Source organism: Drosophila suzukii, assembly GCF_043229965.1.
Source record: "Drosophila suzukii chromosome 2 unlocalized genomic scaffold, CBGP_Dsuzu_IsoJpt1.0 scf_2c, whole genome shotgun sequence".
NCBI classification, from domain to species: Eukaryota; Metazoa; Arthropoda; class Insecta; order Diptera; family Drosophilidae; genus Drosophila; species Drosophila suzukii.
In genome coordinates, this window is record NW_027255896.1 from 31,838,635 (window position 1) to 31,910,513 (window position 71,879).

General features: G+C 42.0%; 3 protein-coding genes and 1 long non-coding RNA gene across 5 annotated transcripts; all 4 read right to left on the reverse strand.

Moving 5' to 3' along the window:
* Positions 1–13,200: 13,200 nt before the first annotated feature.
* LOC139354139 (uncharacterized) lies at positions 13,201–24,862 on the reverse strand. 2 transcript variants are annotated; one of them, XR_011605214.1, is made up of 3 exons: positions 24,228–24,862; positions 13,681–21,814; positions 13,201–13,620 (listed from the first exon to the last, which is right to left on the reverse strand). XR_011605214.1 is itself a non-coding variant. In XM_070998405.1 (2 exons), the coding sequence occupies exons 1-2, from the start codon at positions 24,417–24,419 to the stop codon at positions 21,602–21,604; spliced, it is 405 nt and encodes a 134-aa protein (XP_070854506.1). In that variant the 5' UTR covers positions 24,420–24,862; the 3' UTR covers positions 18,641–21,601. The 2 variants fall into 2 exon arrangements, 1 of the variants encoding a protein (XP_070854506.1); XM_070998405.1 differs by lacking the exon at positions 13,201–13,620 and having other exon boundaries at positions 18,641–21,814.
* Positions 24,863–36,796: 11,934 nt separating this feature from the next.
* Positions 36,797–37,123, reverse strand: LOC139354413 (uncharacterized). Its single transcript, XM_070998642.1, has one exon. It carries the CDS (start codon positions 37,121–37,123, stop codon positions 36,797–36,799), a length of 327 nt encoding a protein of 108 aa, XP_070854743.1.
* Positions 37,124–37,157: 34 nt separating this feature from the next.
* Positions 37,158–38,970, reverse strand: LOC139354414 (uncharacterized). Its single transcript, XM_070998643.1, has 5 exons — positions 38,758–38,970; positions 38,524–38,684; positions 38,329–38,467; positions 38,090–38,230; positions 37,158–37,994 (listed from the first exon to the last, which is right to left on the reverse strand). Exons 1-5 carry the CDS (start codon positions 38,968–38,970, stop codon positions 37,158–37,160), a joined length of 1,491 nt encoding a protein of 496 aa, XP_070854744.1.
* Positions 38,971–44,724: 5,754 nt separating this feature from the next.
* On the reverse strand, positions 44,725–53,996 carry LOC139354132 (uncharacterized). Its single transcript, XR_011605211.1, has 2 exons — positions 51,067–53,996; positions 44,725–50,930 (listed from the first exon to the last, which is right to left on the reverse strand). It is a non-coding gene; the product is annotated as an uncharacterized lncRNA (long non-coding RNA).
* Positions 53,997–71,879: the final 17,883 nt, after the last annotated feature.

Sequence of the window (71,879 nt, forward strand, 5' to 3'; positions counted from 1 at the left end):
AGAGAGAGGTTTCCGCAATAATGAATACTCTCTGGCAACGTTTCTAGACATAGAAGGCGCCTTTAACAACGTCACCCCAACGGCGATTACTGGTGCTCTGACTGAACTGGGCATTGAGCGGCCCATAGTGGGACTCATACACACCATGTTAACGAGCAGAGTAGTGTACTCCACTATGGGATCAGCCCTCTCGACCAGGAATGTCAGCAGAGGAACCCCACAAATGGGCGTACTCTCACCTCTTCTATGGGTTTTAGTGGTCAACAAACTGCTATCACTTCTAGAAGAGGCGGGCACTAAAGTGGTGATAAGGGTCTTCTGGTAAAGTAATTGCAGAGGTTCTAGCTATGCAGACACAATATGGACTGGAAACAAAGCATAGATCCAGTAATCGTCCTAAGAAATTTAATACATGATTTACTTGAGACAATGAAATATCAAGCAAACCGTCAAGAAAATCATGCTGCGTTGAAGGTAACAATATATTTGAGGTTTCGACGGTGGACCATGTCGCCCTAGGTATATTAAAGTCACCTAAAACTATTAACTGATCCCTATCTGATAGTTTACTTGAAATAAACTGGATAGCGGATGATTCGCATATGTCGGGAATTCCGATGATGGCGGAATATATGAACATGTTATGTATATAGAAATACCCGAAAGGGATAGTTTTATACACAGAAATTCAATGTCATTTATTTCGTCGGACGTTATTACTTCAGACGTTAATTCTGAGTCAACTGCAATTAAAACTCCACCTCCACGTCGGGACGGACGATCAAGCCTGTAAGTTGTGTACTTACTTGGAAAAACTTCGGAACTTAGAACTTCCGGTTTTAACCAGGTTTCAGTAAAAACAATAACATGGGAAGACAAGGAAAAACTATCAGTATACAATTTGGTCAACTTACTTTGTAAACCTCTTGTATTCTGATAATAAAGCTGAAGAAAAGAATCTAGTTTTTTGAGATAGATGAGGATGTAGATGTGGATGGCTCTTTAAAGGGATTTGCAACTTCCTTTGAACGAATTTTCTTTTTTTTAGCTTCGTACTCTTTAACAAAAATGACAACAGGCCAGAAATTGGCTGAACACATAGTTGCAAAATGAGCACAGGGAACACCGATCTTAAAAGATGATACTTCCCTAGCATATGGAAAATTAAATCGTTCAACCTTTAGATCATCTATCTGAACTTTGTTACGTATATAGGCCGTAATGTCCAGCGATGAAAGGTCAGGATTTAGCCGAGAAACAAAAATTTGTTTCCACTGCGGTACACAGGTGACTGTTTTAGGTACCACGCATGTGACAGGTTTTGGTACTACGGCATTTACGGCTGCACTACCAGTTTCATTCGGTACTCCGGACGTTAAGTCAACATGCGGCGTTGGAATTATTAAAGTATTGTTTATAGCAGATTCTTCCGGCGTCTCATGCGGCAAAATCTCGCGTCCTTTGCATTCGGAAACCGAATATTTTTTTAGCTTTCGATCTCAGTACCATTTGTGCGGCGGCTGAGATCGACTGCTGTGCTGCAGACCCCGGATCGCCAGAGAGAGTTACACTAGCGGCTACAGTGGGTTGTCTATCGACCGCGATCTTTTTACGCTTAGGAGAACCGGGCTCAGATAGCATACGGCTAGTGAGCTGCGACTCAAGTGCCACAAGCAGATCCGTATTTTTACGGCTGTTCCGGGTTAATTCCGTAACAGTGCTTTTTGTAAGCCGCCTTATAGAGAGTGCTTGGGTTTCATAAGCAATGCATTCATCACAATAGTAGCGCAAGCCACTTCTCATGTCGATTGCATCGCGTACCAGGCCCGAATAGCCAAGGCATTTTGCATGAAAAATATTCTCACACGAATGGCACGGAATGCTCTGTTGTCCAGCCGAGATTAACGACTTGCATTTCTTTAAATTGCAGACAGCCATTATCGCGATATTCCGAACCACAGTGCCAAGAGAATAAAGCTACGCAAGTAAAAGAGAGAGTTAGAGAGCGGGAGAGAATGAGCGGGAGTAAGTAAGCTGGGGGAGCGTAAGTTTTAGATGTTCCAAAAACAAAGTTATAAGCGGGAGTGCGGGAGAGCGGGAAGAAAAGAAGAAGGCAATTAGAAAAAAACAATAACAACAAACACTGCACATTAGACGTGCAAAATATTTTTGTTAATTTAAACACAAAACAATCACTATGCACTCGCGAAGCGAACGGATGTTGTTAGGGACATAAAAAGTTATATAGACGTATGAAAATATGAATTAAACCCCGATGCTTTATGGACAAAAAGAACAAAAATTCGGAGCGCAAGACAAAAACATGACCGTTCACTGAAAGTTCTCTATATATATTTATATATTATATTTTGCTAAAATTCTTCTGAGTCTGGATGCTTCCGCAGTAGACTCTATGCTACTGCAGAAATTAGCCCAAACTCTTCGTTTTGGTATTCTAATTTCCTTTTTGTATAGGCTTAGTTTTGTATGGTATAAATTCCAGGAAGTTTATTGTTGTATTTAGCTCTATTGAAGTAAGTTCTACACTCTCTTCTAAGGTTAGCCAGGGTTGCGTTTCACCATGGGGTTTGTGCTTTGCTTTGACTGTTCTGCTTGGACAAGCCCTTTTTAAGGCCTCACCGCAGATATCAGTAAAAGTGTTAACTAGATTATCTAATTCTTGACCGTTGCGTACGTGGGTCGGTGAAGCGTATAGGTTCCTGTTGAGGAGATGAGTGCTCGATGCCCACCTTCCACGCTTCTAGCTGGTTAAGTAGGGGATCAGATATTAGTGTAATGTCTAATACTTCCCTTCTATTTCTAGTGATGAAAGTTGGGTCATTACCTTTGTTGCAGATGAATAGATTTGATTGAAGGAGATAGTCGTAGAGTAACTCATCCCTTTCGTTTGTATTTGTACTTCCCCATTGTGTGTGGTGTGAGTTAGCGTCCCCACCCAGGATGAGTTTCTTAGATGAGTGTGTATGTATGAGTTGTTGTGTAGTGGTGTTTGGTACAGGCCCTTCGTGGTCGTGAGCCAGATAGAATGATGCAATGGTGTGATGAGTGTTTTCGTTTAGCTTCAGTCTGACCGTGGTGAGGTTGCCTTCGCTAAACTGTGGAATGTGTGTTAAAGTTTTAACCTTGTCCTTGGTGTAAAAAAGCTTGTATAGGGGGGTTGATAAGCCACAGATATTATTACCAACAATCCATGGCTCTTGAATGAGGACTTCGTCTATGTTGCCTGTTGCCAGGCGGGTGAGGAGGGCAGCGGATTCTGCCTTGCTATGGTGCAGGTTAATCTGCAGGAACTACACCATCTTTAGGACCATGGTCGGGCTGGGTACCCTCCGCTATGTTCTGGAGAACATTACGCCCTGGTCGGGTTATATCCTGAGTGCACAGCTGCTTCAGGCTCTCTGTCATGCTCCAATTCGTCGTCGCTCGGGGGTTCGTATGACGCACATGCAGCCAGGTTGTCTGCCACTAGCTTATCTGTGTCGTAGATGCGTAGTTGCACCTTATCGAAACCGTAGTTCACCCGGTTTTGTTGGGCTGCGAGGGGTTCCAAGCAGGCCTGGTTCAAGAGAATTACCACGTTCATGGTGACGCGCTCGGTTTTCTCCACCTTGACCACCTTCCAACCGTCTGTTGGAAGCTTCGGGTTGAACCTGGTCAGCAGGCTGAGTATAGCCCCTGGTTCCGAGGGTTCCGACGGCGGCCGCACCCTCGCTCTCGGTCGAGACGGGATGTCAGCGGCCCCGCAAACTGCCAACTTGGCCCCCGGGTAGACCTCGCCGACCTTGTTAATGGCAGCTTTATAAAGTGCTGCCGATCTCTCGTCTTCACAGGCGATCAACTTAACATTGCCCTGGTACCACCCCGCATCTGTGCAATCGGGTGGCGGTCTTGGGTTTTCGTCCAGACCCCATTGGTTCCTTGGGATCTTTCCGCCCTCATCGCTCTGGTCGATGACTCCAATGATCTTCCGATCCTTTACTACTTCAGCAAAGAATCTCGACCATGTGCCGCGGTTGGTTACTCTGGCCTTCATGCTCGCAGGTTAAGCTGTCTCCATCGACCTCTCTCGCTTGTTGCTGTTGCTGGTGGTCATAGCGATATCGAAGTCCGCCTTTGCCCAGGCTATGTCCTCTTGGATTTTTAGGTAATTCAATTTTTACGTTTGATCCTCACGTATCGGGTTGGTGGCCAGCCGTTTGAGGATCCGGAAAGCTTTCTTACGTTTAAGAGGTCCTGCTTGGATAGGTGGTATCCTCTTGAAATCCTTTGCCCTGGTACTCGCCACGAGACTGGCTTTGGCGATTCCCTCAGCAGAGATCCGCTGTGCCCGGGTAAGGCTGACTTAGAACAGGCGGTCGCCACTTGCCTGAGCTTACCGTTTGAGACTGAGTTTTTTTTGATAGCCAGATTGACTCTCGGCACGGTACCCTTGACACCTTAGTCCAGCCCAGGGTTTTTTTTATTTATTTATTTTTTTTTATATTCATTTATTCCCTACAATTATATACAAAGTAAAAGTAAGTACAAGAACAGAAGTAGGGGGCCGTGGTTGCGCGGTATCACCGCAAAGTATTGCTTCGCGCAATGGTAGCCACCTAGGCTGTAGCTTCTCTCTTAAATTTCTATCCGTCCTGAACTCATTAAAAGAATCCATCCCTGGCATGGACCGCATGCCAAAACGCACACCCTCTTTTAAAATCAAAGTTCTCAATCACTTTAATAATATTCTAGATTCCCACATCCCTCAAGCCTACAAAGTCAGCCTCATCCTTCTCATCCTCAAACCTCAAAAACCCCAAATCGAACCTGAATCATACAGACCAATTTCCCTAAGCCCATGTCTTGCCAAAGTCTAAGACAAAATCATCGCCAAAAAGTTGCGGTGGCTTGTTATCACAAAATAAACTCATTCACAACAACCAGTTCGGATTTAAGAGGGGTAAATCTGTTCTAGGCAGTCTACTATATGTAGACCACCTGGCAACAAGATCCCTCTCCTTAAAGCGCCCCCTGTCGATTATTTCCCTGGGCTTTTCCAAGGCGTTTGACAAAATAGGAATTTAACCTATAATCCAACAACCCCAAGAATCGCAGCTAGGTCATCGAATCATCAAATATGTAGCCAATTTCATGACAAAAAGGAAAATTAAATTTAAAAACAGTCAAAATATGTCTAACAATTTTCCTTTCAGCAACGGAATCGCACAAGGCTATCCCACTTGCGTTCTTTTTCTCTTTTTCTTATCGCCCGCCCGAAGCAATCATATTCACTTCTTACGCCACGATTTTCACCTAATCATCCAGCACAAAAGACATAAAAACCCTACAGTTGATCTCAATTCCCTCTTCCAAGAAATAAAACACTGGTGCACCTAATCAGGGTGCTCCTTATCAGTCAAAAATGTCCAAGCCGACAAATCTGTCCCAAGCACAATTGCAAATCCAAAATCCGTACCGGCTCCGTAAACATCCCAGAACCCAACAACACAAATATCCTAGGTCTCACTCTAAACAATAGATATGACTGGTTTAATCCATACTCATCTCCAAGCTTGACTTCTGCCTGCCCATATACGAGAACGCTCATAGTCACCTTACTAACAGGTGAAAAACAATACTATACGCCGCAGTCAGATCAGCACTAGGTGCTTTCGGGACTACATCAACTAACAACTAACATCAACTAGAAGCCAATATAAGCTCATTTGACCACCGTAAAATACTCTTAATAGGCAAACTCTCAAAAAAACTCATACACTCATTTGACTCTCCCCTTAAATCCCTTACTAATGCCTCTCAAAAGAAATTTGGATATCACAGCACAATAGACCCAATAATTGACCTTTTAAGGAATTGCACCTTTCCTTCACAAAAATTAAAAACTACCATAATAAAAATCACGACATGGAAATTACAATTAGAGCAACACTATCCAAATATAATAAAACAAGCAAATCTCCTACAACCTATAAACAACTTTTCGAATCCTAAAACAACACCCTCCCCTCTCACAATTTTCCAACGGTATACGAGGGTGGTCCGATAAGTACATACTTAGCCTCAAAAAGAAAATTTTGGAAAAGTGGCGATTTATTTCTCAACATAATCTCCTTTTAGCTCGATACACTTGACCCAGCGATGCTCTAACTTCTTTAACCCGTCTGAAAAATACGTTTTCTCGAGGTCTGCAAAATGAGCCTCTGTGGCGGCGACGACCTCCTCATTCGACGCAAGTTTCTGTCCATCGAGTGACTTTTTCAAGTTTGGAAACAAACAGAAGTCACACGAGGTCAAATCTGGAGAATATGGTGGATGGGGTAGCAGTTCGTAATTCGACCAATTTGGCCTTGGCGAGGGCGGAAGTGTGAGCCGGTGCGTTGTCATGAAGGAATAGCACTTTTTTCTTCGCCAAATGGGGCCGTGTTTTCTGTAATAGTACAGCCCTGTGACCGTTCTGCCCGTACACAGCATCCAAGCGCTCTTTGATTTCGCTGCTCGATTTCCCTTCCCATTTTTCAAAAAAAGTCTTTCAGTGAACGCTCCTTGCGCTCCGAATTTTTGTTCTTTTTGTCCATAAACCATCGGGGTTTAATTCATATTTTCATACGTCTATATAACTTTTTATGTCCCTAACAACATCCGTTCGCTTCGCGAGTGCATAGTGATTGTTTTGTGTTTAAATTAACAAAATTAGTTTGCACGTCTAATCTCTGTGCAGTGTTTGTTGTTATTGTTTTTTTCTAATTGCCTTCTTCTTTTCTTCCAAACGCTGTTTGGAGCGGTAAGTGTCTAAACGGTAGTTACCCGCTCTCCCGCACTCCCGCTTATAACTTTGTTTTTGGAACATCTAAAACTTACGCTCCCCCAGCTTACTTACTCCCGCTCATTCTCTCCCGCTCTCTAACTCTCTCTTTTACTTGCGTAGCTTTATTCTCTTGGCACTGTGGTTCGGAATATCGCGATAATGGCTGTCTGCAATTTAAAGAAATGCTAGTCGTTAATCTCGGCTGGACAACAGAGCATTCCGTGCCATTCCTGTGAGAATATTTTTCACGCAAAATGCCTTGGTTATTCGGGCCTGGTACGCGATGCAATCGACATGAGAAGTGGCTTGCGCTACTATTGTGATGAATGCATTGCTTATGAAACCCAGGCACTCTCTATAAGGCGGCTTACAAAAAGCACTGTTACGGAATTAACCCGGAACAGCCGTAAAAATACGGATCTGCTTGTGGCGCTTGAGTCGCAGCTCACTAGCCGTATGCTATCTGAGCCCGATTCTCCTAAGCGTAAAAAGATCGCGGTCGATAGACAACCCACGGTAGCCGCTAGTGTAACTCTCTCTGGCGATCCGGGGTCTGCAGCACAGCAGTCGATCTCAGCCGCCGCACAAATGGTACTGAGATCGAAAGCTAAAAAAGATTCGGTTTCCGAATGCAAAGGACGCGAGATTTTGCCGCATGAGACGCCCGAAAAATCTGCTATAAACAATACTTTAATAATTCCAACGCCGCATGTTGACTTAACGTCCGGAGTACCGAATGAAACTGGTAGTGCAGCCGTAAATGCCGTAGTACCAAAACCTGTCACATGCGTGGTACCTAAAACAGTCACCTGTGTACCGCAGCGGAAACAAATTTTTGTTTCTCGGCTAAATCCTGACCTTTCATCGCTGGTCATTACGGCCTATATCCGTAACAAAGTTCAGATTGATGATCTAAAGGTTGAACGATTTAATTTTCCATATGCTAGGGAAGTATCATCTTTTAAGATCGGTGTTCCCTGTGCTCATTTTGCAACTATGTGCTCAGCCAATTTTTGGCCTGTTGGCATTTTTGTTAAAGAGTACGAAGCTAAAAAAAAGAAAATTCGTTCAAAGGAAGTTGGAAATCCCTTTAAAGAGCCATCCACATCTACATCCTCATCTATCTCAAAAAACTAGATTCTTTTCTTCAGCTTTATTATCAGAATACAAGAGGTTTACAAAGTAAGTTGATCAAATTGTATACTGATAGTTTTTCCTTGTCTTCCCATGTTATTGTTTTTACTGAAACCTGGTTAAAACCGGAAGTTCTAAGTTCCGAAGTTTTTCCAAGTAAGTACACAACTTACAGGCTTGATCGTCCGTCCCGACGTGGAGGTGGAGTTTTAATTGCAGTTGACTCAGAATTAACGTCTGAAGTAATAACGTCCAACGAAATAAATGACATTGAATTTCTGTGTATAAAACTATCCCTTCCGGGTATTTCTATATACATAACATGTTCATATATTCCGCCACCATCGGAATTCCCGACATATGCGAATCATCTGTCCCCTATCCAGTTTATTTCAAGTAAACTATCAGATAGGGATCAGTTAATAGTTTTAGGTGACTTTAATATACCTAGGGCGACATGGTCCACCGTCGAAACCTCAAATATATTGTTACCTTCAACGCAGCATGATTTTCTTGACGGTTTGCTTGATATTTCATTGTCTCAAGTAAATCATGTATTAAATTTCTTAGGACGATTACTGGATCTATGCTTTGTTTCCAGTCCAGATTGTGTCTGCATAGCTAGAACCTCTGCAATTACTTTACCAGAAGACCCTTATCACCCAACGCTAGAGCTGACTATTGACACGGGTACAAAAGTGTATGAAGTATCTGAAAAAATAGCTAAACGCATCCCCTGCTTTCGTAAAGCGAACTTTGCACTCATTAATAGCCTTATAGCTTGCTCGGATTGGTCCAACCTGTACTTAAGTACTAATATAAATGAAGCGGTTAATATATTTTATAACATATTAAACGAAGTTTTTGATACATGCGTTCCTACGTATTATCCTAAAATTTCAAACCAACCTCCGTGGTTTAACAAAGAGCTGGCACGACTTAAAAATGTAAAGTCTAGACTCTACAAAAAGTTTAGAGCTTCAGGTTCACAAGCTGCCTTTTCCCGATACTTAAGTGCTCGGTCTGATTTCACCGTGCTTAACGCCCAGTGTTATAAAAACTATTTAGCTCGTTGCAAGACCCAGATTACACTGGAACCAAAACAGTTATATAATTTTGTTAACACAAAGCGTAAATCTTCTAGTTACCCATCATCACTTAAATTTGAAAATTCGGCTGCTAGCACTGATCAAGCCATAGCCGATCTTTTTGCACAGTTTTTTCAAACCACCTATTCAACATCAAGTCCTCCAGATCAGTCTTACCCATATGTCATTCCTAAATCAAACTTTATTTGTTGTCCTGTTATAAGTAAAAGCTCACATCTTTTAGAATTGCAAAGGGTCAAACCAGTCTACTCTCCGGGTCCTGACGGAGTCCCTGGATGTGTGCTTAGGTATTGCGCTGAGACTTTGTGTAGACCATTGCACAAACTGTTTACTTTGTCTTTAGAAACATCCGATTTCCCACACAGATGGAAGGAATCGTTTGTTATCCCGCTTCATAAAAAAGGGAGTAAATTGAACGCATGTAATTACAAAGGTATTTCAAAGCTATCAGCTATACCGAAGCTCTTTGAGAACATTATTATGCCTCATTTACAACACAGTTGTAGGTCCCTTATTTCCTCTTGTCAGATTTATAAAACGTAGGTCAACGACAACCAACCATTTGGAGTTTACTTCATTTGTTATAGGAGGTTTTAGAAAGAATCGTCAGACTGATGTGGTCTACACTGATTTTAGTAAGGCGTTTGATTCTGTAAGTCACCCGATTTTAGTCCGGAAATTGGACCTTTTAGGGTTTTCAAGTGATCTCCTTAGGTGGATTTTAAGTTATTTGAATGATAGGACTCAAAGGGTCATTTTTAAAAACTCTTTGTCATCCCTAATCCGAGTTACTTCCGGTGTACCACAAGGAAGTCATCTCGGTCCGCTCCTGTTTACATTATTTATAAATGACCTTCCATTAGTCTTAACGAAATCACGGGTTCTTATGTACGCAGATGACGTTAAGTTGTGCCTGCAATATAATGACCCCGCACAAAGTTTAGCTTTACAATCGGATTTAAATGCATTTCAAACATGGTGCATGGATAATGAATTGAATTTAAATGGTTCTAAGTGTAAACTAATGACCTTTTTTCGTGTCAGCCCCCACTACTCAACGTATACTTTGAGTGGTTGTGCGTTAGATAGGATAACGCATGCTGACGACCTTGGAGTCTACATGGATCCTAGACTTAAGTTTTCCGATCACATTACTACTATGGTAAATAAAGCCAGGGGCGTGCTTGCATTTATCAAAAGGTGGTCGAAGGAGTTCGATGATCCCTATGTCACAAAGACCTTGTTTATTTCATTAGTCCGACCAATTCTTGAGTACTGCGCTCCTGTTTGGAGTCCCCAATATGGGGTGCATATAGACCGGATTGAGTCTGTGCAAAAAAACTTCTTAATATTTGCCTTACGAAGACTTAACTGGGATACAAGCCTAATACTACCATCCTACTCTAGTAGACTACTTCTAATTAACTTACCATCGTTAGCTAACCGTAGAACTATGCTTGGTATTACGTTTATTAGAAATCTTATTCATGGTGATGTAGAGAGTCCCGAGTTACTGGGTCGCCTGCATTTTAATGTGCCAAATAGATTCACTAGAAACTATATTCCTTTAGTATTAAATCACTGTATCTCTAATTACGCAATGCATGAACCTTTTAGAGTACTTTGCAATGATTATAATAGACTATATCATCTAATATCTACTACTGACTCACTTCCTATCTTTAAATCAATAATACTATCCTCCCTAGTAACTAATTAGTTTTACTTGATGTATTTTGTCTATTCGTATATTGACCTGTATTTTTAATTGTCTATTGTTACGTTGTCTTTTTCTTTGTCCGCGATTATGTTTACTCGCCCAAAACGGTGATGGGCTCCGCGCGTAACAAGCTTTGCTTGGTGTCGTAGGGCCACTTGTTTGTACTGACCATAGTACATCAACGTCCAATAAAAAAAAAACAAAAAAAAACAAGAATTGAATCACAGACCGATATTGCTCTTTCTCCATTTTTCTAAAATCCGCGGACACGTCCGATTCCACACGCAGTCAAAACAAAACTACGAGTCCGATTCGGCTTAAATTTCGACAGTAGCCGTCTACGAGAATGTACTACACGATAGTAAATTTCTCTTGCGATAGTGACACCATCGAGCGGTGAGACTAAGTACTTATCGGACAGCCCTCGTAATTAGTTAAAGCGTAACCGACGAAACCTATCCGATCAAAGCAGGACTCCTCCCCCACTATTCATCCGTTCTCTCCAGGCTATCTGCTCTGATAAAACAGCACACCAATTTCCGCTCACCTACACCCCAAACCACAATGCCAACGACATCTCACACTTCCTAAAAAACCACATCAAATCCAAACAAACTGTCATGCACAACAGAGTTTCTAGTTGGTACAAACAAGTACTTCAATCTTCCCCGCAAACCATATGTCACATATCTCCAAACCAAACTAGAAAAACTCAAATACTCATGCTCCGACTCCGGTTGGGACACACAAAACTTACAACTGCTCACTACATAGATCCCTCAATAGACCTTAGCCACAAAACAATAAGCTGGTCCTCACTATCCTAACACAGAAGAGATACGTTTAACTCGGAAAACCCCATTAGCACCATTAAAAACCCTTCCAACATTAACAAAATCCTTTCCTTCCTTCGTAAAATTTATTTATCCCATACCATTTAAGAAAACTTTGTCGATATAGTATAACCCATACGAGCCGAAAGCATTTGTTGCTAGCGATCTAATTTTGAGTTAGCTCATAGTTTTACACTGTAAGTTAGCTTTATATAAATAAATAAATATGATAGAAATAAACTTCGAAGCCTATTAGAAGAAATCACTGCCAGAGATGATCAACTTAAAGACATTTAAAAGCTTTGTACAGTACCAAAATAGTTTGAAATCGTATTTAAAATGTCTGATTTTACGAAAGCACTCTACTAATTGCCCACAATTTTATACCTTCGAACATTAAAACCAGCTAGTAAGGGCCTGTTTCTCGAGTGCCGGCTAACATTTCTCGAACAAAAAAGTCTCTACTAAGAGATTTTGGCTTTCTCGGGCCTCAATGTGAGAGCTAACTTTGACAGGGACTCAGACTCCCTGTTAAGTATTTTTTGTCTCGATATAGTAACAGCTGATTTCACAAAACCAACAAAGAGGGAGACAAAATAGCGCAGCAGTTTTTACGTTTTTCTGAAAATTTAAACCATAATGAATAACAATAGAGTTTTGCTCAATGGATTTTTTTGCTGACTTGGACGAGGATTACTTTATACAACGATTCCGATGGAATAAAGCTACATGCAAAAAAAGTATTAGCGAAAGTAAATAGCGTAATATTCACTAATACTAACCGGTTATATCCTTAAATCATGTAAAATTAGCCAAATATTAACTATTAAATTCTTGTTGACTAATTACGGCAGGAGACTTCTGTGGTGTCAGCGTTCCCTCTGCATCCCTAGCGGCCGTGGAAGTATTAGAAGCGATTGCGGTGCTGGGCCAGGAATTTATACATATATAGAATTGATGAGCCGAAGACACAACGATGGACTCTTAAAACAGCAAAGTTTCCCAAAGTTCTTGGTGCCATAGATTGCACGCATGTCCGTCTACAGTCCCCGGGTGGAGACAACGGAGAATTGTTTCGAAACAGAAAAGGATACTTTTCATTGAGTGTTTCGTTATATGCAACGCCAAGCTTCTGCTAACAAATTTGGTGGCCAGGTGGCCTGGATCTTCACACTATAGCACCATTTTTAACAACAGTCGCCTTAATTATCGTCACGTCAACGGCGAATTTAAAAAACATTCTATTTAGAGATTAAGTATATGATGACTCCATTTCTAAATCCTAGAACTAAAGCTGAGAGACTATTCAATGAGTTACAATTACGAACTTGGAATACAATATAACGCAGCATTGGGGTTTTGAAAAGACGGTTTCCAGTTTAATCTACGGGCATGCTGATTTTTTTAAACACGGCAATAGCAGTAGTAGTCGCATGCGTATTTTTGCACAATATGGCCATTTTGGAAAATAGTCCCATATCTGATGAGGAAGATATAAGCCAAGAAGAAACTCCCAATATTGATGAAACGGAAAAGGAAAACAGGAACGATGTGACGATATGATTTTATTTTTGTTTTAATATCAATAATAATGATTATAACTTATTTCAGAATATGAATTCAGCTTTTTCGGATTTCAGTATCACTAAGTATCAGCATTAGTAAAATATAAAGATAAAATATTAATCACCAAACTTGAATATCTTCCTGACTTTTTTCTGTTCTGTCTCCATTTCAAGCAGATCGATTTTTAAGTTTATGTTTCGGAGGTCAGCCAGTTGCTTTTCCACTTTTCACACACTGGAGTGTTTCTCTGCAGGTCGCTCGTTTTCAGTCCTATAGTATTCTTGCTGAAGCTTAAGTAAAACTGTCTTCTTCTGCTCCTCTCTTTCGAGAGTCACACAGTTCCTGCGACTTCTTATTCTTTAGCTTTGTTTGATTCTATCCTTGAAACCCCACTTCCTTACGCGGCATATCCTTTAGTAGCACGGGATCTTCCTAAAATTATTAAAGTATGTACACATAGGAGTATTTCAAAATGTACTTCAGTTTTACAACCTGTAGTACACTGGTATCGTATAAGCTGCAGTTATTGTTAGCGGCGTTCAAACTAGGTGGTTCTTTATCCTTGTCGTCGATCGAACAATATATATTGCGGACTAGAAAGATATTGCAAAACGTTATTTAAACCATCCATTATACGCAAGTATATTTTCCAACCCAGTGGCGGAAGTTGGGATAATGCTGCCTATCCTTTCGGAGATTGGGGAAACAGAAGTGGAGGGTGCGACTCCTCCACCAGTGCGGTGTCTTTCAAGTTTCTCGGCAGCAAATTCACTTCGGGTTCTTTTTTTTTAGGTGGTCATATTTGTCCCTCAAATTTTTTCACGTCCGTTCTATTCCAGATTGGGCAGCGAATTTCTCAGCAAAACGTTTCCAGGCACCTGCTTTCTCCATCCAGGTTACGGTATCACTCTTTTTATTTTCCAAAATGTGCTTCCAGGCACGGAAAAGCTTATGCTGCTCTGCAATGCAGGGCAGTCTATTTTGGAGGACAGCAGGTCACAAATAAAACTAGTGCGCTAGTTGTCCTACGATCTTGTAGGGAAGAGAGGTGCATAAGACGACATTTTCCTGAGTAATAGGAGAACGGGTCATTAAAGTTTAGAGAAAGAAGGGCAAAAGGTAGGATTTTTTTTTTGAACACGCTCAATACGATTGATGTGTGTAGTACCAGTGGGACTCCAGACAAACGAGGCATATTCCAATCTGGACCTAATGAACGAAGAAAATAGGCTTAGTTAAGAGTACGGATCTTTAAATTGCGTGAAGTTTCGTTTTACAAACCCATACATTGCGTATGCCTTTGAAATTATGTAATTTATGTGATCAATGAACGTAAATTTGGTATCAAAATAAGTCCTAGATTTCTTAAGGAAAGAATATTGGAACTAATGGAATACGAGCAAAGGACATTAATTAATATTTTGCTGTACCTAACAAAGAAACATTTTGACAAATTCAGATGCAACTTATTACGAGAACACCAATTTCCCACTCTTACTAGGTCATTTTGAAGAAGTTCACTATCGGAGATTAAATTCACAGACCTAAATATTTTAAGATCGTCCGCAAACAGTTAGTTAGTAAGTTAGTAAGTTAGTGATAGTTGACCGACCAGGCATAGAACCATGTTGATTAGGACTGATGATCCTGCCAGCAAGAAAAGTTATCTGCTTAGCTACAAAGAGAAAGGCCATCGCAGTTTAATTTTCCTGAATCCTTAAAACTCTCAGGCGCCATACAGCAATAAGAATCAGTGACATCTAAGCACCCAATATTTAGCATCGTGGCAATGGCACTGAGTGAATCATCGTCATTCCACAGTGAGCGCGGTTCAAAGTTAGATGCAAAGTACTTAGAAAATTGATTAGCGACTCAAATATCCGAGCAAGCTGAAAGACTTTTAAATGACATATGGGAAGGAAAGTAAGGAAGGAAAGTAATTGACAAAGTGCCAGAATGATTTATTATTGGTTATTAATTTACGCTCTATATCAGCAATATATTGGCTGTATAAGAATTTATTAAGGAACTCAAACTCACGCTTATGTTGCTTGTAACGACCAAAGTCAGCAGCATCACCGCATTCTATGTAGCGCTTATGGAATTTATTTCTGGAATTTATTTATTTCTATAAGAACTTTGAACTCTAGTTTTAGCGTATCTGCATAAGAAGCTCATCAATGACTAAGATTTCGTGGGGAAAATGCAAATTACTGGGAAGCATTGCTGAAGACTCAACATCATGAGCCCACACGAGCGAAGATAGGTTGAAGTCGCCCAAAACACATATATACTGGCCATCTTCCAGCTCCTGGTATAGGTGGGCAATGTTGTCCACATGCGCTTTATATAAATCAAAACTGCTGCTTGGGGGTGTGTATGATACTGTCAGGTAAATTGTCTCCGTAGGACCAGCGAGAGATACAGAAAATTGATCGAGCAGAGAATCCTCGTTCTGGAGACGAATAGCAGTGCAACGCAGATCACGCCGCGCCGCAAATAAAACGCCGTTACCTCTGGAGCATCGTGTTTTAAAGGAATCTCGATCTTTACGGAACACATGATAAAGATTTGTATCGAAGAATTCATTATCAAAAAAATCCATGTTGAGCCATGTTTCAACAAAAATGATGACGTCGTGATCACCATGGGACGTTGCCTGGAAAATGGATTGAGCTTTCGTACGCATACCACCGACGTTTTGATAATAAATATTGAAATTTGTATTGTTGCAGCATCATGGCCCGAATAATACTAAAATTATTTGCAAACACCTTCAGTAAAGTAGTAGTACGGATACGAATAGGCTGGTGATCGTCGCTCCAAATATTAGGTGGGTGTCAATATTAGCATTCAAAATATAACTGCACGCAGGTGAAACCACTCCTGGTAGAAACGAGCGAGAACGTACTACAGCTGCCGCAGTCCATTATTGTTGCTGATGGCGAGAGAATCTCCAGAGAGCACCTTCAGAGAGAGCACTCTGAGAGGCTAGCCATCCAGCCAAATGTGTCGAGAAAAGTTGTTGTAGAAAGTCGAACGTCAAAAAGGTAGAGAGGGAGAGCGCATATCTATTAGGCTATGAAGAGTAAGAATCCAGCCGATGTTCTAGGAACTTCGGGAGAGAGACGGAAGATGATGAAAGCGCAACTCCGAGGAGCGCGATGATAATAGAGCCAGGCGGACGGCGAAAGTCGAGCACAGCGGACAACAAAAGATCCAGCTGTTGTTGTTGATGGTGCTACGGGAGAGAGGCGCAAGATGATCAGAGCGCAACTCCGAGAAGCACGCCGATAGTAGAACCAGGCGGACGGCGAATGTCGCGCAAAGCGGATAACAAAAGCTCCAGCAGATGTTGTTGATGGTGCAACGGGAGAGAGGCGCAAGATGATGAGAGCGCAACTCCGAGGAGCGCGCCGATATTAAAGCCAGGCGGACGGCGAATGTCGCACACAGTGGACAACAAAAGCTCCGGCTGATGTTGTTGATGGTGCGTTAGGAGAGAGACAGAAGATGATGAGAGCGCAGTGAGAAAGGCAAGCAGCTGCCGATGTTGTTGCGAAAACGCCTCCGAAAAATGAGGAAAGGCTTGCAGAAGATGTCCCGCAAAAGTATCGAACACTAGGGGTTTTTTGATGGATGAATTGATTATGAAGTTTGTCCAGGCTCCGGCAAATTGGATATGATTCCATCCCCTACCACAATGGCGCGTTCTCTATGAATAAATCTTTTGACCTTAACTGAGTTCCTCCAGAAATCGTTTTTGAAGACTGAATCGTAAAGCTGATCGGGGATACCAAGCTTGAAATTTACAAACTTTAAAGTTGTAACGTCAACATCTTTTTTTTACAAGTTTTACACAAGTGAAAGAATTAGCATCCACCTTAAGCTTGGTGGACACATATTTTAAAACAGCATTCGGCTTAGTGTCTGTTGCAAACTTTCCGACATGCAAGGATTTCTTGCTCGGCAAAACATGAAGATCTTCGGCATTAGGAGCCACTCCAACAACATGTTTATTGGGCTTGTTGTTGTTCCTTCTCCTCTTATTTCGAACTTGTAAGAAATTTCCTCTGTCAATATCCAGATCTTGATTTGAAGGGTCAATGACCGCGGAAGACGTAGCAGCAGCAGCCGCATATGACTGGGGAGCTGCAGTTACGTTGGTAGGCCTCGGTAGACGAGGTTTGAGACTTACATTCAAATTTTGAGTCAATACATCATCTTTAGGAGGGAACGCCTCCAAGAATTTATTATGAAGGCCCTGATATAAGCGCTCCAGGGCTTTAAATTTATCATCGAGCTTATCAATTTTAGTATGCGAATCATTCGCAACCACACAGCTGTCACATTGCCACAGTATGTTTGGATTTAATAAAAGGTTGAGCACGTCGTCCGGTAGGGCTACGCAAGAAGTCTGATAAGCGCGACGGAAAACAGAAGAACCGAACAGCATCCGAAGCGCGAAGCTGGGCCAATGTAACATCGGAAATACACTCGGGACAGCGGGGAAGTAACATAACAAGAATTTTAAGCACGTCTGAACGCAAAGAAAGCTAAATGACGACTTACAAACATAAACAAATGAGCTGATTCTAAACGTAAAAAGATGATGCAAGAGTCTATGGAACCATGAGCTTCACTTAACAGCACAATTTTAAGTAACAGCACTCTGTAATTGTTTCTCGTTCAGATAAATTAAAGGCGTCGAGAAAAGCGATTTGCTTTTACGGCTTTATCTTGTCTTTAAGTTTTTCGGACAGATAGCTATCAGGGACTTTTGAAACCGGTCATAAGAGTTGTTTGAGTTAACAAGTTCAAAGTTAACATTCAGCTGCTACAGTGACCATGCCATCTAATACAAAAAATCCCATTAAATGTCATATATATTTGTGCCGCCGTATAATATCCGCATAATTGCTTAGATAATAAAAAGATCACTAGCCGCATAGATTTAGTCATATCCGTATGTCTGTCCGTATATTCTTGGGACTAAGCTTAGAGATTCTTCACACAAAAGATTGATCCGTGAAATTAAATTTTTAAAAGTTACTTCTAGCTAGTGTGGAAGTACGTTGAAGACTTTAGAGAATATACATATATAAAAAATATATATATGCGCCGCGCAAAGTTCCACTCTTGGTTCCAAAATTGTTGCCACTCTCGATTTTTCAGTAAGCAATTTAGATGTTTGACGCGCAACATCAGAATGCTTTAATTAAGGCATCCGCAAAACCGTGTATTTGACATGCCGTATTTTTGTGCGTTTCCTGCAGTTCCACAATTGAGTATAAGCGCTCATTCATCACAAAGTGGACTGGGACGTCGGCAGAGCAGCCAGCGTCGCCGGGAGAGCTGAGCGCAACGTCAGAAAAGATATGCGCTCTCAGTCGGTGTCCGCAAAGAGAACGCACAAAAAGTACTTTTGGGCTCTCCCTCTTTCGCCATGTCTTAAATATATTTTAAATTCTTAAAAAAATGTATATGTTTATTAATAGTATTTCTTAATATATTAGTTTTAAAAATATATTTTTATATAACGATTTGCATAGTCGGATACGTCTATAAATACCCCGCTTATATGTGCAATGGAAGGTGCATAGACCAAACGGGACATGCCAATAAAACAATACAACAACGGATTAGCGGAACAGTTTTTGTTGTTGCTTGTTGTTGCACGCGCCTTTTTGCGTCTTTATTACTTGCCTTTACTTATATGAAGGAGTTAGAATTACCCGCAATTAACGTAGTTAAATATAATAAGCCAGTGGCTTAAAAGAGATACCAATACGATTCCCAGGTAAGTCTGTCGCAGACCAATATTTATTTAAACAGTGAGAGTAAAAACAAGTTAATGTATATAAAAACAAGAAAGGAAGTTAACTTCAGAAAGCCGAAGCTTGTATACCCTTGCAGTTATAATTATTAAATTTAAAAATACAAAAATGATATTCCCAATAGTATAAGATGATATGTCAGAAAACACCGAAGCTATAATTTGTTTCATATTATTTTCCAACCAATTTTCCGATCTTTCCTATGCACTGGGCCAGCCGATCCGATTTTTGGCCAAAAATACGTTTTTTTTTTTAAGAAAATGACAAGACCGAGTATGGAGTCCTTTTTATTATACATTAAACTAATTTATGCCAAAGTTTCAAAGAATTCGGGCAAGTAGTTTTTTTTTACCGTATTTTTAAAGTTAAAAATTCATCAAATATTGATGGAAATGAAAAAAAATCTAGAAGTCAAAGATGCTGATGTAGCTGTTCGACTTCTTCACAGAACTTTTAGAAGTCATTATTTTCAACAAGTAAAAAATTATAAATAGCTCTTCTGACTTACTTGTTTCCTAAAAGAAACTTTTTCGTTGATTTTTACTGCTTTTTTTAGCAAATGAGTACTTTGCTTTTCGAGTGCTTTTGAGTGCCATCCCCGAATGAAGTCATTACATCAAAAATAAATTCTTTAATTAATTTACTAAAATCGCTCATCGCCGACTCGATGCGGTTTTGCCTTAGTTTTCAGTAATTTTAGTTTTAGTTGATGGCTTAATTTGAAGTCGAACCATTTTGATGAGCTTTACTAAGAATGCCTAAAAGTATGCCGTATTTTTTTTCCGTCAGGTTTTAATGTACGTTTTGCGCGCCAAAATTTGATTTTAGTCTGCCTAACCTCTAAAATCTACTTTTTTCATTCATTCCCGCTTCTTTTATTTCTGAAACCCAACAATCGAATGTTATATCGATATATCGAAAAGAGAAATATCAACTTTGTTGGCTCTTCTCTAAAAAATGTTCACAATTTCAGTCATTCGGTGCTCGAAACTCGAAGCGAACACACCATGGCTAACTTTAAAAAAGCGGAAATTGTGGACTTACTTTCTGAATATAACAATGATATATCTTTAGTAGCTGGTTTTATTGCATCTAAAGCTGGAATTTCTGATGACAATTGCATTAAAGCTATAAAACTTAAAGTATGCAAACTGAGATCCGAATACCATGTTAAAAGGAGAAATTTGAAAAAATCAAGTCTCAATTTTAACGAACGTCATTCGACTTGGTTAAATTCATTATTCTTATTTCCAATGCCCTTAAAACGTGGTCCATCCGAGAGGGGTCGTCCGAAATTAAAATTTTCGGAAATGTCTAACAGGTCGCAGCGTCGAGAAATTTCCGTTCAACTCTCGGTTTCTTTACCAATCACTTGAAATCCCACATAAACGGTCAACGTGACGCCCACAACATTTGACAGAAGGATCATGATCACTAGAATAGGCAGACTGTCAGTTTCTATTTCAATACCGCTTGCGAGCTGAGCCTAAAGGCAAGCGAATCTAATCCGTTTCGTTTTCTTTGTTGACAAATGTTGTGAGCGCCACGTTGATCGTTTATGTGGAATTTCATGTGATTGGTACAGAAAGTTACGCTAACCGTTCATGTCACTTTCGAAATCTGTATAGTTTCCATGCGGAAACTATTAAACAGGAAATTACAGCTCAGAGATGAAATGCCTGGCAGAGCGCTTAAGGGAGGACTTATGTATGCCCAAAGGTATGCTGCATTTCTTGTACTTTCTTCGGAGAAGAACTAAAATATATTATAAAAATATAAATGTAGCTTACATAAATACGTAGTCGAAGGCCTCGTAGCTAGCACTACCCCCTATGTTAGTATTAGTTTTTTAAACTTTACTATGATCTCAAATTAATAAATAAATAAATAAATAGCATACTTTTGTGATGACTTCAGAAAATGTCAAATTAACATTAAACGAATTAAAAAACAATATTTTTCAAACAATTTTTTTCTAATAATTTGATTATAAGAATCTAAACAGATAGCAAGAAGAAAAAAATAGAAAATTTTGTTAGGTCGATTATTAAATGAACGTTCAAGTGGGAGCCTCCGAAAGTAGCAATTTTTAACGGTTCATAAATCTCAAACGACATCATATTTTATAGTGGTGTTAATTTTTTTTAATTTGTTTTCTCTCATACTTAATCGTGTATGAAAATGGATTGAGTGCGTCTTCTAGTTATTTTTTTAAAAATAAAAAACCGAAAAGTATGTAAAATTTTCCGATTTTGGTTTGGATTATCTATACCATATAAAATTCCAATAAATTTTACTTTTAGTTCGTTGAAAAGTTCAATCTTTTAAGAGATAAATGCAAAAAACTGCATCCTTCTAACTATCCCAGGAAAGAAATTACAGATTTTTGGCCAAAAAATGAACTTTCTGGCCCACAGTGCGTTGGCCAAAGTCGGGTAGCATAGGACGGGGAGTTCCACATAAATCTCGTAGCCGCCAAAATACGTGTGGCTCCAATCAAATCAGTCTCAATTCCGCGCCTGGAATTGAACGCTGCCCTACTCCTGACGCTTCTGCTCACTGTTGTTAAAGCGCCCTTAATTATTCCTGTTAAAAACACAATCTGCTGGACGGATTCGGTGATCGTGCTCCACTGGCTGTCCGCACCACCAAGGAATTGGAACACTTACGTCTTCAACAGAACGGCTGAGATACTGAGCGAATACCCACGCAGCTGCTGGAGCCATGTCCGCACCCATCTTAGCTTCTTGACCACGAACTTTGGTGGAAAGGCCCATCCTGGATGGCAGCTATATTATATAGTCGTCCGATTTTGATAAAAAGAAATTCGAAATTCAGAACTAATTAAAAAATGTTTTTTCCAAGCGTAGGAGGTTATATGTTAAACAAGAAAGAAAGTTAGCTTCGGCAAGCCGAAGCTTATATACCCTTGCAGCTATAATTATTAAATTTAAAAACACAAAAAATTATATTCCCAATAGTATAAGATAATATGTCAAAAAACACCGAAGCTATAATTTGTTTCATATTATTTTCCTACCAATTTTCCGATCGTTCCTATGGCAGCCATATGATATAGTAGTCCGATTTTGATAAAATTAAATTCGAAATTCAGAACTAATTAAAAAATGTTATTTCCAAGCGTAGGAGGTTATATGTTAAAAAACACCGAGGCTATAATTTGTTTCATATTATTTTTCCACCAATTTTCCGATCGTTCCTATGGCAGCTATATGATACAGTCGTCCGATTTCGATAAAATTTAATTCAAAATTCAAAACTAATTGAAAAATGTTATTTCCAAGCTTAGGAAATTATATGCTAAAAAAACACCAAAGATATAATTTTTTTAAATTTTTTGTCCGATTATTCCTATGGGAACTATAAGATATAGTTGTCCGATCCGGCTGGTTCCGACTTACATACTACCTGCAAAAGATATAAGACTTTTGGGAAAGTTTCACCTTGATAGCTTTAAAACTGAGAGACTAGTTGGCGTAGAAATGGACGCACAGACGGACATGGCTAGATCGACTCATCTAGTCATGCTGATCAAGAATATATATACTTTATGGGGTCGGAAACGTCACCTTCACTGCGTTGCAAACTTCTGACTGAAATCAATATACCCTCTGCAAGGGTATAAAATCACCGAAGCTATAATTTGTTTCATATTATTTTCCCACCAATTTTCCGATCGTTCCTATGGCAGCTATATACTATAGTCGTCCGATTTTGTTTAAATTTAATTCGAAATTCAAAACTAATTAAAAAATATTATTTCTAAGCTAAGGAGGTTATATGTTAAAAAAACACCAAAGATATCATTTTTTGAAGTTTTTTTTTTCGACTATTCAAGTGGGAGCTAGTTGTTGTCAGGCTGGTTCCGACTTATATACTACTTGCGAAAGATATAAGACTTTTGAGAAAGTTTCAGGCCGACAGCTTTAAAACTGAGAGACTAGTTTGCGTAGAAACGGACGGACATGGCTAGATCGACTCGTCTAGTCATGCTGATCAAGAATATATGTACTTTATGGGGTCGGAAACGTCTCCTTCACTGTGTTGCAAACTTCTGACTGAAATCAATACACCCACTGCAAGGGTATAAAAAAGAAAAAAAAAGATTCCCTGTGAAAAATTAAAATTTTTGACGTGAAAAACAACAAATTGTGGATATAAAAAAACAAGGAAGAACGCTATAGTCGAGTAAATCTGCACACCAAATCTGAATAGCCTAGCTAGCCTTATAGTTTCCGAGATCTCAGCGTTCATCCGGACAGACAGACGGACAGACGGACATGACATCGACTCGGCTAGTGATCCTGATCAAGAATAAATATACTTTATGGGGTCGGTAACGCTTCCTTCTGCCTGTTACATACTTTTCGACAAATCTAGTATACCCTTTTACTCTACGAGTAACGGGTACACAAACTTTAACGAACTGATATTAGTGTTCGAAGCTTTTAAAATTAACTTCCAAGTAGGTATAACATTGTCGGCAATAGATAGCGTGTGTTCGATAGCATTGTTACTTAACAAGACCAGCCAGCACCCAAGAAATCAAGCAATAGCAAAGTTGGGAACAGTACCAGGCACCCAGTGGCACAACTGCAGATGAGAAGTACTGATCAGCATGTTATATATTGGGCCGTCAAAAAAGCCGTGCGGTATTTTTGCTAGCTATCGCTGCAATCGCGTAGTTCTTGTTTTATTCGTCGCATCGGGCTATACCATTTTGAATATCTCTTTTCACGCGATTTGATTGATTGTTGTTTCTTTTTAGTCGTTCGTGAGTTATAGCGTCGAAAACATGGAGCAAAATAAAGAGAAAGTACGGTATATTTTACAGTACTACTACGATAAAGGCAAAAATGCAAAATGCTTCCACCGCACAACGTTGGTTTCAACGTTTTCGTTCTGGTGTAGAGGTGGTCGAAGATGCCCCACGCTCCGGAAAGCCTGTCGTCGAAAATTGCGATAAAATCGCAGTAAGAGCTGGGCGTGAGTCATCAAACCGTTAAAAACCATTTGAAGATGCTTGAAATCACTAAGAAGCTCGATGTATGGGTGCCACACGAATTAACGCAAACAAAAATTTTTGACCGTATCGACGCATGCGAATCACTTCTGAATCGCAACAAAATCGTCCCGTTTTTGAAGCGTATGGTGACTGCCGAATAAAAGTGAGATACTTACGACAACGTAAGGCGCAAACGGTCGTGGTCGAAAAGCGGTGAAGCGGCCCAGACGGTGACTAAACCTGGATTGACGGCCAGGAAAGTTCTTCTGTGTGTTTGATAGGATTGGCAGGGAATCATCCACTATAAGCTGCTCCCCTATGGCCAAACGCTCAATTCGGACCTGTACAACTGGACCGCTTAAGGGCATCACTCCTGCAGTCAACAGAGGCCGAATTGTCTTCCACCAGGACAACGCCAGGTCACACACATCTTTGGTGACGCGCCAGAAGCTCCGGGAGCTCGGATGGGAGTTTCTTTTGCATCCATTGTATAGTCCGGATCTCGCACCAAGTGATTACCACCTGTTTCTGTTCATGGCGAACGCGCTTGGTAGTCTGAAGTTGGCCACAAGAGAGTCCTGTGAAAATTGGCTCTCCGAGTTTTTGGCCAATAGGGAAGCGAGCCTCTATAAGAGGGTCATTATGAAGTTGGCGCCTCGTTGCGATCGTATCATCAAACAAAACGGCGCATATTTGACTTGAATCGCATTATTTTAACCTATTTTATGAACAATTGAAAATTCAATAAAAATACCGCAGGACTTTTTTGACAACCTAACATAATGTCAATGCGTGACTCAACCTCTCACAAACTCACTGTGTGACACGACATTACATTCACCCCCCAAGCGGTCAACACATTCTTTAGTGTCAGCCGAGCCAACTACTCGTGTTTTTTCATTACGCTAAACTTTCGTGTCCCAAGTAGTATATAAACATGTATATATTTAAGAATAAATCAGTTTTCCACGCAACTTATAACTCCGGGGTTCTGCTTCCTACCTTCGGGAACAGACTTCTTAATACTACACTATCTCAACTAGCAGCTAACCTCCGTTAGCTCAACCTTGCGCAGTTCTTGCATCGCCTGTGGTCTGGCATCGCAGTAACCATCATTACCATTGCTGCGACACGATCATCGTCCTGCCATCAAAAGTCCCTTTTGTCACGCGGCGTGACCCACAAGTGTCTACTTCGGTCAGAAACAGTGTGTTTTGCCGTAAAGTCAGACACAATATATTTTGAAGCTCAACAAGCATGTAAATGATTTTAATTTTGTCGTTTTCGGTTGTGACGTGTTAATAAAGCCTTAGAGTTTTTTTTTTAATGCTATCATATAGTTTTGTCTTTATTAGCGTTATTTTTTGTTCGCAAAGGACTAATTTAGACACTCATAATTCTTTTGTTGTTTTTGTTTGTTTACAGCACTAAATTGGCTGCAAGGAGCTGACAAAATTAAGCAAATGCTCGATCGAATTTTTACTGCAGATCTATTGTATAAGCAAAATTAGACTTTGTAGATACAATTTGGTTCACTGATTTAGCGATTTTTAAATACCAGAAAAAACACCAGAAGTATCTATCGGTTAAGTCAATGTTTCTAGTTACACTTCTGTTATACACAGTCGCTTAAAATCGCTGTTGAAATTTTAAGCGGATTCTTGTTCACATAAATAACCGTTGAAGCGAACAGCTGAGAGGAGAGAGAAGAGGACGTGGAAATTCAGTTGCTCCGTTAGAAATGCTAAACAACGCAAAGCTAAATACAATTTGAACGCTAAGCATGTGGAACGTTTCATTGCTATAAGCAAATTGACCAAGGATAGGATTTCCATATAGGCAAGCGTAGTTAAAACCATCTGAAACCATCGATACTATCGAGCCAAACATTTTTTTTTTATTTTTTTTTTAACGTAACGTAATAAGATACAATAATATTGCTTGTTTTAAAGTATTTAAAAAAGTATTTATATAATTAAAAAACAGCTAAGATGTTTGTAGTTTTATAACATAAATGTTTATTAAAAACAAAAGAAAATTAAACAACAAAAGAGTTTATCATTCTTTGGTTGGTAATAATTGGTTATACAAAGGAAACAAAATAATTGATATACTCCAGAAGCCACTCTTTTTTGTTGAGCATCAGCAGTGTGTTTAAATGTTTTGGCTTAAAGAGCTCCTTTCAAAATGGATCTGGACAGCCTTCCTAATCATTCTTTCCGATTCCGTAGACGACGCTAGGCCGAATTCGAAAAATACGATAGTTTATATATATGATGGACGTTGATGCACTACGAGCAGTACAAACAAGTGGCCCAACGACACCAAGCACGTGCTTGTTACGCGCGGGGCCCTTTTATCAATTTGGGCAAAAAATACGAGTTCGCGAGGAAGATACAAAAAACAAATAGAGACGGGACACAAATGAAAATAAAAGAAGCATCTAAAAATGAAGCAAATGAGTTAAAATATTAGTTTTTAATACCGGGATAGAAGTTGAAGTGCAAATTAAATGATAAAGGTTGTTATAATTATTACATAGACAAAAATTAGATGTACATCGTGGCAAATTTAGGGGATAATAATTTCGTGTTAGTCTAACAGGAACATTGAAAGTTAAGCGGTTTAGAAGTTCTATAGAATCAATATCACCTCTTATAAGATTTTGCATAAAAATAGTACCAAGCATTGTTCTACGATTTGCAAGGGTAGGTAAATTAAGCAATAGTAATCTACTCTGATAGGAAGGTAGCCTTATGTTTTGATCCCAGTTCAAACTACGAAGGGCAAAAAGAAGAAATTTTTTTTGTACCGACTCAATACGGTCAATATGCACTTGATATTGTGGACTCCAAACCGAAGAACAATATTCCAAAATAGGACGGACAAGGGAGGTAAATAATAATTTGGTTGTATAAGGGTCATCAAATTCTTTTGACCAACGCTTTATAAACCCAAGAACACTCATGGCCTTGAGTTGAGGATCCAAGGATCAGTACACTTTTACTCTTTTTTTTACTCTTTATTTTGGATTGGCATTCATTAATAATCATATGTGGACTATGTATTTTGGTTACATTTCGTCCAGAAAATAATCCGCAGGCCACTGGTGTATTAGGGAAACGGTTACCTTTTTGTCGCCAGACACTAGATGGGTGACATCGACAAACATTTTTAGCAACTCGCATATATCACTTTGCACTTATATTTCGTCTGCACTGAGCGAACGAAAACGAAAGAACATCTTTAACTACAAGATTAATGGTATGTGTGAATCATCCCAAATGGCGTTTTTTGCCGACCTTTACCATTGTAGCCGCGTTGTCTGTCACAATGGCAATTATTTTTTGCAAAATGTTCTACTCTTTACTTCCAAATTTGCTACAATACAATGTGCATTGTGATTTTTCTTATCCAGCAGTGGCATTGTGGACAATCGAACGGACTTTAGTGCAAAATCAATTATAAAGTGACAAGTTAAGCCTAGTACTCAGATCGGCTAAGAGTTTCACTAGTCGAAAAATCTTATTCTTTGTAGTGTGACCCAAGTTTTCAAAGTTCACCTGCAATGCATGTAGCATGGTCTTACTTTCAAGCAGCTGGGTCTGTTTCCAAACGGAAAACAAATCAATTGGAGAAATTTAAAAAGGAGGAGTCTGCTGGTACACAAAGAAATTTAATTAAAAGTAAATGGAGTGTTCAACGAATGTTTTCTTTTATGTAAATTAGTAGTTTAAAGCTTCCTTCTCGTCCCACGGATGCTTCGCCACCTTTCCCGCTCCACCGCAGTACAGCTCCGAGTCCCAATAGGCATATTGGACCTTGAGGAAGTGGGAAAACGGGGTTGATCCGCTGATGCTGCAGGAAGTCGCACAGCATCCTGGCAGTGGCTGTCTATGACTTCTCAAACTGTTCCATAGCGGGCGCCCTATATTCCTCCTCCCTATAGAAGCCAGCGGGTCCTCCAGCTCCGCTTAAGCTGCCAAGTAGCAAGGTCGTCGGAGATCGTATTACTGGTGGTTCTGCTAAAAAGATACTTATATTAGTACAACGCAACCAAATTCTTTTGGCCAGATCCTACTAACTTTTCGAGGACGCGGCCGGCAGGATGTCCATGTAGAGATCGAAGTCCCACTCGGCATGTTCCTTCCCACTGGGATTCTCTAGTGGATCTCCTCCAGCACTTCAACTATTCTGGGAATTTGCTCCTTTTGTGGAATTGCTTCCTGTCGGTGAAATCCCACTATAAAGAGCATAAGCTTGGATTTGGCGTCCTATTTCATCTGCACTGACCTCCTGCAACCGATTTTGGTGTCTTTCTTCCATTTTTAATTTTTAGTTTCCACATCGCCTTTGCACAAAGACCGCCAAAGATTAATTTTCTTCTTCTTTAGGCCGCGGCTAACGGCGTTCATCGAAAATTCACTCGCGAAATTTGGTATTTTTTCTGGTATTTCCTTAGCTCATCTGAGTACCGCGCTGAAAAACGGACCCGACGAAAAGCGTTAGCCGCGTATTTGCCTCTCGCTCACTCCTATGGTTAGCTCGCGGGTTTCGTCGATCTGAGTACTAGGCTTTAGGGTCAAATAATTTGTGTTCGCTTTCGATGTTTATCCGTCTGTTGTTACTAAAGCCTAGTACTCAGATCGGCTAAGAGTTTCACTAGTTGAAAAATCGTATTCTTTGTAGTGTGACCGAAGTTTGCAAAGTTCACCCGCAATGCATGTAGCATGGTCTTACTGTCAAGCAGTTGGGTTTGAAATTTAAATATAACAAGGGAGAACGCTATAGTCGAGTACCTCGACTATCAGCTAAATGGAGATATGCAAGCAGCAAAGCGAGATTAAAATGCGCCACCTACCGGTGGTATACAGATTTAAGCGTTATGGGCGTTAGAGTGGGCGTGGCAAATTTTTTTTTGGATCAATCGATAGGTATTGACGAGACCAATACATTTCAGTTAAAATTTTTTATCTAGCATGAAAATTGTGGGCGTCACAGGGTTTTGCGGTTTGTGGGCGTTAAAGTGGGCGTGGCAAACTTTTTTTTGGGTCAATCGATAGGTATTGATGAGAACATTACATTTCAGTTAAAATTTTCTATCTAGCATCAAAACTGTAGGAGCCACAGTTTTGGGCGGTTTGTGGGCGTTAGAGTGGGCGTGGCAGTCTACTGAAACAAACTTGCGCTGCGTAGGAAGCTCAGGAATCTGCACGCCAAATCTCAATAGCCTAGCTCCCATAGTTTCCGAGATCTCAGCGTTCATCCGGACAGACGGACAGACGGACATGGATAGATCGACTCGGCTAGTGATCCTGATCAAGAATATATATACTTTATGGGGTCGGAAACGCTTCCTTCGGCCTGTTACATACTTTCCGACGAATCTAGTATACCCTTTTACTCTACGAGTAACGGGTATAATAAATGGAATGTTCAACGAATGTTTTTATTTATGTAAATTTGTTGTTTTAAGCTTCCTTCTCGTCCCACGGATGCTTCGCCATCTTTCCCGCTCCACCGCAGTCCAACTCCGAGTCTCAATAGGCATATTGGACCTTGACGAAGTGGGAGCCGGAAGGGGAACGGGGTTGATCCGCTGATGCTGCAGGAAGTCGCCCAGCATCCTGGCAGTGGCTGGCTTTGGCTACTCCAACTGTTCCTTAGCGGGCGCCCTATTTTCCTCCTCCCTATAGAAGCCAGCGGGTCCTCCAGCTCCGCTTAAGCTGCCAAGTAGCTGGTGGTGGTGGTGTCCGGAGTCCAGATCTTACTTTCTTTGCGAGGACGCAACCGCCAGGATGTCCATGTAGAGATCAAAGTCCCACTCGGCATGTTCCTTCCCACTGGGATTCTCTAGTGGATCTTCTCCATCACTTCAACTATTCTGCGAATTTGCCCCTTTTGTGGAATTGCTTCCTGTCGGTGAAATCCCGCAATAAAGGGCAAAGGCTTGGATTTGGCGTCCTATTTCATCTGCTCTGACCTTCTGTATTTGATTTTGGGGTTTTCCTTCCAGTTTTAATTTTTAGTTTCCACATCGCCTTTGCACGAACACCGCCAAAGATTAAATTTCTTATTCTTTGGGCCGCGGCTAACGGCGTTCATCGAAAATTCACTCGCGAAATCTGGTATTTTTCTGGTATTTCCTTAGGTCATCTGAGTACCGCGCTGAAAAACAGACCCGACGAAAAGCGTTAGCCGCGTATTCGCCTCTCGCTCACTCCTATGGTTAGCTCGCGGTTTTCGTCGATCTGAGTACTAGGCTTAAACAGAAAAAAAAATCAACCTGAAGATGAATGTCCCGAATCTGATATCGACTTTTACTTTGGATTCAAACATTTCATAAGGTTAAGAAAGCCCCCGTTTTCAACGATACTAATGAGCTGAACGTCCGTGGCGGTCATTTTTGCTGCTGCCCAATCATGCTTTCGCTTTAAATGGGCTTCGTATTGCCTGGCGATCTAAAAAATGTCGTAATTTTTTGTACATGGACTCCAGAAAATGTATATTCCGGATGTTGACCGGATTTAATTGATATTAACGATGTTATCGTCAATGCTTTTACAGCTCTACTCTGAACTCATCTTGAAAATAAATATTGCTATCCTTTTTTTTTAAGAAATTATTATATTCCAGCTTATGCCCTTCTTGGCAAGTCCTGTTGCACCAAAACGTTCATTGTTGGCTTCACTGTTGGCCCACAATGGTCCTTATTCATCCTTGATCAATTTGCTTATAGCAATAAAACAATCGTTTGGCGCTGAAAACATTCCACATGCTGGCGTTCAAATTGTATTTAGTTTTGCGTTGATTTGTATTTTTTGTCGGTGCAACTGAATTTGCCCGTCTTCCTTTAGGATATGGTTTGCTTATGCCGATTAGCTGTTCACAGCAAAGTCCTCTTAAAAGCGGCTTGGCTGTCACAAAGTGTTTGAGCCCACATAGGTATGTTTTTATGAATAAGTACACTCATTTTGTTGTTACACGTATATTAATAGGTTAATGACTATCGCAAAGGGTGTCCCTAACCAGAAGTTAATATAGCCACTCGTTTGCTTTTTAAACAATTTTGTGAGCATAAAAAGAATATACCTATAAATCTGGACTCTTCGGACTGTAAAGTATTGTTGATATATTGGAGCCGGTCTACGCTGCTACAAAGAAGCTTCAGAGTGAGCAACTTTTTATGGGAGATTTCTATAAACTTAGGCTGGAGCTAAAAGTGTCTATTAAGGCAATGTTTACTCCCAATAGCATCTTGTTGGAGTCTTGCGTTTAGGCAAGGGAAGCACTCAGCCTAAAAAGAACAATAAACGGACATATGTTAATTAATACAAAAATTACTATTTGATTATGTTAGAGTATTTATTATCTTTAATTATTAACTTAAAGCACAGAAACTATATTAGTTTTGATGGCCAAGTTAATAATTTCGTCATCCTCTGTTGCTCCAAGATAATAATAAATAAGAGCCGAAAGGTTCGGATGTGTGTAGCTACCTAGGGTTTGAAAGCGCTTTAGGTTATGCGCTGGGCAGAAGCATAGGAGGTGTTCGATGCTCTCCTCTTCGTCTATCTGTTTGCAGCTGCGGCAGAAGTCATGGTTACTGAGTCCCAGCCTGTGCGCATGAGTCCCTATAAGACAGTGGCCCGTGAGGGCATTTATAAGAGTGGAGATGTCCTCCCTGCTACATTGTAGGAGAGTTTTTGTTCTTTTCGAGTTGTAGTTTGGCCATGTGAGTCTAGAATTGTGGCAAGTTGAGGTTGAGTTCCAACGGTTGTTGGAAAGTGTGTACAGTCTCTGCCTGAGATGGAGCTTGCGGGTAGCCATGGGCATACCCACCGTGTCCTTATCGCGAAGGATGTCGGCGGTTGTCCCTTGTCTTGCTAGCTCGTCTGCTATGCAGTTGCCCTCAATATTGCGATACCCAGGCACCCAGATGAGGTTGTTTCTCAGATGAGTGGCCATCTCGCTAAGAGATTTGCGGCATTCAGAGATTGTTTTTGAGTTTGTTCTGTAGGAGTCGAGGGCCCTAAGGGCTGCTTGACTATCCGAGAAGATGAAAATGTCAATGTCGTGATGTTCTGATGTAACCAGGTGGGCCATGACTTCCGCTTGGTAAACACTACAGTGGTCTGGTAGGCGGAATAGGACTTTTATGTCTAGTTCGGGAGAGAAGACTCCCCCACCTGTTTGAGAATTAAGCTTAGGGCCGTCTGTGTATATGTTGACGGCGTTTTCGAAATGGTGTGGAAGGTTGTCCCAGTCTGTACGGGTGGGTATGAAGATCTTGTGTCTTCTTTCGAAGTTGACTATGGGTGGAACGTAGTCTGTACTATGTGGTAATGATGTCTGGCCTATTAGGATACTGGAGGGACTGTTGTCCATGACGCTGCTTCGCGGAGCCTCAGCGCCGTTGCAGATGCCCAGCTTTTGGCAAGTAGGTCCAGGGGTTGGAGGTCGAGAATTGTGTTAAGTGCTTCAGTGGCGGTGTTGCGAAGCGCCCCACTGATGCAGAGTCCTGCGCTTCCTTGGATCTTGTGAAGGGTCCGGAGGTTGCAATTATTTTCTTGGTACTTTATACTTCCTTGCAAAGAGAACTAGTTCGGTCTTTTCTGGGTTAACTCCCACAGCCGTCCACCTGGAGAGGGTGGATAAGGCTGTCTCCAGCAAAGAGTTTGCGGGAATTTGCCTTGCAGCAGGATAACCACGTCGTCCGCGTAGGCTACCACTTTAGTGCCCGCCTCTTCTAGAAGTGATAGCAGTTTGTTGACCACTAAAACCCATAGAAGAGGTGAGAGTACGCCCCCTTGTGGGGTTCCTCTGCTGACATTCCTGGTCGAGAGGGCTGATCCCATAGTGGAGTACACTACTCTGCTGGTTAACATGGTGTGTATGAGTCCCACTATGGGCCGCTCAATGCCCAGTTCAGTCAGAGCACCAGTAATCGCCGTTGGGGTGACGTTGTTAAGGGCGCCTTCTATGTCTAGAAACGCTGCCAGAGTATTCATTATTGCGGAAACCTCTCTCTATACTGGATACTAGAGAGTGGAGGGCGGTATGTGTTGATCTACCCTTACGGTACGCGTGCTGTGCGTTAGAGAGTAGGCTTTGGTCGATGGTTAGCATGATATGGGTGTCAATTAGCCTTTCCAGGGTCTTCAACAAGAAGGAAGAGAGACTAATCGGGAGGAAGTCCTTTGGGTTGGTGTTGGAGGGCTTGCCGGTTTCGGTATACAAATTACCTTAACGTCCAGCCACCTTGGTTTAGAGCAGACAGCCGTGGAAGATGGCTGTCATCCAGGGTAGGGAAATATCTGCTACTGCAGAAATTAGCCCAAACTCTTCGTTTTGGTATTCTAATTTCCTTTTTGTACAGGCTAAGTTTTGTATTGTATAAATTCCAGGAAGTTTATTGTTGTATTTAGCTCTATTGAAGTAAGTTCTACACTCTCTTCTAAGGTTAGCCAGGGTTGCGTTTCACCATGGGGTTTGTGCTTTGCTTTGACTGTTCTGCTTGGGCAAGCCCTTTTTAAGGCCTCACCGCAGATATCAGTAAAAGTGTTAACTAGATTATCTAATTCTTGACCGTTGGGTACGTGCGTCGGTTAAGCGTGTAGGTTCCTGTTGAGGAGATTTTTGTAATATCCCCAGTTGGTTAATCTTAGATTGGTGATGTTCTCGGGAGGACAGTCTAGACTTATTGTAAATTCTATGTATCGGTGGTCTGAGAATGAGTGCTCGATGCCCACCTTCCACGCTTCTAGCTGGTTAAGTAGGGGATCAGATATTAGTGTAATGTCTAAGACTTCCCTCCTATTTCTAGTGATGAAAGTTGGGTCATTACCTTTGTTGCAGATGAATAGATTTGATTGAAGGAGATAGTCGTAGAGTTACTCACCCCTTTCGTTTGTATTTGTACTTCCCCATTGTGTGTGGTGTGAGTTAGCGTCCCCACCCAGGATGAGTTTCTTAGATGGGTGTGTATGTATGAGTTGTTGTGTAGTGGTGTTTGGTACAGGCCCTTCGTGGTCGTGAGCCAGATTGAATGATGCAATGGTGTGATGAGTGTTTTCGTTTAGCTTCAGTCTGACCGTGGTGAGGTTGCCTTCGCTAAACTGTGGAATGTGTGTTAAAGTTTTAACCTTGTCCTTGGTGTAAAAAAGCTTGTATAGGGGGGTTGATAAGCCACAGATATTATTACCAACAATCCATGGCTCTTGAATGAGGACTTCGTCTATGTTGCCTGTTGCCAGGCGGGTGAGGAGGGCAGCGGATTCTGCCTTGCTATGGTGCAGGTTAATCTGCAGGAACTACACCATCTTTAGGACCGTGGTTGGGCTGGGTACCCTCCGCTATGTTCTGGAGAACATTACGCCCTGGTCGGGCTATATCCTGAGTGCACAGCTGCTTCAGGCTCTCTGTCATGCTCCAATTCGTCGTCGCTCGGGGGTTCGTATCTAGCTTATCTGTGTCGTAGATGCGTAGTTGCACCTTATCGAAACCGTAGTTCACCCGGTATTGTTGGGCTGCGAGGGGTTCGAAGCAGGCCTGGTTCAAGAGAATTATGGTGACGCGCTCGGTTTTCTCCACCTTGACCACCTTCCAACTGTCTGTTGGAAGCTTCGGGTTGAACCTGGTCAGCAGGCTGAGTATAGCCTCTGGTTCCGAGGGTTCCGACGGCGGCCGCACCCTCGCTCTCGGTCGAGACGGGATGTCAGCGGTCCCGCAAACTGCCAACTTGGCCCCCAAGTAGACCTCGCCGACCTTGTTAATGGCAGCCTTATAAAGTGCTGCCGATCTCTCGTCTTCACAGGCGATCAACTTAACATTGCCCTGGTACCACCCCGCATCTGTGCAATCGGGTGGCGGTCTTGGGTTTTCGTCCAGCACTTTCAAGGCCACTAACGCAAGGGCCCGTCTAACCAGACCCCATTGGTTCCTTGGGATCCTTCCGCCCTCATCGCTCTGGTCGATGACTCCAATGATCTTCCGATCCTTTACTACTTCAGCAAAGAATCTCGACCATATACCGCGGTTGGTTACTCTGGCCTTCATGCTCGCAGGTTAAGCTGTCTCCATCGACCTCTCTCGCTTGTTGCTGTTGCTGGTGGTCATAGCGATATCGAAGTCCGCCTTTGCCCAGGCTATGTCCTCTTGGATTTTTATGTAATTCAATTTTTACGTTTGATCCTCACGTATCGGGTTGGTGGCCAGCCGTTTGAGGATCCGGAAAGCTTTCTTACGTTTAAGAGGTCCTGCTTGGTTAGGTGGTATCCTCTTGAAATCCTTTGCCCTGGTACTCACCACGAGACCGGCTTTGGCGATTCCCTCAGCAGAGATCCGCTGTGCCCGGGTAAGGCTGACTTAGAACAGGCGGTCGCCACTTGCCTGAGCTTACCGTTTGAGACTGAGTTTTTTTTGATAACTCGGGCTCCCAGCCAGATTGACTCTCGGCACGGTACCCTTGACACCTTAGTCCAGCCCAGGGTTTTTTTTTATTTATTTATTTTTTTTTATATTCATTTATTCCCTACAATTATATACAAAGTAAAAGTAAGTACAAGAACAGGAGTAGGGGGCCGTGGTTGCGCGGTATCACCGCAAGGTATTGCTTCGCGCAATGGTAGCCACCTAGGCTGTAGCTTCTCTCCTCTCGTTATCGGTGCGACGCAGCGTTCGCAGTACGCTCGCTGCGTAGGCTGCCGTAGCTTCCCAATTCGCCTCCTTCAGCAGCATGAGGGGCACAAAAGTTTCTGGCTGAACTCTTGCCCCGGTGGTCTCCATGAATATTTGGCGGTCATAGCCAAAGCGGCGACATTCAAAAACGACACGCTGAGCGTCCTCGACAACACCACTGCCGCACTCTGGGCAACCGTCCTCCGTGTCGTGTCCGAAGCGCTTAAGGAAGCTTCGAAAGCAGCCGTGTCCACTCACCGCCTGCGTGAGGTAAAAATTTACCTGGCCGTGCTTCCTATTTACCCATGGCTCTATGCTGGGAATGAGCTGGTGCGTCCAGCGACCCTTGCTGGAGTTATCCCAGGCTGCCTGCCAATTGTCGACGCTCTGCATCCTGGCCCTCCTCTTCACCTCGGTCTTGGTACTGTGGTCCGCCTGTTCGCCTGCTAGAGCCGCGCGATTCTCCTTGGCCTCTCGCACCAGTTCACACAGGGGAGCTTGGCCCGCGATGACAAGCGCTGCGTCGTCCGAGATCGTCCTGAAGGCACTCGAAATTCTGACGGCATACAGGGGGTACGTCGAGTTAACACCTCGCATGTAGCTGCTCACAGCAGTGGCCTCAGCCCACACTGGAGCAGCGTACAGAAACTGCGACAACAGTCGCGAGGAGCCTGCGTCTGTCCTGCTTCGGTCCCCTGGTATTCAGCAGGATCCTGCAGAGCGACCCTGTGGTCTCGCTTGCCTTCTTGTTTACGAACTCTAGGTGTTCGCGGTAGGAGAGGCGGGTGTCCAGCATGACTCCCAGGTACCTTATGGCACGCTGAGATGGTATCGTTATCCCTCCGATCTGAATATGCGCCGACTCCACTGCTTTCCTGCTTGAAGTCAGCACCGCTTCAGTTTTGTGTGAGGCCAGCTCTAGGCCCGCCACTCCTCCACTGCTCGAATTGCGCAGTTAGCAGCTGCCTCCACGGCAGCAACTTCCTTGGCCACCACAACCAGCGCGACATCATCTGCAAAGCCAACAATGTTGGTGCTGCTCGGCAGTGGGAGCTTCAGAACTCCGTCATACATCGTGTTCCAAGGTCCTGGGGCCCACAGAGGTTTCTAGGACCAGCTCCCTTTTGCTGAGGTAGCTGTGCACTACATTCAGCAGGTACTCCGGGATGTTGAAGGACCGTAGTGCCTCCAGTGTCCTTCCCCAATCGGCTGAGTTGAACGCGTTCCGTATGTTCAGCGTGACCACTAGACAATACTTTTTCGTAACACCCTTCCATCTGGTACCAGCGATGGCTTTAGCAGCCATGTTGGTGACCCTCTCTATCGCGTCCAGTGTCGATATTCCTTTCCGGAAACCGTACTGGCTGGAAGAGAGACCTCCGGCATCCTCCATAGCCTTGTTGCAAGGACCCTTTCGAAGACCTTGGCTATAGTGTCCAGCAGGCTTCGCCCGCTGGTTTCCCTGGCTTTGGCAGAAGCAGAAGTTTATGGCGCTTCCACCTGTCGGGGAAGGTCCCTTCCAGCAGGCACGTGTTGCTGAGCGATGCTACCGCGCCCGGATGGAGGGATAGCAGGGTCTTCACTGCCCTGTTCGGGACCAAATCCGGCCCAGGTGCCTTCCTGTTCTGCAAGTTCCTTGCCACAGATAATAGTTCCGTCTCCGTGACCGGACATATCGGGCTCCCAATTTGTCGCGTCCATAGGGGGGTGCAATGGCGGCGACCCTCTGGAAACAGCACTTGGACAATACCTTCCAGGACCGCCGTCTTGTAGGCTCTTCCCCATGGGTCGTTTTCCAGCTCGTCGCAGAGCTTGAGGTAGCTCTCCCTCTTGCTGTCCTGAATCGCCAGTTTGAGTGCCTTCTTTGCACTCTTAAAGCTCGAGTTGCAGTCAGAAAGGTTTGCGGTGCCTCTCGCCCTTTGGACCAACCTCCTGGCTCGAAGGCATGTCCTGCGCAAGCTAGCGATTTCCTCGGTCCACCAGTACACTGGCGCGTGGTGCCAGGCCTTACGCTGCTGCATGCTTTGGTCACAGGCTTCCTCCAGTCTGGCTGCCAATTTGTTCGCTGCTTCATCTGCCGAGTCCAACTCAGATACAGCTAATCCCTCCAGTGCACTGGCAAAGGTCTGTGGCCTAAAGGTGTCCTGGCGGTAGGCTTTTCTTGGCCCGGTCATCGGCTGGCTTTGGCACGGTGAACCGCCAACTGTCAGCAGGATGGCCTCATGGTCGCTGGCCGTGAACACTCGCCTGTCCTCCAGCGTGTGCTACGGGACAAGAAGCTGCTCGCGAACGATAGGGCAATGATTGAACCGGCCCCAGCTCTGTTGAAGGTGTGCTGGGAGCCCTCGTTCAACAGGACGATGTCCAGCGACGCAATACCTTCAAGGTTGGTATAGAGGGAGCCCCATTCCTCGGCCCAGGCTTTAAAGTCGCCTCCGATCACCACGTTGCTCCTTCCTCTCAGGTCGCTGATCAGCTCGTCAGCGACGTCAGTGATAGACTGGGGGCCAGGTAGCAGCTGTAGATCCATGTGCCGCCTACGTTCGCTCGGACAAGCCCCTCTGCTGCCCTCATGTCCCGCATGAGTGGTGCACCCACTCCGCAGAGCCACAGTGCCGCTTTGCCTGTGCGATCCGTGACCCAATCGTTAGTGCTCTCCACTCTGTAAGGCTCACTGAGCATCGCCACCTCTGAACCCAGTTCGCGCACCGTCAGCTTCAGGAGGTCCTGCGCGGCCCTGCAGTGGTTCAAGTTTAGCTGGATTAACTACATGTCGGTCGAGGCCTCCCTGACCCGCTGGTTGTGGTTGAGCAGAATCTGCTTCCTGCCTGGTGGCTGGTCTCCTTCTTTCCTGCCGCAGAGCAGATGAAGCATGAAGGCTCCTTGCTGCACTTAGCTGCCTTGTGCCCTTGTTCACCACATCTTATGCAGCAATCGCTCCTATCCACTAGACTCTTGCAGTTAACTGCGATATGCCCGGGTTCTAAGCATTTGAAGCATCTTGCAAGTGGTCCATTCAATCCGCACCTCGCCACGATGAAGGACGGCTTTCCCCAGGGAGTAGGGCAAGCTGATCACTGTCGACTGCGACTCCGCGTAGCCTCGGCGCAGACTCCGGACTCTGATGCGCTCCGCATCGATGCCATACTGGCTCGCAATCGCAGCGCAGATTTCCTGCTCCGTCGCGATGGAGTCGATGTCTCGTATCTCCAAAACGAGCAGTTTATCCTCGTCCGACATGGCTCGCACTGACCAGTGCGTCGCCTAGCACCCTCGCGATGCTCCCCTTCATGGCTTATGCGCTGCCTTTGGCCACCTCGAGCTGTAGGTTGCCGTTAATGGTGCGGGGTACCTTGGATACACAGCTTCCCAGGTACGACAACTGTTTGTCTTCCCTTCGTGTCACCATGGCTAACACCTCGCTGTAAGATTTGCTGCTCGCCTGGACAGCGACAGCGTCGGGTCTGGCGCGAGCCCAGTGAGATGAGTTGTGTGGGTAGGGAAGAGGTAGGTTCAAAGAGTATGGGAAGGGGGTGTGTGTGAGCTATTTGTCGGAGGCGGCAGCACAAGCGCGACGTCGGTACTGATACGGCGCATATACCCGCTGACTGTCCGGGGCTACTTATTTACGCTTCGTGTTGGGGGCTTGGCGGTAGCCGGGCCGTGTCCAACTTCCACGCTTATTCGTAGCTACCCTGTAGAACCAGGGCGCTCGCTATCCGCAACCTGTGACCCGTTCGGTAGCCTTCAGCTCGGCGCCCTCCGAGCCATCCCACTAACTCTTTGGCTAAAGTGGGTTTGTTTGTGCAACTGGTAGAAGTTTTGCTCATACTTTTTAATGATCATGTGCGCACGCATTTGCAAACATAAGAACATCATCAAGGAGTGCCTCAAACTCAGAAATCTTATTGAACGATTTCCTTAATTCTGTTGAAATTGACTCGAACGACGAAAACTCGGATGATGAAATGAATGCTGACCTGAAAATAGATTGCAGTGAAGGTCAAGCAAATCGATTTAGGAAGACATATTACGGTATAATGGGAGGAAAAAAAATCGTTTACCCAAACTTGTATATACTGGTTAGGGTTGTTAACTGCGTGCCTGTCATGCAGGTAAGTGTTAAAATGTTCTTCTTGGCACTTAAATTATGGATTACGGATATGATAACAAACCTTTCGTCCGACTTACTCCCTACCAAAGCAGCTTTTTGTAAAATTAAATAAATAAATTAATAAATCAAAGACTTGTTGAAACCTATGTTTTATTATTATTACTCTCTGGAAAGACCTTGAAAGCAGCTCTGATCAAGCCAACCTGACTTTTTTATTTAGATTTGGGGATATTGTTTCTTCTTGTTCTTCTTCTTAGTATAAAAGTGTTGATCGTGGTCGACTTAGTATACCAGTTTCACAGCCATCGGTTTAATTCGGAAGTTTTATTTTTCAATCAGAAAATCAAAATCAAAAAGTAAGCGTTATTAGTGAAGCGGAAAGTAAAACTAATAGAATAACACTGGATAACAAAATTTACTTTTTTAAAAGGTGCAGGTGCAAAATATTTTATGCGACCCTTACACTACCAAACATATCCATTCTATACACAACCCCCTAAACAAACCACACCTACATGCCCATCTGAAATAGCTAACACCTTTGGCGACCTATGGTTAAAAAAAGCTGATGATATCAACTTCTCCGATTGATTTAGGATAAACAAAGTTCTCACAAATACTTATATAAATTACCATCCTTGTCAATCAGCCAATCAAATAGGAAAAGACATATCCTTAGTTGAATTTCTATCCGTCCTGAACTCCCTAAAAGAATCCACCCCTGGCATGGACCGCATGCCAAAACGCACCCCCTCTTTTAAAATCAAAGTTCTCAATCACTTTAATAATATTCTAGACTCCCACATCCCTCAAGCCTACAAAGTCAGCCTCATCCTCAAACCTCAAAAACCCCAAATCGAACCTGAATCATAAAGACCAATTTCTCTAAACCCATGTCTTGCCAAAGTCTAAGACAAAATCATCGCCAAAAAGTTGCGGTGGCTTGTTACCACAAAACCAACTCATTTGCGTAATTCTTTTTGTCTTTTTCTTATCGCCCGCCCGAAGCAAACCATATTCACTTCTTACGCCGACGATTATCACCTAATCATCCAGCACAAATGACATAAAAACCCTACAGTTGATCTCACTTCCCTCTTGTTCCTACTCAGGTGCCTCCTTATCAGTCAAAAATTTCCAAGCCTACAAATCTGTCGCAAGCACAATTGCAAATCCAAAATCCGTACCGGCTCCGTAAACATCCCAGAACCCAACAACACAAATATCCTAGGTCTTACTCTAAATAATAGATATAACTGGTCCGCACACATAAATAAATTAAACACTAAACTCTGAAATCCCATAAACATTATAAAAAACCTTTCCTCCCCTAAATACAACACCAAAACATCCTGCCTTATCCAAGTTATTAAATCCATACTCATCTCCAAGCTTGACTTCTGCTCCGCGGTTAATATTTTAAGCCCAATGATAATAAAGTCGAAACAAAGGCCAAGTGTTTCTATTATACATAGAATAACAAATTGTTTCCCAACTTTATCGTTAATAAAACCCATAGAGGCAGGATAATTAGATATACATTGTAAGCAAGCAAATCTCCTACAACCTATAAACAACTTTTCGAATCCTAAATCAACACCCGCCCCTCTCACAATTTTCTTTACGGCTCTAAGGCCAACGGTATACGAGGGTGGTCCAATAAGTACTAAGCCTCAAAAAGAAAAACGAAAATTTTGAAAAAGTGGCGATTTATTTCTCAACATAATCTCCTTTTATCCCGATACACTTGACCCAGCGATGGTCCAACTTCTTTAACCCGTCTGAAAAATAGGGTTTCTCAAGGTCTGCAAAATGAGCCTCTGTGGCGGCGACGACCTCCTCATTCGACGCAAGTTTCTGTCTATCGAGTGACTTTTTCAAGTTTGGAAACAAACAGAAGTCACACGAGGCCAAATCTGGAGAATATGGTGGATGGGGTAGCAGTTCGAAGCCCAATTCGGCCTTGGCGAGGGCGGAAGTGTGAGCCGGTGCGTTGTCATGATGGAAGAGCCGTATTTTCTGAAATTCGGCGGCGAATCGGCCCAATAATTCGGCATAGTACAGCCCTGTGACCGTTTTGCCCTTCTCCAGGTAGTCGATGTAGATCACACCTTGTGAATCCCAAAAAACGGTGGCCATCACCTTTCCGGCGGATGGGACAGTCGTCGCCTTCTTCGAAGCAGGTTGAAGTCCGGGTGAAGTCCACTGTTTCGACTGTTCCTTGGTCACGAAACGACGCAGAAACTCCTTCGGATTGCGCTTAAACAGCGTCAAACACTGTTATGAAGTGGTCTCACGGTTTCGTTTGTTGTCCGGAGTGAGCTTTCTCATGCCCAAAATTGCATGCAGGATATGACCCACGCGGTCTTTTGACATGCCTACTGTTTCAGCTATCTCGCGTATCTTCAATCGGCGGTCTGCCAATACGAGATCGTGGATTTTTGTCACGTTATCCTCCGTGGTAGCCGTTTTCGGAGCTCCTGGGCGTGGCTCATCAAAAACAGACGTTCGACCACGTTGAAAGTCGTCAAACCAATTTTTGACGGTCGTCATCGAAGGAGAAGGGTCACCGTACGCAGCATCCAAGCGCTCTTTGATTTCGCTGCGCGATTTCCCTTCCAAAAACAAGAATTGAATCACAGACCGATATTGCTCTTTTTCCATTTTTCTAAAATCCGCGGACACGTCCGATTCCACACGCAGTCAAAACAAAACTACGAGTACGATTCGGCTGAAAATTCGACAGTAGCCGTCAACGAGAATGTACTACACGATAGTAAATTTCTCTTGCGATAGTGACGCCATCGGGCGGTGAGGCTAAGTACTTATTGGACTGCCCTCGTAATTAGTTAAAGCGTAACCAACGAAACCTATCCGATCAAAGCAGGACTCCTCCCCCACTATTCATCCGTTCCCTCCAGTAAGCTAATAGCCATCCATGAAGCCGTTAAAATTGCACTAAATGCTCCAGGCTATCTGCTCTGATAAAACAGCACACCAATTTCCGCTCACCTACACCCCAAACCACAATGCCAACGACATCTCACACTTCCTAAAAAACCACATCAAATCCAAACAAACTGTCATGCACAACAGAGTTTCTAGTTGGTACAAACAAGTACTTCAATCTTCCCCGCAAACCATATGTCACATATCTCCAAACCAAACTAGAAAAACTCAAATACTCATGCTCCGACTCCGGTTGGGACACACAAAACTTACAACTGCTCACTACATAGATCCCTCAATAGACCTTAGCCACAAAACAATAAGCTGGTCCTCACTATCCTAACACAGAAGAGATACGTTTAACTCGGAAAACCCCATTAGCACCATTAAAAACCCTTCCAACATTAACAAAATCCTTTCCTTCCTTCGTAAAATTTATTTATCCCATACCATTTAAGAAAACTTTGTCGATATAGTAAAACCCATACGAGCCGAAAGCATTTGTTGCTAGCGCTCTAATTTTGAGTTAGCTCATAGTTTTACACTGTAAGTTAGCTTTATATAAATAAATAAATATGATAGAAATAAACTTCGAAGCCTATTTGAAGAAATCACTGCCAGAGATGATCAACTTAAAGACATTTAAAAGCTTTGTACAGTACCAAAATAGTTTGAAATCGTATTTAAAATGTCTGATTTTACGAAAGCACTCTACTAATTGCCCACAATTTTATACCTTCGAACATTAAAACCAGCTAGTAAGGGCCTGTTTCTCGAGTGCCGGCTAACATTTCTCGAACAAAAAAGTCTCTACTAAGAGATTTTGGCTTTCTCGGGCCTCAATGTGAGAGCTAACTTTGACAGGGACTCAGACTCCCTGTTAAATATTTTTTGTCTCGATATAGTGACAGCTGATTTCACAAAACCAACAAAGAGGGAGACAAAATAGCGCAGCAGTTTTTACGTTTTTCTGAAAATTTAAGCCATAATGAATAAAAATAGAGTTTTGCTCAATGGATTTTTTTGCTGACTTGGACGAGGATAACTTTATACAACGATTCCGATGGAATAAAGCTACATGCAAAAAAAGTATTAGCGAAAGTAAATAGCGTAATATTCACTAATACTAACCGGTTATATCCTTAAATCATGTAAAATTAGCCAAATATTAACTATTAAATTCTTGTTGGCTCTACAATTCTATGCAAGCGGCAGCTTCCTAATTACGGCAGGAGACTTCTGTGGTGTCAGCGTTCCCTCTGGATCCCTAGCGGCCATAGAAGTATTAGGAGCGATTGCGATCCTGGGCCAGGAATTTATACATATATAGAATTGATGAGCCGAAGACACAACGATGGACTCTTAAAACAGCAAAGTTTCCCAACGTTCTTGGTGCCATAGATTGCACGCATGTCCGTCTGCAGTCCCCGGGTGGAGACAACGGAGAATTGTTTCGAAACAGAAAAGGATACTTTTCATTGAGTGTTCGGGTTATATGCAACGCCAAGCTTCTGCTAACAAATTTGGTGGCCAGGTGGCCTGGATCTTCACACGACAGCACCATTTTTAACAACAGTCGCCTTAAATATCGTCTCGACAACGGCGAATTTAAAAACCATTCTATTTAGAGATTAAGTATATGATGACTCCATTTCTAAATCCTAGAACTAAAGCTGAGAGACTATACAATGAGTTACAATTACGAACTTGGAATACAATATAACGCAGCATTGGGGTTTTGAAAAGACGGTTTCCAGTTTTATCTACGGGCATGCGAATTTCTTTAAACACGGCAATGGCAGTAGTAGTCGCATGCGTATTTTTGCACAATATTGCCATTTTGGAAAATAGTCCCATATCTGATGAGGAAGATATAAGCCAAGAAGAAACTCCCAATATTGATGAAACGGAACAGGAAAACAGGAACGATGTGACGATATGATTTAATTTTTGTTTTATTATCAATAATGATGATTATAACTTATTTCAGAATATGAATTCAGCCTTTTCGGATTTCAGTATCACTAAGTATCAGCATTAGTAAAATATAAAGAAAAAATATTAATCACCAAACTTGAATATCTTCCTGGCTTTTGTCTGTTCTGTCTCCATTTCAAGCAGATCGATTTTTAATTTTAAGTTTCGGAGGTCAGCCAGTTGCTTTTCCACTTTTTACACACTGGAGTGTTTCTCTGCAGGTCGCTCGTTTTCAGCCCTATAGTAATCTTGCTGAAGCTTAAGCAAAACTGTCTTCTTCTGCTCCTCTCTTTCGAGAGTCACACAGTTCCTGCGACTTCTTATTCTTTGTTTGATTCTATCCTTGAAACCCCACTTCCTTACGCGGCATATCCTCTAGTAGCACGGGATCTTCCTAAAATTATTAAAGTATGTTATAAGAATACACACAATTTATTTATGTGTGCGTGTGATTTCCTGGAAGCGTCACACTATTTCGTCAGAATCCAGATTTCACGTGTTGTCTCTTGTATTCGTCCTGTGGTCCTCCCACAGCATGTATAATGTGCTCGGCGCAATACTACACTTCCCACCAACTCACAAACCAAGTTAAATACACTTTATGTATAGTTTTAGATATATATTTTGAGTTCCTTGGATCACGTCTTGTCACTTCAAAATTATGCGGAATAAGTGAGAGCTGAACCAGCTCATCGGAACCAAAACGATATTAGTCTTCCAGTAGTGAGCAGAATACTTTTGCTTATACGATATTCTTATCGATATGAAGTAATGTCATATTCCAACACACCTCCTCAAAAGTCTGATGCTCATGATTTATAAATTTAAAGTTTAATAAAAAATTTGAAATTTGAATTGGCAAGACAAGATATTTCTGGGAGTGCACATTGAGCCAACATTTGTTGCTTGAATTGGGGAAACCCAGCAAAACCGAATTAGGTCAATCTTCAAATTAATACAAAGAAAAATGATTATTCAAAATGACAAAATGATGTGATGCAAAATTAACATACAAAACAATTAAAGGCAATTTCAGGAAGTAGTCTTATAAATTTGAAAATTATAAAGTAATTAGGAATATCTTCTGTTTCCAAACTTAATAACTAGAAAATATAACAGATTTTAAATTCAATAACATAGTTTCAAAAAATTATTCTTTTAAATGATAAATTAAATTATGTCTTCAACTTTTATGTAAGTATATAAAAAAATTGTCGTAGGCATCCATCAATCGGTTAAGCCAAGACGCTGTCTTAGTTGTGCGAAGCGTGGAGCTGGGAGTGGTTTTGTTAATATATCCGCCAGTTGATGATCTGTAGAAATATACTCAAGTTTTATTAGTTTATTTTCATCTTGTTCACGTGAAAATTGATATTTGATGTCTATATGTTTTGAACGTTTGTGGCAAGAGGGGTTGTTGGCGATACTAATACAGCCCTGATTATCTTCAAAAATTGTAATAGGTTGCTTTAGATTTATGTTCAAACTTTCTAGTAAAGTTTTTAACCATAGGGCTTCCCTTACAGCCTCAAACAATGCCATATATTCGGCTTCGGTTGATGATGCTGCCACTGAATTCTGTTTTCTAGTACTCCAACAAATCAGGTTTGTTTTAAACATCTTGAAAAGATATCCTGTTGTACTTCTCCTATCCAATTGACTTCCACCCCAATCTGAATCTACATATCCAACAAAGAAGTCGTCATTCTTCTCAGTTTTAGTGAATGTTAGCTTAAAATCAATAGTACCTTTCAGATATCTTAATACCCTTTTTAAGCATAGCCAAAGCTCTTTATTATTTTTCTGACTATACCGACTCAAAAGATTTACAGATATACTGAGATCTGGCCTTGTACATAGCATTACATACATATGGCATCCAATCAAACTTTGACAAGGAGAATCGTCTCTTTCATCAGAGTCTAATAAATCAAAGTTCAGTTTACTTGGAAGTGGTAAAATTACAGAATTACATTGCTCCATTTTAAATTTTAATAAAATATTTTTAATATAAGCTGATTGGTCTAATTCCACTTTACTTTCTTTTGTGTGTATTTTAATACCAATAAAATACTTAATTTCCATTAAATCTGTCATTTGAAACTTGCTCATTAAATATGACTTAAATTTATTCATTGTTAAAATGTTTTCTGTACAAATAACCAAGTCATCTACGTATAACAAAACATATATATTTTTTAAAATAGTCCCTTTATCCAAAATATATATACATCTATCTACAGGTGAATTTTTAAAACCAATATCTTTTAAAGCCTTTTCAAACACTTTAAACCAACATCTAGCCGCCTGCTTAAGACCATAAATTGCTTTATTCAATTTACAAACATGCTGCTATTACAAGACAGTCCTTGAGGAACTCTCATGTATATTTCCTCTTTTAAATCTCCATTTAAAAAAGCAGTTTTTACATCCATATGATGTACTTTAAGGCTATACTGGTTTGAAAAAGACATTATAAGTCTGAAACTTGCAATTCTAGCCACAGGGGCAATGTTTCGTCGTAATCGATTAAATATTCCTGTGTAAATCCTCGTGCTACAAGTCTGGCTTTATATTTTACTGGTCTACCAAACTCGTTCTGTTTTATTGTAAATATCCATTTACAATCGACTATGTTTTTGTTTTCAGGTCTTTCTACCAGTGACCATGTTTTGTTAATTTCACGAGAATTAAGCTCATCTTCAATAGCTGCTCTCCACTGTTCTTTATCACTCCTATTATTAATTTCATCAAAAGATATTGGAGCACTACCTGTTTAAGTTTGCGCATTCATAACACAAATTTTAATCATATCTCTATATGACAATTTGGGCTTTTCTTTTAGTCTATTGCTTTTTCGAATTTGAGTATTAGAGACACTTGGTTCACCTTCAGATAAAACACCAGATATCTCTGGATCGGCATTTTCCACTTCATTCTCCACTTCATTTTCAATTTCACTAGGCTGCACATCTGATACTACCATATCAGTGTTTTTCTGAACCGTTTCACCCTCAATAAGACCAGAGTCTTGAAAAGCAGGTTCAATATTTTCTTCAAGAATGGGAAAATCCATGTTGTTATCAACATCCACAGCTCTAGACATTATCCTGCTTGATTCATCAAACACTACATCTCTTGCAATAACAAATTTGTTATTCTCCACATCCCATACTTTATATCCATTTGGTTTATACCCGACAAGTATACCTTTCCATGATTTGTCATCAAATTTTCTTTTTCTCGTTTTATTGAGAACATATACTGTCGAACCAAAAACTCTTAAGTACTTCAGGCACGGCTTTTTGCTGTGCCACATTTCAAAAGGAGTCTTTCTGCATTCATGTAATGCACTAGTTGGGCTTCTATTAATAAGGTAGGTGGCTGTTAGCACTGCTTCACCCCAGAAAGTTTTCTGAATCTTGCCCCCTATAACTAAAGCTCGAGCTTTTTCCGTTATAGATCTAATCATCCTTTCGGATACACCATTTTGTTGTGGAGTATGTGGAACCGTCAAGTGGTAACTAATGCCTTTTTCAACACAGAACTCTTTCATTTCATTCGATAAATACTCCCTTCCATTATCAATATAAAGGTTAACTATATTTAAATTAAACAAAGCATGCGTTTTAGCTACATAGTCTTGAAATACACTAAAAACTTCTGACTTATAACTCGACAGGTAAGTTACACAATAATGCGTATACTCATCAACAAAAACTACATAATAATTCTTATGATCAACAGTAGATGGGGTTATTGGACCACACACATCAGAATGTACCACAAATAATGGTCGATTTATGTGGTCCTTATTTTTAAATTTATTAAAACTTAATCTCGCCTGCTTTCCCTTGACACAAGCTTCACATAATTCATTTTCTGGTTTTATGTTATTCAGCAAATCTGTATCGTCAAACATATTTTTGGTTTTAATTTCTAAAAACTTTCCCTTACTCAAATGACCTAGCCTCTCATGCCACAAACTATATTTATTATTTTTAGCTGCATTTGCAATACAAGCTAGTTTATTAGAAAAGAAATTAACCAATGGAACATTTCCAAATATACTTCCATTCGTACAATTATTTTACCTTTTCTAACAGTTACACCTACTGGGTGAAATACAATGGTAAGGCCTGCCTCCTGCATTTTTTTAACTGAGATCAAGTTCTCAGGGATATCAGGACAGTATAAGACATCTTTAAGCTCAATTTTCTCATTTGAATCTGTGTACAGCTTCACTGTTCCTTTCTTAACTGCATAAATGAATACATCGTTCTTGGCAACAGAAATTTTAATAGGTTCATCTAGTTCAGTGATAGTTGTAAACAAACTCTCATTGTTGGCCAAATGGTCTGATGCGCCAGAATCCAATAAGAACGCTATTTGCGCGTCTCATCATAAATGCGATCCCATTATGATTTCCTTGGCTTTGTGTAGATGTCATCTGCGCCTGTTTGCCATTTCCATGTTTTTCCTTTTCCCTTTTTAGAGCAAAGCAATCTTTTTTAATGTGACCACTCTTGCCGCAATGAAAACATTTTTTCTGGAGCTTTGAAATTCTATTTGTTGCAAATTTGCTACTTTTCTTATAAGAAAATTGAGGCTTACTGTCCTTTTTTACAGCCTGCATAACCTTTAGACTGGTATCTTTGCTAATATTTTTTAGCTTGATCTCGTGATCCAACAGACGATTTTTTACAAAGGCCAAGGTTAATTTGTTTTCTGCTAAAGTTTCTATTGCCGTTATAACGCCGTCATACGAAGATGGCAGTGTTAGTAGTAAATGCGAAACCTTGTCCATTTCTTCAACTTTAGCACCTGAGGCTAGCAATTCGGCAATGAGTTCGTCAAACAAATTAAAATGGCTTAATAACTGAGAATCGCTCTTAAGTTTTAAAGATAGGAGTTGCTTGCGTGTAGACAACTGTGAGGCCAAACTCTTCCTCTCATAGATTGAATCTAAATTTTGGAAAACCTGCTTTGCAGTATCTTCACTTTTAGCAAAACCTAAAAACGAGTCACTTAAGTACTTAATGATCACGCTTTTTGCGCATTTCTCCTTTTTCTGCCATTCAACCAAATCTTCTTCTTCTTCTTCTTCTTGGTCTATAACCTTCAACACATCTATTTCGTTTAACAATGCCCTTATACGAAATTTCCAGATGGAATATTTTTCTCCATCAAATGGCCTTATATTTCGTTTATTGGTTTTCTCCATTTTTTTGTTTAATATATATAATAAAATGATACTTTTACTTAGCTGCAGTTATGGCGTGGTCTGGGCCCATAACCTATAAGAATACACACAATTTATTTATGTGTGTGTGTGATTTCCTGGAAGCGACACACTATTTCGTCAGAATCCAGATTTCACGTGTTGTCTCTTGTATTCGTCCTGTGGTCCTCCCACAGCATGTATAATGTGCTCGGCGCAATACTACACTTCCCACCAACTCACAAACCAAGTTAAATACACTTTTTGTATAGTTTTAGATATATATTTTGAGTTCCTTGGATCACGTCTTGTCACTTCAAAATTATGCGGAATAAGTGAGAGCTGAACCAGCTCATCGGAACCAAAACTATATTAATGTTACCAGTAGTGAGCAGAATACTTTTGCTTATACGATATTCTTATCGATATGAAGTAATGTCATATTCCAACATATGTACACATAGGAGTATTTCAAAATGTACTTCAGTTTTACAACCTGTAGTACACTGGTATCGTATGAGCTGCAGTTATTGTTAGCGGCGTTCAAACTAGGTGGTTCTTTATCCTTATCGTCGATCGAACAATATATATTGCGGACTAGAAAGATATTGTAAAGGTTATTTAAACCATCCATTATACGCAAGTATATTTTTCAACCCAGTGGCGGAAGTTTGGATACTGCTGCCTATCCTTTCGGAGATTGCGGAAACGGAAGTGGAGGGTGCGACTCCTCCACCAGTGCGGTGTCTTTCAAGTTTCTCGGCAGCAAATTCACTTCGGGTTCTCTTTTTTAGATGGTCATATTTGTCCCTCAAATTTTTTCACGTCCGTTCTATTCCAGATTGGGCAGCAAATTTCTCAGCAAAACGTTTCCAGACACCTACTTTCTCCATCCAGGTTACGTCACCACTCTTTTTATTTTCCAAAATGTGCTTTACACTGTCCACAATGAAAAGTATATTTCAAAGTTTTATTTATTTCGCCAACAGTTGGTACCTTAACTGCTACTTGACTATTACTAAACTAAATACTAAGGGACGGAAGGTAATTGTAAAGGGTTTTCTTTATTAATTACCTGGGGGAGCATGGGTCCAGTGGCATGTGAGATGGAAGTTTGTTCTAGAAGAATAATGCTCTACACACAGGCTCATTAAAAACTGTATAGGCTCTGTGAATAAAAAAAGGTTCAAATGACTTTATAGACCTACCAGGCACGGAAAAGCTTATGCTGCTCAGCAATGCAGGGCAGTCTATTTTGGAGGACAGCAGGTAACAAATAAAAACTAGTGCGCTAGTTGTTCTACGATCTTGTAGGGAAGAATGGTGCACAAGACGACATTTCCCTGAGTAAGAGGAGACCGGGTCATTAAAGTTTAAAGAAAGAAGGGCAAAAGGTAGGCATTTTTTTGAACACGCTCAATACGATTGATGTGTGTAGTACTAGTGGGACTCCAGACAAACGAGGCATATTCCAATCTGGACCTAATGAATGAAGAAAAAAGGCTTAGTTTAGTGTACGGATCTTTAAATTGCGTGGAATTATGTTTAACAAACCCATACATAGCGTATGCCTTTGGAAAGAGACTTGTTAAAGATGATTTTAAGGGGCTCACAAAGAACACCTATATAGTTTTTCAAAATAAATGGAGAAAGGCCATCGCAGTCTAATTTTCCTGAATCCTTAAAACTCTCAGGCGCCATATAGCAGTCAGAATCAGTGACATCTAAGCACCCAATATTTAGCATCGTGGCAATGGCACTGAGTGAATCATCGTCATTCCACAGTGCGCTCGGTTGAAAGTTAGATGCAAAGTACTTAGCAAATAGATTAGCGACCCAAATATCCGAGGAAGCTGAAAGACTTTTAAATGACATATGGGAAGGAAAGTAAGAGGTTGTTCATTTAGAATTGACAAAGTGCCAGAATGCTTTAGGATTGGTAATTAATTTACGGTATATATTAGCAATATATTGGATGTATAAGAATTTATTAAGGAACTCAAACTATGTTGCTTGTAACGACCAAAGTCAGCAGCATCACCGCTTTCTATGTAGCGCTTATGGAAGTTATTTCTGAAATTTTTATATTTTTTCAAAGGAATCCATGTTGAGCCAGGTTTCAACAAAAATGATGACGTCGTGATCACCATGAGACGTTGCCTGGAAAATGGATTAAGCTTTCGTTCGCATACCACAGACATTTTGAAAATAAATATTGAAATTTGTATTGTTGCAGCATCATGGCCCGAATAATACTAAAATTATTAGTAAACACCTTCAGTAAAGTAGTAGTACGGATACGAATAGGCTGGTGATCGTCGCTCCAAATATTAGGTGGGCGTCAATATTAGCATTCAAAATATAACTGCCCGCAGGTGAAACCACTCCTGGTAATAACGAGCGAGAATGTACTACATCTGCCGCAGTCCATTATTGTTGTTGATGGCGAGAGCATCTCCAGAGAGCACCTTCAGAGAGAGCACTCTGAGAGGCTCGCCATCCAGCCAAATGTGTCGAGAAAAGTTGTTGTAGAAAGTCGAACGTCAAAAAGGTAGAGAGGGAGAGCGCATATATATTAGGCGATGAAGAGTAAGAATCCAGCCGATGTTCTAGGAACTTCGGGAGAGAGACGGAAGATGATGAAAGCGCAACTCCGAGGAGCGCGCCAATATTAGGGCCAGGCGGACGGCAAATGTCGCGCAAAGCGGACAACAAAAGCTCCGGATGATGTTGTTGATGGTGCAACGGGAGAAAGGCGCAAGATGATGAGAGCGTAACAACGTGGAGCGCGCCGATATTAGACCCAGGCGGACGGCGAATGTCGCGCAAAGCGGACAACAAAAGCTCCAGCAGGTGTTCTTCATGGTGCAACGGGAGAGAGGCGCAAGATGATGAGAGCACAACTCCGAGGAGCGCGCCGATATTAGAGCCAGGCGGACGGCGAATGTCGCACAAAGTGGACAACAAAAGCTCTGAGTGTTGTTGATGGTGCGTTAGGAGAGAGACAGAAGATGATGAGAGCGCAGTGAGAAAGGCAAGCAGCTGCCGATGTTGTTGCGAAAACGCCTTGCAGAAGATGTCCCACAAAAGTATCGAACACTAGGGGTTTATTGATGGATGACTTGATGCTGAAGTTTGTCCAGGCTCCGGCAAATTTGATATGATTCCATTCCCTACCACAATGGCCCGTTCTCTATGAATAAATCTTTTGACCTTAACTGAGTTCGGCCAGAAATCGTTTTTGAAGGCTGAATCGTAAAGCTGATCGGCGATACCAAGCTTGAAATTTACAAACTTTGTTACGTGGGCATATTAGTGCCCGAGTCCTGACAAGGACTTGGGCCGAGGGAGAAGCGTCCGATATTCAGGTACCATTTGCCGGCATAAGCTACGTCGTATTCGGGTCGTGGGATCTTGGTAAGCCTCTCTCCTCTCCAACATAATGAGAGTAAATATTAAAAGTGCCTGGAAAAATAATATTAGTCATAAAGTTCGTCAGTCATCAGTCCACACTGCCCAACAAGCTTAGCTGTCGCTTGATCGCATTACGATCGGGCTGTGTTTTGGTCATATTCCCTCCCCTTCATACATTCGTGTGCCAATGGATCGTCGCGGGCAGCGCAATACGATCCCCTATTGTCAAGGTTGTCCGTCAAAAGTTATGTCATTGCTCTTGACCCATTCCACTTCTCGCGTCAGCACACCCCCTTAATGAAGCTGTAGCACACCATGGTTTCGAATTCTTTTTCACATTATAAATTTATTAAATAATATTTATGTCGGCGTGTGCCGGGGTTGAGTAATATTGGCTAATTCATATAGGGATTAAATAAATTGACAATTATTGTATTAGTGGAGAGTATCGACTTTACCACCTGTGAAGGTTCACACATCAGCAAAATGCTGACTTTTTACGACTAAAAACGTCGCTCAAAGGGCTCTAGCAATTGTACATACAATTACAAGGCTGATACTTGCCGCTGAAAAATTAACATTTAATTATTATGTATAAAAAAGGTAGAAAAAGGTATAAGAAGAAAAGTATATCTAAATGATTATATATATGAAACAATTATTAATTCTTTGTCTTAACTAGGAAAGTATTAACATTGCCCAAAAATAAATTCTTATCTAGACGGGAGAGGACAATGACCGTTGGAACGGTAGAGATAAATATTGCCTTTTCGGTCATATTACAGTGGGCAAGTGGTGAAAAATCTAGACGGAAGGTCTCAATATATAAATGCTCCAATTCATTTACTGTTATTGGTAGGGTTGCTTTTGATAACAAGTATAGAATTCTTATGTTAAATTGTGAATCAGTGTCTATAGTTTTTGCTAAAGCTTCTGAGGTAATCATGGTGCACGGATATATATATATGTATTTATTAGAAGGGAACCGTGTTCCGTCGAACTTACCCTCCTTTTAATCCTGGGCGATGAGATCTCGACGCTCCGGATCCTGGGCTTTGGGAGATTTTATAATTGGCTTATATATATATATACGTGCAAGACTTGATGGCGGTTTACAAAAACAAAACACAAAAATAAGTTACACAAAAAAAACAACACTATCGCTGTATAGATATGTATGTATTATGCATCGTATGAGAGTTCCACTGCGGCGCACGTCAGTTCCATTGCTCGAGCTGGGGCTGGTCGGTGCAGCTCCAATTTCTTGTTTACGTATGTATTTGATGGTTCTGTTTACACTTGCATTCAGAAATGCATGTACTCGCAAATTGCTTGTAATTGTTTTTGGCGATTCACTTTTTGTTAACTTTGAATGCAGTTTATTTGCCTTTTATTGGTTTTTATTGTTTTTTTGTTGTTTCACTTCACTGCAACTGCTCAGCTTATGCTCCGATGTGGGTCACCACTTTCTCCAGGGCGTGATGTTGGTTGCGGCGTCTCTGAACAGAGCGCTTGTACATCTTAACCACCTTAAGGATCACTAGGACTAGGAGTAGTCGAACAATGAGCTTCATGGTCCTGTTGACATCGTTTGCTGCCCATCTTGGGGTCCTTAGACCATGCACTTGGTTCACTAGTCCTTTTCGTCCTTCAGGATTTTTTGCAGGTTGACTTCCTCTAGAATGTGGTCGATCGCAGGACCAGTAATCAGGACTTTCTCCTGAGTGAAGTTGATTCTAGGGAAACGGTCAAGACATCCTTCTGGACAACAGCCTTCTTCCAGTCGTGGTCTGTGTTGATAGTAGTTGTACTTCTAGACCACTGTCAGGGAGAGATCAGAAAAATTTCTGTCTGACTTCTCTATTTGGCTGGGGTCTTTTATACCGGACTAGAGCTTTCGCTAGCCCCCCCATATTGAATGAATTAACTAGGTGTTCCAACCTAGGGGTACTGTTTCTCTATTTCCCCTATCTTAGGAGTCAACGGCCGGCTGGTGCACTTTGCGGTTACGAGCAGGTCGATCGTGGTCGTTGTTCTGGCCACGCGACACCCATGAGTTGTCGAATTGTTTTTGCTGTTTTGCCCTTATCAATCGGAGTGTGGTTAGTCATTAGGGCCCATACCCTCAACTTAAGACAGTTGTTAATCTTTGTATGGGGAGGGCGTACGTAACAGACAAAAGATATGGCTCATAATAAAATATATAATATAGCACAAATGAAAAATAATATATAAAAAAACAAGGAAGAACGCTATAGTCGAGTACCTCGACTATCAGATACCCGTTACTCAGCTAAATAGAGATATGCAAGTAGCAAAGCGAGATTAAAATACGCCACCTACCGGCGGTATACAGATTTAAGCGTTATGGGCGTTAGATTGGGCGTGGTAAATTTTTTTTTGGGTCAATCGGTAGTTATTGATGAGAACATTACATTTAAAGTTAAAATTTTTATTCTAGCATCAAAACTGTAGGAGCCACAGTTTTGGGCGGTTTGTGGGCGTTAGAGTGGGCGTGGCACTCTACTGAAACAAACTTGCGCTGCGTAAGAAGCTCAGGAATCTGCACGTCAAATCTCAATAGCCTAGCTCCCATAGTTTCCGAGATCTCAACGTTCATCCGGACAGACAGACGGACAGACGGACAGAAAGACAGACGGACATGGCTAGATCGACTCGGCTAGTGATCCTGATCAAGAATATATATACTTTATGGGGTCGGAAACGCTTCCTTCTGCCTGTTACATACTTTCCGACAAATCTAGTATACCCTTTTACTCTACGAGTAACGGGTATAAAAATGCAGAAGTGAGTAAAAGCTAAAAAGTTGAGAATAAAATTGCTGAGTGTGCCATAACCATGGTTTTTGACCGGGGGCTACTGAGCTGAAAAGTGAAAAGTTTTCCCATTTCCCGAAGAAAAAAAATATAAAAAGTTTAAGAATTTTTTTTTGTTTTGTTCTGTTTTTTTTTGTTTTTTTGTTTTACTTATTTATTATACATTTATTTAAGTACTAGACATAGTTCTTAACTCAAGGTTTTCTTAGTATAAGTATTATGTCTTCCCGCCAACTTTCTGGTGAAGCGGTTCATGTGCCGCCCCACCTTTTGTTGATTCTCTTGTATTTTGAATATTTGCCTTTGCGTCCTAATAGGTTGTTCCTGGACTTGGAGCAACTGACTTCGGTCATCCCTCTGATTCTGGGTCCTTCGTCTGATCTCTTGCTCCAGTGTTCCTCGTTCTTGCAGATCGGTTTGTGGCATTGAATGGAGTTGTATCCAGCGCTGCACTACACTCCTCATCAATGTTAGTCCTGTGGCAGAGCCCACTCATCCATTCCGTGAGGAACGTTAGATAAGCTGGTGAGCAGCTTTGATTGCTTGTTCGTAAGTGGTGAAGGTGTTCATAATATCTGGTTAATTTTCTGTTCCCGGCTGTGGCTTTTATAGCGGAATCAGGGTAGTTCTGATTACGTGTTCAACTCATCAGGTGATCGGGACCTTCTATCAACTCGTGCAATCCCAGAGTTCTAAGTTTGTCGCCTTCTGGAGTCGTCGGATTACGTTCAGAGGCTCAGACGACATACTGGTCTTTAGCTTGAAATACTCCAACACTTTTCCCTACTGCATTGCCCAGCTCATATAGCGCTTTGCCCTTACGCTGGAGTACAACACAGCGAATTCGATTCGGGCCAAGGTTGGCATTATATCCGTCAGATTTGTTACTCTGCTTGTAGTTTTTCCTACAGACAACTTGTCCTACAGAAAACTCTACGAGCTTGCTACGGGTGTTATATGCCTTTTCCGCGCGTTCATGAGTTCGGTTCAATCCTTGGGCCACCTTTTGTCGGATAAGTTCCATCTTGTCTGGGAGACTTATCTGTGGATCTCCTGCCTGTATTCCCCCCAACTTTCGTAGAATCGGATAGGCTGTTCCATTGGTAACCATCCGCGTTCCGAACATTGCGTAATATGGTTCCATGGCTATCGACTCGTTTAGGCCATTCTTAAGGGCACACTCTATTCGACTTAGTTGGGTGTCCCAATTTCGCTGATCGGTGGCAATTGTCGCTCGCAAAATTTGGAGTACCGAATGGTTTACCGTCTCAGCCGCATTCGCTTGCGGGGAGTAAAGTCCAGTCTTTACGTGTCGAATACCGTAGCGGGTCATTAGCTCCCCAAAAATTTTAGACACAAACTGCTTGCCGTTGTCCGAGTGTATGAACTCGGGGACCCCATATTGATGGACAATTTCGGGTCGCACCTCGGCGGAAACTCAGAGTTTTTATACTCGAGTTTCATCCACGGCGTCGTTTAAGCAGAGTCCCATCCGTTTATATACATAGCCTTCTGATGTTTGAAGGTCTGGACTTTTACCTAAATTTTCGTCCACCGCCTGCACTAGGTTGACGTAATCCGATGACTGGAACGCTGTCGAATCGAGGTTGATGTGTATGTCCAGTTCTTCCGCACCAGCCTTCTGTAGCTCTTCCATATGAACTCGTGAGAGAGCATCTGGGACTACATTTAGTGACCCTTTCCTGTGTTCTATGGTGAAGTCAAATGCTTGTAGCCTCAGACTCCATCGCGCAAGCCTGCCTGATAAGTCTTTCTGACTCATTAGCCATTTTAGACTAGCGTGGTCAGTGATCACTTTGAAGGGCATCCCATCTACGTAGGCACGGAATTTGGTAATGCTGAGGATAGCGGCATAGCATTCCAACTCGGTTATGCTGTAATTCGGCTGTGCTTTGTTCAATTTGGCTGACACAAAGGCAATTGGATGTTCTCCGCCCTCGTCATCGGTTTGGAACAAACCTCCCCCCACATTGGATGGTAAATAGTTTTTTAAAATCTGGGGTGACGAGTACAGGTGCTGTTGCCATGCTGGTTTTTAAAAGTTCAAACGCCTTGAATGCCTCTTCTGACAATTCAAATTTCTTTATGCGGTCTCTCTTCAAACAGTCGTGAAGCGGTGCCGCTGTCTGGGCGTAGTTTTGAATGAACCTTCTGTACCAGCCTGTCATTCCCAGGAACCTCCGCAACTGTTTGGCGGAGCTAGGTTGGGGAAATTCCTGGATCGATTGTATTTTCGCATCATCCGTTAGGATGCATCCTCCCCCAACTACATATCCCAAATATCTTGCCTGGCTGTAGCAAAACTTGCTCTTGTCTACATTTATTCTTAGCTCTGCACTTAGCAGGCACTGACCTGGCTCAACATATCAATGTGGGCTTCAAATGTAGGTGAACAGACCAGTAAGTCATCAAGATACACAAATACATTTTCGCGTAGCGCCGCTGTTATAACTTTATCCATTAGTCGGCACATTCGCTGCGCGGCATTGCACCAGCCGAACGGCATGACTGTAGACTGATACAGTGGCCTGCCGGGCACTGTAAACGCGGTTTTCTCTCTGCTTTTGGTTTCGAGAGGTATTTGCCAAAAGGCGTCTTTTAAGTCAATTGCGGAAATGTATCCTGTAGTCGACTCAACAGACCCTCGATATGTGGTAGTGGATACGCATCTTAGATCGTCCGGGAATTTACTTTACGCGCATCGAGGCAAAGTCGATTTTTAGGCCCGTTTTTGCACCAGTGTTACCGGTGAACTCCAGCTACTATTGCTCTCTTCGATCACGCCTAGACCTAGCAAAGCGATCTAGTTCGGCGTACACCAGCTTCTGTTTAGATGGGGACATCGGGTAATGTCGCTGCTTGATTGGTAGGTCCTCGTTGGTCACTTCAATTATATGTTGCTCTAAGCTGGTCTTTCCTAATCCTTTTTCTAGACAAGAAGGGTATGTGTCTATCACTTGCTGCAGCTTACAATGTTGTTATGGGGTAAGCTGATGTGGGGTATAGGCGGTCTCAGGCCTGAGCGTATTGTCCATGTCTAGGTCTCCGGTCATAAGGTCGAAATCCAGTATTGTTTCAACGGCGGCAACCTCGCGTCCACCTTTACCGAGGAATGTGAGGCCGAACGTATCCCAGAAATTAATTCAGAAATAAAATCGTTGTGTCAGACCTGGCACTATCAAAAACTCTAGGTCCTTGGTTTCTCCTTCCCATTCCACATTCTTCACTTAGCTTCCTTATCGGCCTCATCCGGTTTTTTAAGAAAGCGTGCGCTCCTCTGCCAATACAGTTCGCACTGGCGCCTGTGTCCAGTAATGCGAGTATCTCTTCTCCATCGACCTTCGTTTTGACAAAGAAACGGTTGTTATTTTGCACGCTCACCACCGTGTCCACCACCTTTTGCTTGAGTCGGCGATAGTCTGCTTGGAGCATCATATAATTTTAGTATTTTCCGTGTTGTTCGTGTCTCGCTGTTTGCATCTTCTCGTTCTTCTAGGCCCTTATGAAAAGAGATTTGGTTGGTCTTCAGTGTTTTTATCGGAAAGGGTTGGTCCTGGTCCGCCCGGCTATCCCGGTCTTGCCTGACGGACTCCGCGCAAAAGCCGCTGGGTTAGCATCTGCATCCGTCCCGACTTTCTCGCAAAACCTGCACGTGGCATCGTGGAATTTTATCAGGCAGGATTCTTCCTTCGCAGGAGGCTTCCACACTTGTAACACACCAGCGCGTGTAATGGGCCTCGGCATCCTTGTCCATCCTCATAACGCCCTCGTTAAATTCTTCCACCGTGACCGCGTCCGGTAAGTCCTCCAGTGTCTGGAATTCCTCTACTTCGTTGACCGCCGCTCGGCGCATGTTTCTTCCTGTGTTTCTAAACCAGGGATCAACTCGGAGACCCTATCTTTTGAGCTCCGCTAATGAGGTTATTGGGGATGTTAACAGCAATACCCCCATCTGGGAGTTCATATTGTCCTTCAAGAGCTCAACGAATTCATCTTCAGCGATTTTGTGCTTGAGCTTGAAATGCAAGTTATGCATGTCCGAGACATAATCGCAAAAGGTTTCGTGTGGCCCTTGCTAGCGTTCCATTAATTCCTTGACTTTCATAAGGTCACTTCCGGTAGGGGAAAATGCCCGTCTCATTTCCTGGGTCAATGAGTAGTAGTCAAAATCGTAATCTTCTGCCTTGTCCTCCATTAACTGCCAATACCATTTCGTGGCTGCACCTGCCAACAGAAGATGGAATTCACGAAAGACTTGTTGACGGCTGAGGTCATACAATTCTTGCAATCGGTCCACGCGGAACAGGAAACTCTCAACTGTCATGCCGCGACCGCTTCCATCGAACTTTAGGTTCCACCTGTCTAATCTGACGTCTTTTGGTCTTGGTCAATGAAATTATGAGTTCCGATCGACCTCTGGATGCAGTTGGTGACTCGACTCCCTCTCGTTTGTTCTGGATTGCCTGTGTGACGGAGTATCAACCCGCCTGGGTGTTCTTAACCGGTGCATCTGGCTATTAAGCATGTCCTGTGTTCCAGAGGCCGGTTCCAGAGGCGGAGTCTCTTGGTACCTCAAGAAACTGTCAGTGGGATTTGGAACAGTTCGGGGAGGCGAAGGCAGTCCCTTCTGTCGGGTCTCCTGGATGTCGGAGACTGCAATTCTGCTATTTGTGTCTTCAGAGCTTCTATCTGGGCGCTCATACCACGCTGCATTTCGTTGCTCTGCCTCAAGAGCTCCATCAATCTTTGTTCACGCCGCTCGGCAGCCTCTAAGTTGTCATCCTCATGCCTCTGAAATTGGGGAAGCATACTTGATCTCCCCTTCGGCGGTCCTACGGGTAGATTCTCCCCACCAGCGGCTCCTTCCATTTCAGTATATTGGTCCAGATTGTTTTCTTCAGACAGGGTATCTACCAGTCCTGGCTGATGCTGTGCGCGCTCCCACGGCTCTCTTTCAGGTGAATCTCCTAGCCTTGGCGCGCTTGCACTGCGGGGTTGGTGATTTTCACCGCGCGTTGTTGCTCGGGTTACTCTTCCGGTACTGGGTTGGAATAGGACCTTCTTCTTGGCCCCCTTCATTTATATGATTAGGCCTTCTTTAAAGGCCTTCGCTTTCTTTTATAAATTGTCACTTTGTGCTGATTAATACACGCACTAAAATTTGTCTTCACTCTATTTCGATTGGTATAAAACCTTTACGTGATTCTTTTCAAAATACCCGGTCAGCGACGCTGAATAAGTCTACAATAAAAATGTTTATAAACTGGGGGTGCTTCTCTCTGCTTCTCAAGTTTCTCTTCGGTAAAGAACCATCCGATATTTAAGCCCCAAAAACAAAACAAAATAAATATCCCTAACTAGGGGTGTTAGCCGCTTCTACACAACGGGGTTCCGCTAAACTAACCTGCCTTTACTTTCCCTTTTTCTAGTCAGCTCAAATGATTCAAACGGAACGGCCGTGTTTAGATATGGAATCTGTCCAAAAACCCCCTCCCGCCAGTCGTCGGAAAACAAGTTATTTGACCGATCATTCTCAGGCTCCACAACGACCTGACCAACTAGCCTAATACGTTGTGGGGCGTCGGCCATAGAAACTAAAGATCGTCCACCGCCCAAATATGTCAAGGGAAACCGCAAAGACTCGAACCAAGCAAACGACCGGACAAATGCCTAGTACGTTGTGGGGCGTCGGCTTTGCGTTTCCTGTCAGTTCCCCCACCCCCTTTTTGTCCTGGATCGACAAACGAACAGTAGATCCGCACCGCAACTGCTAAATGCGTTACCGTAATGCTTGCGCTCCTGCTCTTTCTGGACTCGAACCTATCAAACGACCTGACAAATGCCTAGTACGTTGTGGGACGTCGGCCATAAAGCACCTATAAATTGTTTCTACGTTAATTTCAACAAATAGTCGGTCGGCACTTAGTTGTAGGTGTAGTATTATAAAAAGGATAACTCATAGTTCTTGGTTTAAGGGAATTCTGGTAAATTTGCCCATGAACAAAACGGGGAATGTCTACGGCTAAAAACATTTCAAAGTCAGGCCTCTATTCTGCGACAAAGTTCTGATTGAGTGGCCTCTCAATACTGACAAAAACAAATAAGTAGGTGCATATTTAAAATTGTTTAAGTTCCCTGCTCTATAAAACAGTCAAATTACTCATGGCAAATAAAGATGAAAGCTTTGCCATTCCTATGTACATCCACTCCGATACCGCAGGCATCGAGATTGTGGACCCTGGTAAAATTCCTTAAGGAATATGAAAAATCCTAGCGTTGGGCGCCATTTCTGTTACGTGGGCATATTAGTGCCCGAGTACTGACAAGGACGCCGGGGGAGCTGAGCGCAACGGCTGAAAAAATACACACTCTCAGTCGGTGTGCACAAAGAGAACGCACAAAAAGTACTTTTGGGCTCTCCCTCTTTCGCCATGTCTTAAATATATTTTTAATTCTTAAAAATATGTATATGTTTTTTAATATTATTTCTTAATATGTGGAGTTTTAAAAATATATTTTTATATAACGATTTGCATAGTCGGATACGTCTATAAATACCCCGCTTATATGTGCAATGGAAGGTGCATAGACCAAACGAGACACGCCAATAAAACAGTACAACAACGGATTAGCGGAACCGATTTTGTTGTTGCTTGTTGTTTTTTTGGAAGGCATGCGCCTTTTTGCGTCTTTATTACTTGCGTTTACTCATATGAAAGAGTTAGAATTACCCGCAATGAACGTAGTTAAATATAAATAAGCCAGTGGCTTAAAAGTGATACCTATACAAGTCTGTCGCACCAATATTTACTTAAACAGTGAGAGTAAAAATAAGTTAATGTATATAAAACAAGAAAGGAAGATAACTTCGGTAAGCCGAAGCTTGTATACCCTTGCAGTTGTAATTATTAAATTTAACAAGGAAGAACGCTATAGTCGAGTACCTAGACTATCAGATACCCGTTACTCAGCTAATTGGAGATATGCAAGCAGCAAAGCGAGATTAAAATGCGCCACCTACCAGCGGTAGACAGATCTAAGCGTTATGGGCGTTAGAGTGGGCGTGGCAAATTTTTTTTTTAAGTCAATCGATAGGTATTGATGAGAACAATACATTTCAGTTAAAATTTTTATTCTAGCATTAAAACTGTAGGGCGTGGCACTCTGCTGAAACAAACTTCTGCACGCCAAATCTCAATAGCCTAGCTCTTATAGTTTCCGAGATCTCAGCGTTCATCCGGACAGACAGACAGGCGGGCAGACGCACATGGCTAGATCGACTCGGCTAGTGATCCTGATCAAGAATATATATACTTTATGGGGTCGGAAACGCTTCCTTCTGCCTGTTACATACTTTCCGAAGAATCTAGTATACCCTTTTACTCTACGAGTAACGGGTATAATAAATGAATGAATCTGTGAAAGCAAAGCTGATGGCAAATCCATTAAAAAAGAAAGCATAAATCGTTCCATTTTAAGCATATTATCCGAGGAACTTGTTCCAGAACCAAAAAATACTAGATGCAATCGCTTTGGTTGAGCCCTCGGAGCCTCCCCAATGCGGTGCGTAGGCAACGCAGACCCCAGATGCTGGCGAGGAGGTGCCAACGACTCCGATAGGACGGGAATCCCCGAGCCAACATTTTAATATCATGAAATAAATAAATAAAAAAATAAAGAAATGAAGTAAAAGTGTAAATATATTTACTGCTGCGCGATGAAAAGGTGCTTAACATGTGCTTTTTTGCTGCTTAAACAAGCGCTGAAAATTTACTGAACGTGTGCTTTTTCTGCTGCTTAATCAAGCGCACAACGTCTGCTAAACGTTTGCTTTTTCTGCTGCTTAAAGAAACGCTAAACGTGTGCCGAACGTGTTCTTTTTCTGCTGCTCAAAAATGCGTTCAAAAGGGTGCTCAAAAAATCGCTCAATGCGTGCTAGTTTTCGAGCACTGATGAACCCTACGACATGGCATTTCAGCAATCATTTTCATACAAATTGTGCGCTCAATGATTAACTTTTTGCAGTGATTGAGTGCTTAATAAGCGCTGAATGGTACTGCTACATGTAGCAGCACCAGTGGGGATTGTGTGGTCTTTTCCTGGCTTTTCTATCATTATTATAATTGACTTTTTCCATCTCACTGGAAAGTGGCCAAGTTTTGCGATGGCATTGAAAAGCTGGGTGATAGTGCAAACGGCGCAATATGGGAGCTCGGTGATCATTTTGGGTGTTATGAGGTCGCAGCCCGGGCATTTTTTCAAATTCAGCTGATTTTTGATGATGATAACGATTTCGTTTGGTCGAAACACAACTGGCTCATGTTGAAGCTATGGCAAAGTCGGCAAAGTAAACGCACTAGTGGCAGGATTTGGATGGAAGACATTTTTAAGGTGGTTGGCAAACGAGCTGGCTCTGTCTGCATCGATGCGCGCCCAGCCGCCATTGGGATTTCTAATAGGCATCACAGTTTCATTCGGTGAGCTTAGAGTTGGGTGAGTTCCCCGTAGTGAGTGTTTTGTTCTAGGTGTTGACAATTGCTCTATGTAGCGGCGCTGGGCATATGCTTATTCTTGCTGTAAAGCTTTAGTGAGTTGACGTGAGGCATGTCTCAGGCTTTGCCTAGCAGATCAGTGGAATTGCCACTCTCGACGTAAGCGTCGCTTTTCGAGGACGAGCTGTTCGATTAGTAGATTTGTCTTCTTTTGGTTGCATTGTGTATTTGTAGTTTGAGGTGTTAAAGCTCAAGCTGCAGAGACTCGAGACACAGACTCCAGTGTATTAACAAAGCTGTCTACGCTGGCTTCATCGTTGTGATGAGGACTTAGCTCAATGTGTCTGCTAATATATTTCCTGTACTTAACCCAATTGGTTTTCTGAGAGGTCAATTTTAGTGATTGCTCCAATGTTCCTGGATGTCGGAGTGGAATAAACAGGACATGCGAGGGATCTGATGAAAGATCCGAAAGGCATTCGGCGCTTATCAGATTTTTAGGAATGTATTTGGTAATCGCCAGTCTATTAAATCGGATAGTTTCTTTGGGTCTGCCGGCCAGTATGTTGGTCTGCCAGAAGAAACATAGTCGAGCTTTTTCTTGGCTTTTATAATTGCATTATAGAGCTGCTTTCCTTTTGGAGTCAAGAGACGAGATCCCCAGTTTGTGTGCTTGGCATTGTAGTCTCCTGCTGCTATGAAGTAGTTGAGTTGAAAAACTGCATAAACTCATATTCAGCTGTAGTGAAGCGAGGTGAGCAGTATACGGCGGCTAGGGTAAGTTGGTAGCCAGTATTAAGTTGTATATTTATCAAAGATCGCAAATAACTGTCGACCGTTTCTCGTTGTCCGCAAATAAGTGTCTTTTCCTGAGCCTTTTTACGAAAAGGATCAGAGAGCAACCGATTTATGGGTTCTTGAATGAGCTCGGAGCGTATTTTGCAGACAAAATATAGTTTTTGCAATCGTTAACAAAAATATTTGAAAATATATTTAAATTGTTCTATTAAACGAACTATATTATTTCTTTTTTACAACAACGAAAGTAAATCTGAAGACCGTTTGCGTTGAGTTTTTCGGTCAATCGGTCTTTTGCTGACTTTGCTCATTGTGCGAGAGTTTCTCGCTCCGCTCTTTACGCACTTCTCATTACAGTGCTAGCTATGAAATTTATAGATGTGGCCTGTTTTTAGCAAATTTTTAAGTGGTGCTTAATACGGCTTCTGATTAAAATTCCAGTCCCACCATATGTTTCGGCACCTGGATGATTAGTTCCGTAGAATGAATAGCCTCGTAGTTGAAAACTGTATTTGTTTGTAAGGTGTGTTTCTGAAAGGACCATTACGTCGATATGATTGTCGAGTAGGAATTGAGCTAACTCAAGTTCATGCTGTGAAACGTCTTTATCCACGTAGATATCCGTAGGGAAGTTTTTATTTGGATTGTTCTGAAACCAGCATTTGAATCAGTAGATTTTGGTTTCGCATTAAATCTTTCATAGTTGTGCGCATAAACGACAAAACTCCGTAAGGCTTTGTGCCGTGGTCGGTTCTTGATATGCTGATTGAAGAGATGAACTTTTTGAGACAGGGGTAGGAAGCCCTGAATTTTTGTCAGAGTTTATGGGTCCTAGTGAAGATCTGGATGCAGTCCGGTAAAAGACTTCATGGTTTGATCGGGAAGCTGTAAGCTGTTCCTCTCTGATGGATGCGACTTTTCAGCTCCTTATAAAGTGGGCAACCTCTGTAGTTAGCAGTGTGATTGCCACCGCAGTTGCCGCACTTTTTGGAGTTGCAGTCATCTTTGCTCGCTGTGGAGTCATGAAGCTCTCCACGAACTACACACACCGGGCGCAGTTTACAGTAGTGGCTATATTCTTGGCATTTCGCGCATTGTACCTAGCCAAGGCGTTTGTCCGGTTCCTCAACTGCAATTCTGCGGTGCAACAGGAACTGAAGATTTTATATAGGGAGCACTTCGCATTTTTTTAGGGGCTTAGATTCTGGTGCGAGCACTACTTTAAAGAGTGGCTGCAGCTTTCTATCCCTGTTAAGGATATTGAAGACTGTCCTAGCGCTAAATCCCTTCGTTTAGATTTTAATCGGTTTGTATTCATGGGCGTTTCTATTGCAGCTAGGCTAGCATTACCACGGGTTATTTTGCGTTGAGAATTTAGGGGGCTTAGCTTCCTTTTGTTGCTGATGATGTCGTTAAACGTGCAGTCGATACAGTTGCGGTTGCTGTTCTTGTTACAATTGGCGTTGTTAAAGAAATTGCTGTGTTAGTTACTGCTGATGAGTGTAGGCCATTGCATACCTGCATTGGAGCACATTCAGCGCTTCTTGGCTGCAGATACATCGATGTGAGCGAGGGGGAGCAAGAACGCGCTCCCTCGCTCGCTACATTTAAGAATTTGGTTAAGTTGGGTTTAATTGACCGCGCTTGACCATAGCTTGCATTATTTTTTGTTGCTTCAAAAGAAAAGTACGCGTTATTTCTTTGTACTGAGAGCCGTCTCGCTCACAGTGACGTTGTGTGCGAGCGTCGTTTATTAATTAATTGACCAATCAATATAAACATTCGCGATTTCATCGCAGAAAGCGTCTGTTCGCGTTATGGTAGATTTAATAAACCAGTCACTGCACTTTTATGATTTTATTGAATCTTTTTAGGTCATTCGATAGGTATTGTGGGCGTTGGAGTGGGTGTGGCACCCTGCTTGCGCTGCGCAGGAAGCCCAAGAACCTGCATGGCAAGTCGCAATAGCCTAGCTCTTATAGTTTCCAAGATCTCAGCGTTCATGCGGACAAACGGATATGGCAAGATCGATTCGGCTAGTGATCCCGATCAAGAATATATGTACTTTATGGGGTCGGAAACATTTCCTTCTGCCTGTTACATACTTTCCGACGAATCTAGTATACCCTTTTACTCTACGAGTAACGGGTATAAAAATCTTCGGCTGGTCCTCGACAACGAGTGGTGGTCCTAGAAAATTGTTACACAGAGCAAGTCGTAGATGTCCCACTAAGAGGCGAGAGAAGCAGCCACGAAGGATGATCGCTGAGATGCCCACGATCGGGACCCCGACAAGGGACAGATATATCCTGGTTCGGCGATGCCCATCAAGTGCGTCGAAAGAAGAAGTCCAGAAACACCTGTAAAGACAGCGAAAATAAGTGTGGGATATGGATACATTGAGGGATTTACAGCAACCTAATTAATATCATATGGGAACACACTGTTCAGAGTTCCGCAACCTCAAGCATTCTTCATCAGCCAAAAACGCAAAAGAGTTCCTGTCCCTTTTTCATCAAAGTGATCTATATCCATCACCCTCTTTCATTAAAAATTACGCCTTATAAATGTAAGCAAGCCAGTTGATGTGGATATTTCGTCAGAGGAAGTCGTGTCATTCATTGAGTGCGAAAGTCGTGGAGTTTAAATAAAATAACTTTGTTTCTTTAATTTACTTAACTATACCCGAAATAAAAATTTTAATTTGTAATACCCTACAAATTAGGGGGGCTCGTCCGGGATAAAGTAAAAGAACAAAGAGAAAACTGTGCGTTAACACATCGAAAAACTGCCGCGACAAAGAACGAAGCAAAAACTGAAAAGAAAAAGTTAAAAGCGGGGGAAGTACCTGTTATAGAACCAATTGAAGCCGAGAAACGTATGAACAGTTAAGCAAATCGACTAGCAGATTTGTGTATTAGAAAAGTTTAAACAATTACGAAGACCACAAAAAAAAAAAAATTGCCAAAATTTGTGCAAAACTTGATTGTGTGAGTGCCCACAAATATAACGCGCTAAAACCCGCAGCGAAGTAATGTACGCAGTATAGAAAGAAAAGCAATTCTGATGAAACACGACGAAAAAAAATTTCGACGACAATTTGATGCAGTGCCTGTGATCGAATTTTGACGAAACGGTCGCAGGTGAAAACGAAGGTAGCCGTTACCTGTGAGAGGAGGACAACGAGAGGTGATCCTTGCAACGAAGGCGAGAGTGTTATTGGCGAGAGAAGAGAAGGACGACATACAGCAACGGAGTGGCCACTTGCTACTTTTGCTTCAAAAATTTCCCTGTGGCAAAAAGAGCAGCTGTAAGAACTTGCGACGAACGACGCAATTTGTAAAAAGTGGACGAGACGATCAAGCAGTGCGGTGTGTCGACATTGTAGAAGAGTACGAGCTGGAGTAGCTGAGTGGACTGGAATTGGCAAAAATTCAAGAAGTTGTAGAAAACAGAAAAATCCAATTGGGCGTGGTGAGCGACTGAGGCGATTTCACATATTTAATCTGATTCGAACTTTTTTTGATCACACGAATTGTTTAACGTTAATTAAATTATTACTTTGTATCATTATATTTAAATATTGAATTGTACCACTGTTTGTAAACGGCTTAAACGCATTACCATGGATGCTAGAACGATCCTCGCTATGACAGTGCCTCTTCTAAGGGCAAAGTTGTCCGAACTAGGTTTGAATACAACTGGCAGAAAAGAAGCTTTGAAGGATCGGTTGTTCGATCATTATGGATTAGTTGTGGCTGACGATGAGGACGACGATGCTGATGAGGATGGTGCGAGTGTTAGTGGTTCTTCTAATTACCAAGAAGCGGTTCAACCTAGTAGCTCGAGATTTACCCTACGCGATATTCAGGACAGTGTTTCATCATTTTCAGGCTCCGAACAAGAATACGTCAATCACTGGCTGTCTGAATTCGATGACGTTGCAGTTACCGTGGGTTGGGATAATTTGCAGAAATTCATTTATGCTAAGCAGCTTCTGATTGGAGCAGCCAAGCTTTATATCAAAAGTACAAGTGGAGTTAGGGGTTGGATTGAGCTGAAAAACGGGTTGAAGGAAGAATTCGGTAAAAAACTATGTTTGGCAGAGATACACAAGATTTTACGCCAAAGGCAAAAACAACCAAAAGAGACATGCATCGAATATCTCTATAGTTTAATGGAGATCAGCAAACCGATAAATCTTGAGGAGGTAAGTCTAGTATCGTACTTCGTAGATGGCATCCCAGATAGCAAGATCAACAGGGCAGGGTTGTATCGAGCGAAATCCATTAGGGAACTTAAAGAAGAAGTATTTATTTACGAAAAGATGAAGGATAAGGAAAATTCTAAAGACAATTTTAACAGGGAATCGCCAGGTAAACAGACTCAGAGCAATTTTTTAAGAAAATGCTTCAAGTGTAACAGCGAAGGCCAAATTGCTAAGGATTGCAAGGGCGAAGTAATATGTTACAAGTGCAACAAGAAAGGACACATTTCTAAAAATTGCGACGAGAAGAAAGCAACTATTTCCATTAAGAAAGAGCTTGCAAACGTGCTGGAAGAGAAGGCTGCGAAGTGACTCATTTACAAAAAGATGAAAGCTGAGGGAGTGACATTCATAGCAATGATTGATTCGGGATGTGACTTGTGTTTAATGAGAGAGGACATTTTCAAAAGTTTTGACGGCTTGAAGCTAAAGCCAAAAGTTAAGCACCTGAGAATTATCGGCAAGGGCGAACTTGTGACCGTAGGATGCTTCGACGTCGATCTTGAAGCAGATGGCATATGCTTCTCAGTAAATTTCCATGTCGCTAAACAAAATGAACTCGAGTACGCTGCGATTGTGGGAAACGATGTGCTACTATCAGTCGATGTTGTTTTCAGTTCCAACGGCGTCGAGTTCAGGGTAAAAGGGATAAACTTTGCATCGACATTTAATGGAATGTGTGTCACGGAGATAGTCGAGGAAAGTTCTGTCCTTGATAAAATTAACTTATCTCACTTAGACGATTGTCAACAGCTAAAGGTACAGCAGCTTGTTACAGAGTGCAAGCCAATAAAATCGATAGAGTCTCCAGTAAGCATGAGAATCGTTTTGGAAGACGACATTACTGGATATCAACGCCCAAGACGCACGTCATACGAGAACAAGTGTTTTATAGAAAAGCAAGTGCAGGAGTGGTTGGCAGAGGGAATTATTGTACCCAGCTCCTCAGAGTATGCTTCGCCAGTGGTACTGGTAGCTAAAAAGGACGGATCCAGACGATTTTGTTGCGATTATCGTCGACTCGATCAAAAAATCAAGAAGGACGAACGAAGGCGTTGGAGAAAGTATTGAGCGTAGCTTCGAGGGCTAGATTACGAATCAAGTGGGAAAAAGCACAATTTCTCAAGAGCAAGATCAATTTCTTAGGCTACACTATTGAGAACGGAACTATAGCACCCACCAACGAGAAGATAAAAGCAGTCGTCAATTTTCCAATTCTTCAAAGCAGACAAGCTTCGCAGCGGTACTTGGGTCTGACGTTATATATGCGGCGCTTCATTAAAGACTACGCCCTCACAGCAAAACCTTTAAGCGACCTTTTTCGGATGAAAAGCAACAAAAAGGACGATAGAAATCTCACGTTGACAGAGCAAGGATTACTTTCGTTTAATCTCTTGAAACAGCTACTAGTGTCAGCACCAGTACTCAAACTGTTCGATCCGATAGCCACAACCGAAGTGCATACAGATGCAAGCAAGTATGGCTTTGAAGGCGATTTAATGCAGAGAGACTCGGAGGATCAGCAGTTCCATCCTGTAGAGTTTATGAGCAGGAAGACAAACGGTTGTGAAGAAAAGTACAGTTCCTACGAGCTCGAGGTTTTAGCAATCGTAAATGCGTTGAAAAAATGGGGTTCATTCAGGGGCGAATGAAGGTACAGGATAGCCGATTGTGGGATATGGATACATTGAGGGATTTACAGCAACCTATTTAATTTCATATGGGGTCACACTGTTCAGAGTTCCGCAACCTCAAGCATTCTTCATCAGCCAAAAACGCAAAAGAGTTCCTGTCCCTTTTTCATCAAAGTGATCTATATCCATCACCCTCTTTCATTAAAAATTACGCCTTATAAATTTAAGCAGGAATGTGCGCGGTTTATGGGCGTTAGGGTGGGCGTGGCCAACTTTTTTTGGGTCAATCGATAGGTATTGATGAGAACATTACATTTCAGTTAAAATTTTTATTCTAGCATCAAAACTGTAGGAGCCACAGTTTTGGGCGGTTTGTGGGCGTTAGAGTGGGCGTGGCACTCTACTGAAACAAACTTGCGCTGCGT

Coding starts and splice junctions, on each gene's coding strand:
- LOC139354139 (XM_070998405.1), bottom strand. CDS start 24,419: ATGCCCTTAAGCGGTCCAGTTGTACAGGTCCGAATTGAGCGTTTGGCC. Junction 21,815..24,227: donor CGTTTGCGCCTTACGTTGTC/GTAAGTATCTCA, acceptor TATATAATATAG/CTGCCATCCAGGATGGGCCT.
- LOC139354413 (XM_070998642.1), bottom strand. CDS start 37,123: ATGGAGGATGCCGGAGGTCTCTCTTCCAGCCAGTACGGTTTCCGGAAA.
- LOC139354414 (XM_070998643.1), bottom strand. CDS start 38,970: ATGTCGGACGAGGATAAACTGCTCGTTTTGGAGATACGAGACATCGAC. Junction 38,468..38,523: donor TGCTCAACCACAACCAGCGG/GTCAGGGAGGCC, acceptor GAACCACTGCAG/GGCCGCGCAGGACCTCCTGA. Junction 38,231..38,328: donor CGGCACTGTGGCTCTGCGGA/GTGGGTGCACCA, acceptor CCTGGCCCCCAG/TCTATCACTGACGTCGCTGA.